Source organism: Azolla caroliniana, unplaced genomic scaffold (assembly GCF_043228905.1).
Source record: "Azolla caroliniana isolate FFs.n. ecotype wild unplaced genomic scaffold, voAzoCaro1.0.p SCAF_9, whole genome shotgun sequence".
In the NCBI taxonomy this organism is placed as follows: domain Eukaryota; kingdom Viridiplantae; phylum Streptophyta; class Polypodiopsida; order Salviniales; family Salviniaceae; genus Azolla; species Azolla caroliniana.
The window spans coordinates 5,086,086-5,156,765 of record NW_028230444.1 but is presented as its reverse complement, the minus strand read 5'-3'; the positions used below and the strand labels follow the sequence as shown (position 1 = coordinate 5,156,765).

At 38.7% G+C, this 70,680-nt stretch overlaps 7 protein-coding genes across 8 annotated transcripts in view; 4 read left to right on the top strand and 3 right to left on the bottom strand.

The window, feature by feature from the left end:
* Nucleotides 1-127: 127 nt before the first annotated feature.
* On the bottom strand, nucleotides 128-4,243 carry LOC147859997 (putative xyloglucan endotransglucosylase/hydrolase protein 13). The gene is made up of 4 exons (XM_087324147.1): nucleotides 3,744-4,243; nucleotides 1,848-1,948; nucleotides 1,209-1,402; nucleotides 128-855 (listed from the first exon to the last, which is right to left on the bottom strand). Exons 1-4 carry the CDS (start codon nucleotides 3,940-3,942, stop codon nucleotides 483-485), a joined length of 867 nt encoding a protein of 288 aa, XP_087180273.1. The 5' UTR covers nucleotides 3,943-4,243; the 3' UTR covers nucleotides 128-482.
* Nucleotides 4,244-23,737: 19,494 nt separating this feature from the next.
* On the top strand, nucleotides 23,738-30,730 carry LOC147859996 (glutathione S-transferase L3-like). 2 transcript variants are annotated; one of them, XM_087324712.1, is made up of 10 exons: nucleotides 23,738-23,956; nucleotides 24,103-24,171; nucleotides 25,247-25,310; nucleotides 25,498-25,581; nucleotides 25,691-25,789; nucleotides 26,862-26,982; nucleotides 29,829-29,908; nucleotides 30,010-30,117; nucleotides 30,220-30,297; nucleotides 30,393-30,730. In XM_087324712.1, the coding sequence occupies exons 1-10, from the start codon at nucleotides 23,922-23,924 to the stop codon at nucleotides 30,399-30,401; spliced, it is 747 nt and encodes a 248-aa protein (XP_087180838.1). In that variant the 5' UTR covers nucleotides 23,738-23,921; the 3' UTR covers nucleotides 30,402-30,730. The 2 variants fall into 2 exon arrangements, with proteins under 2 accessions (XP_087180838.1, XP_087180839.1); XM_087324713.1 differs by having other exon boundaries at nucleotides 23,741-23,956; nucleotides 25,250-25,310.
* Nucleotides 30,731-32,987: 2,257 nt separating this feature from the next.
* On the top strand, nucleotides 32,988-38,101 carry LOC147859995 (potassium transporter 26-like). The gene is made up of 9 exons (XM_087324606.1): nucleotides 32,988-33,066; nucleotides 33,451-33,752; nucleotides 33,902-34,124; nucleotides 34,454-34,723; nucleotides 34,857-34,907; nucleotides 35,217-35,477; nucleotides 35,987-36,039; nucleotides 36,269-36,638; nucleotides 36,899-38,101. The coding sequence occupies exons 1-9, from the start codon at nucleotides 32,988-32,990 to the stop codon at nucleotides 37,825-37,827; spliced, it is 2,538 nt and encodes an 845-aa protein (XP_087180732.1). The 3' UTR covers nucleotides 37,828-38,101.
* Nucleotides 38,102-39,253: 1,152 nt separating this feature from the next.
* Nucleotides 39,254-40,607, top strand: LOC147859994 (17.9 kDa class I heat shock protein-like). Its single transcript, XM_087324811.1, has 2 exons — nucleotides 39,254-39,438; nucleotides 40,026-40,607. Exons 1-2 carry the CDS (start codon nucleotides 39,336-39,338, stop codon nucleotides 40,301-40,303), a joined length of 381 nt encoding a protein of 126 aa, XP_087180937.1. The 5' UTR covers nucleotides 39,254-39,335; the 3' UTR covers nucleotides 40,304-40,607.
* Nucleotides 40,608-41,929: 1,322 nt separating this feature from the next.
* SMU2 (RED family protein) lies at nucleotides 41,930-47,632 on the bottom strand. The gene is made up of 12 exons (XM_087324549.1): nucleotides 47,398-47,632; nucleotides 46,423-46,503; nucleotides 46,190-46,336; nucleotides 45,808-45,975; nucleotides 45,673-45,721; nucleotides 45,173-45,262; nucleotides 44,989-45,057; nucleotides 44,775-44,861; nucleotides 44,659-44,689; nucleotides 43,795-44,123; nucleotides 42,993-43,418; nucleotides 41,930-42,340 (listed from the first exon to the last, which is right to left on the bottom strand). Exons 1-12 carry the CDS (start codon nucleotides 47,604-47,606, stop codon nucleotides 42,062-42,064), a joined length of 1,965 nt encoding a protein of 654 aa, XP_087180675.1. The 5' UTR covers nucleotides 47,607-47,632; the 3' UTR covers nucleotides 41,930-42,061.
* Nucleotides 47,633-49,847: 2,215 nt separating this feature from the next.
* Nucleotides 49,848-56,882, bottom strand: LOC147859992 (cycloartenol synthase 2-like). The gene is made up of 18 exons (XM_087324550.1): nucleotides 56,617-56,882; nucleotides 54,988-55,173; nucleotides 54,814-54,903; nucleotides 54,117-54,314; nucleotides 53,956-54,040; nucleotides 53,680-53,846; nucleotides 53,404-53,592; nucleotides 53,214-53,327; nucleotides 53,000-53,122; nucleotides 52,795-52,917; nucleotides 52,620-52,718; nucleotides 52,052-52,108; nucleotides 51,834-51,880; nucleotides 51,617-51,760; nucleotides 51,125-51,302; nucleotides 50,932-51,012; nucleotides 50,433-50,516; nucleotides 49,848-50,315 (listed from the first exon to the last, which is right to left on the bottom strand). The coding sequence occupies exons 1-18, from the start codon at nucleotides 56,821-56,823 to the stop codon at nucleotides 50,205-50,207; spliced, it is 2,283 nt and encodes a 760-aa protein (XP_087180676.1). The 5' UTR covers nucleotides 56,824-56,882; the 3' UTR covers nucleotides 49,848-50,204.
* A 10,195-nt stretch (nucleotides 56,883-67,077) lies between these two features.
* Nucleotides 67,078-70,680, top strand: part of LOC147859991 (uncharacterized) — a 4,030-nt gene continuing 427 nt past the window's right edge. Inside the window, exons 1-8 of the mRNA XM_087325042.1 lie at nucleotides 67,078-67,233; nucleotides 67,330-67,367; nucleotides 67,590-67,648; nucleotides 67,762-69,372; nucleotides 69,514-69,565; nucleotides 69,671-69,868; nucleotides 69,995-70,110; nucleotides 70,646-70,680. The exon at nucleotides 70,646-70,680 is cut by the window's right edge and continues 427 nt beyond it. Coding sequence (XP_087181168.1) covers nucleotides 67,086-67,233; nucleotides 67,330-67,367; nucleotides 67,590-67,648; nucleotides 67,762-69,372; nucleotides 69,514-69,565; nucleotides 69,671-69,868; nucleotides 69,995-70,110; nucleotides 70,646-70,680 — 2,257 coding nt within the window. The 5' untranslated portion in view covers nucleotides 67,078-67,085. The remainder of the gene's footprint in view (nucleotides 67,234-67,329; nucleotides 67,368-67,589; nucleotides 67,649-67,761; nucleotides 69,373-69,513; nucleotides 69,566-69,670; nucleotides 69,869-69,994; nucleotides 70,111-70,645) is intronic.

Here is a 70,680-nt window from a genome sequence, read left to right as displayed (position 1 = left end):
AAAAAAAGAGCTCTATAAATGCTTTATTGGAAACACATCACACACATATCATTAGACAATGAAATCTTGTATATATTAAAGTTATGAAGTTAAAGTAGATCCTATGAGAGCCACTTTGGGATGTAATAAGTTTGATAAAGGTCTTAAATTTAGAATGCGTGTTACAATAGTGGCATCACAAAGTCATTTTATATTGGATTCTTATGGGAGACATATTTGTTATTGAAACACAGGAAATGGTTGTATTATTGTATTAAAAAATGAATCATGATTGTAGAGATTTTTTAAAGGTTCATGAATTTCTATTACTAGATTTAGAATGTGTGTTACAATACAAAGGCATCACAAAGTGATGTTAAATATTGGATTCTTATGGGAGATGTATTTGTTATTGAAACACTGAGAATGGTTGTATTATTTTATTTGAAAATGAATCGTGATGGTAGAGATTTGTTAAATGTTATTGCATTGTCATTTCACAATTATATTGAACACTCAGGGAAAGGTGTTGGATATCTTTCTCGGTCATCACAATAGTTGTATATCATGTAGTTATCCTTAACCCATTGAAAACTTGCTTGTTGGTCGGTGGTTAATGTTGAATATGCAGGAGAATTCCACCATCTTGTAGCCAAGCATTTTGTTGTTAATTTTTTGCAAACATCAAACTTGAATCGACCAAAGGAAGCCACAAACGGAGCATTATTATAGTCAATTTTGACACGACCTCCTTGGGTGGCCCAAGAACTTCCATCCCATATACTTGCATGTACTTTCATGGCATGTCTTAGATATGGAATACCAGCATACTCATTGTTCTTGACTTGTCTAATAGGTATGCCATCCACTGCAACGCTGCATATTAATAGAGAAAGAACGAGACTCGTTACACATGCACTCCCATGGTTTATACAATGGCATGGATGATGCACTTTGGTGAAAGAATCATAGAGTAATGTGGCAAAGTAAAGTTTGAAGGGGATTCCATATATGTACCAATTTGTATAGCGCTCTTAACATTAATGTACTGAATCACTTCCAAGGTTAGTAATGACAGCAATAACATACCAAGTGTAACTTTGCTAACCATTGACTAGTAATATTTGCATGCGTGCATGTGTGAGTAGGTTTTGCACCAATGATTTTGACTTTAATCAATTTAAGGAGCATGACAATATTTGGTTAAGTTTTTAGAGTTTAGGGCTTACATGGTTTGGTTAGGGTTCCATATGATCGAGTAGTTATGGTATGCTTGAGAAGGATCAAACCAGAGATAAATTCTTTGCTCACGTCCATTTGTCCCACTCCAAAATACATTGGTTTGAAGGATATATGGTTGTCCAGTTTCGTTGCCTAGGAACTCAAAATCTACTTCGTCTTGGTCCGTTCCATCAGATGCTATCTATCTCACGGTTCAAAGAATTAATGGTTACTTGAAATTGATGGTGATCTTTGTTTCACATATGATAAAACATTTTATCCCAAGATAAGTTAATTATATAATCGCATACCAAGACTATATATGATGGCTTGATTGAAAAATGTTATTATGATTGTTTTCTTTCATAATGTATAGTGTAATTTGAATTGATTTCCTTATTGATGATAACCCATTTTCACTTTAATGGCTAGCCCACTAAATGATCTTCTCTTGTTTCTCGCAATCATAGTTTCAACTTTCAAGTAAAATGATTAATGGATGTTTTATCATATGAAAATGGTCACAAAGAATTCAATTCAATTGGTAAATAAGGCCCAAATAGTAATCATGGCTTCAGCCTTCACTCTCAACCTCATTGTGTGAAATCTTTAAAGTGAAAAATGCAATAATAGTCAAGGATACCTACATAGAAGGCTGTAACAGTGCCAGCTGAGTTGCCACTTGGCAACTTCAAGCTCATTTGAATGCTGCCATATAAGTAACTTTTCTTGGACTCAATACCACTTGCTACAAACAAGACAACAATGATCATAATTAACCAATAATTGAATATTTTATGGAGTGTTTAAATTGAAACATGTGCTCTCTAAATTATGAATAAATTATACTAATGTAAATTATGGTTTGGGATGAAGAACATTTTCAAGGCAAGTTACATACAAAAGTATTACGTATAAGTGTACACAAATGAAAGATGTGCTCAAATGTTGATGGGCATTCTCGTATTTCTATTGATAGGTAGATTTTTCTCTTGCCTTTTACACATTTCAAAGTTTCTAGAGCTTTACATTACATTGAATGCACACTCTTATACCACAGAAGTTCTTGGATTCTATCATATATCTTACGATTACCCCTACCATAGATTGAGGGGTAGATAAATGGCTAAACTTCACTCCATAAACATGAGAACAATATGCTATACATAATGAAGCATGTACTTGGGCAAGGGTAGCAATGCTACTATGTATAAGAAATACAGAACTGTAAAAAACATTGATAGAAATCTTTCCGAGTAAGCACGCCGACCTTTTGAAATAAACAAAGTGCCAATATCTTGGAGTATATAATACTAGGCTAGGCTTTGGATCAAATTGTAGGTAGTATGGATAGACATCCAAACTTGTCATTTATTGTTTTTCGTGAAAATCTAGAAATTAGGGCCTTTCCAATTTTCTACCCCATTGTGATACCTATATATACAAATACATATACTCCTACAAATTTCACACAACTCCCATGATATTATGAATGGTATGTGTGATGGAAATGAAAGGTATAGAATTAACATATTGTAGCGACCAACAACCGCTACGTCTAAGCATGTGTTTTGCCATATTTAATCCATATCCACATTCATGTTTACTCATGTGTGTTAAGGAGTCCTTAGAGTGATATGTGGTACTATATGAACCTAAGACCTCGTGATCATAAGGAGTAGCTATGTACACTAATCTATCTCGTCCTAGGCCACAAGCAACAACCTTGTTCCATCCCGACTACTTTAAGAATCTAACGGTATGTTAGACCTTCGACCAAATTTCACATCTGAGCTTATTCATCACTAGGTCAAGCTCGTATGTCGAACAACCTACTCTTCCGAGTTTAGTTCATAAGGATACTAACACATTTAAGGCATTATTGATATTATTTGGTTCTTTTGTCACTAATTTACATCACTTTGATCATAAATGGAGGTTTTCAAATTTATCACTAAACTCAAATTAAGTCAAATAAAATTAAACATAAATTAATCAAAATTCCAGTCAAATAAAGCAAAGCAAAATTATTGAAATTGATTCTTTCATCACCAACTTATTACTTAGATTAGAAATGGAGGTTTCCAATTTTATCCATAAACTCAAATTAAGTCACATAAAAGTAAACCTAAATTAATCAAATTTCCACTCAAATAAAACAAAACAAAATTATAGCACATTGAAATCAAATTAATCACGCTAGATTAACGTAGAAAGAGTTGCAGCACAAAAGAACAATAGAAATTGAATCTAGATCTATATTTTTTTAAACACAAATTAGCTTGAAAAAACAAATTAGATATGAAAGGATTTTAACACAAATGCACAAATTGTGATTCCTTGAGAGGAATGGAGGAAGTAAAGTAAATAGAATAGAATTGAGAAATTGTAGTGTTTTTTCTTTTACACTTAAGGAATTTGAGATAGATATGAATGGTGATGGAAATGTGGCAATCTGAGATTTGCAATGGTTAATTAATTTTATTGGGTCATTGCATCTACATGAAAAATGGGGGATGGAATGGATGTACTTAAAGATTTACCTGTGATATTGTCGAGGCTCAATTCCCAGACTCGATCGTTTTTTAGCGATCTCACATTCGTTTGTCCGAGCGTGATGTCGAAGTAACCTGAGTATCTCGATTGCACATATGATGGATGAATGAGAAGGATTAGGATTGAAAACCCACCCAACAAATGAGCCATAGAATTAATGAACCCATCACCCATACTCCTCCCCATTTAGTTCTCAGTATTCAGGACAATTGATTTTCACACTTTAGCAATGCTAACAAAAAAACGTCAAGTATAATTGTGTGAGGCTCCCTTTTCCCTTTGTTTTTTTTTTCTTTGCAGATGTTTGGTAATATCTCCAGCAAATTGAAAAGGTTGGGATTAAGAGAGTGATTAGGTTGGTGATTAAAAGCTAAGGAATGGAGTAATGAGGCAGGGAATTATTAAGAGAGTGATTAGATTGGGTAATTAAGGGGAGGTCATGAAGTCCCTAATTGCTAAAATAGTGAGATCACAAATTAATTGCAATGCATGCTCTCTATTATCCATCCATATATCTATCTATCTATCTATCTATATATATATATAAACCAACTCACTTGTGAAGGGGAGGGATTAATAAATTGCTTTGAAATGGTGTCCCACACACACACACACACACATGTGAATGTGTCATGAATGAAGGCACATGAGAATCTATCTATCTGTTTGTATATCTATCCATGGACATGAAGTGTCGTGTAGTACATTGATGTCCGACCAACCTCTAGTTCCACATGGACTCCATCATGTTACCGACCAACCAACCTTGATGTCTACATGGAATGAACCACTTTCAATCAACTCCATGTGGGTGTTAGAGAGAGAGAGAGAGACCGTTTGTGTGTTTGTGTTGTTGTCGTCTAACCACCTCCTCTCATTATGTCGTTATTCCATGTTTTTGGAGAGACCTAGGCTACATTGCCTACCCCACATGACCTAAACACTCTTTAATTCTCTCGTGCCCCCCACCTCTTTTCACCATCTCCAACTACTTGGTCATGGTCAACGCTTGTTTCATTTGTTTGCTTCTGAAGGGACTCTCCCATGATATGAAGCCTTCCTAGACTTGTTTTCGTGTTCGTTGTTTATCTGTCAATGTTATGAGATCTTCATATGGTTCACATGTCGACACATTTGCAACTCTCAAACATTTTTCTTACCCAATGCAAACGTTTTCTATGGTCGTTATGCATCCTTTGTGTGTTATAATACATCACGTCATGAGGGATCTCTTATGTTTAATGGCATTAGAGCTTTCCATTTTGCATATATAACAAAGAGAATGTTTCTGAGCATTCTAGGAAAACTTGATTCACTACAACCCTTGGTTTTTATTTCTTGGCCAATACTAATGCACTATCATACGAATGTTGAAATCTCTTTTATGATTTGTTCCCTTCACTAGATGTTACTTCATGATCTTTATGTCTTGACATACGCCATTTTTGTAACCATTCTCCGCTCGCTTGTTGACCATACCATTTTCTCTCCCTAATGGTCCTTCTTATCATATAAGATATTCGAATAAATAAGGGTTGACCTAATAAATGTGTTGACGTGTGACCTTTTGCATTGTTCATATAAGGTTATTTTTCGAGCACTTCCTATCTTTGAATATTGTGCCACCCTATCCTTTTCTAGCGCAATGTCATAGTCTATCACATGAATTTGACTTAAGACACCCTTATGTCTTCATCAATTTATTATGTCTTTGTTATATCATGCACGTAAATGTAAAAGCCGTCGATTCCTCTTACGCACCTTCATGTCCATCTCCATGCACGCTATTTAATATAAGTGTCCATTTTAGCACTCTTTTCGAAGCTTGACATATCTTCTTAAACTTTATTTAATGTGTACAACATGGCCCATAGGGATATTCTATGTTGAAGTTCATGTTTTTATTAACTTAATGAATACCATATGACCTTTCGTGTTTCTCTAATACGATGACTTGTTTTCAATAAAAGAACCGTAATCAAATGCATCAAAGTTTAAACAAACTGTTCACATTATTCATACCATAACTTTCGCAACTTCCAATTTCCTTCCACATGCCTTTTGGGATGCAAGTTGTCTCCACGGATTCAATAACTTCTATTTACTTATGTTTTGATTTGTACATAGACACGCCAACCAAATTTCTCTATTAAATTAAATATTCTTTTTGGGAACATATTTGTTTGCTATTGGTTAAGGGTTCACATCCGTACATGTACTACGAAATTTTATTGTTAGAAACATGTATGGTAGGCCTAAGTAATAGGAATTGATAGTTCATAGAATTTGTGTAATGGTAGATTTCTATGATAATTTGATAGTTTGTACATACTAATCATTATGACAGATATAATATTATCCTCTTTGTCAAATCTTCATACATACAACTATGTGATCATCTACTCACTCAAATCATTGCTTTCTCATAGGACACTCTATCAAACAATTATCAACAAAAGGGAAATTAGCAAGTGGAAAATTTTCAAATTAGAACGTTCAAAGTTTATAATATTTGTGCAATAAAAATTGGAATGTATGTTATGGCCAACACATATCCAACGAGGCAACCTCTATTTCTCCTAGTTGAAATTGCAACCCTCCCCATCTTTATCAACTCTTGATAGCTCTGTCATAGTTGTGTAGAACACTCGTGAAGTAATGGTAAATGCTTCTATTGTCAAAGAGTTGCCTTGATGGGTCTATTTCTTAGGACATTGCTTGTGCAAAATTGTCAAATCTAGGCTTGAAATTATTTTCTTACTTATTATTATACTTAGACTTATCCTACTACATGTGGGTTCTTCTCCTATCAATAACGACTTTTCTTTCTAAAAGGAATTTGTGGGACCTTTTAGGACATGGGACTTTAATATACCTACACCTGGGTTGATTATGAACATAAGATAACCGAGTTGACATTTTTATTCCCATCAATTCTACATGCATGTTGTTGCCTCTTGACGAGGGCATGTGTATAAGTAGATAGAATGTCTCCATTAGGAATAGCCTAATTGAAAAAAAAAACAATTTGGTTTTAAAAACTCATTTATGACCCATTTAGAATGTAATTAAAAAATATGGACTCAAAAGTTTGGAAAATAAAGCCACTAATACATATCTACCAAATGTAATCCCCATGTAACCTTTAAACAAGAACATTAGGAGTTATATTGTTTTAATCTTACTTAAGTATGGTTGCTCTCTATTTAAGCAAGAAAATAAGTTTGTCTTATCATACTAATCTCCATTACTAATTAAGTCTACCTATTTGAGAAAAGTTGAGTCATAGAACTACTTATTACGATTCACTTGAGTTAAGTCTTACCCATGAACATAACATGGCAAACACAATGAATTGCCGATAATGCAACAACCAAATGTGATACATGGTGGGTCAACCTTAGCCTCAATCAAGCACCAATTCCATGACACCCAATCATAGGTGTAAAAGAATACGTGCGGAAGCTTAATAGACACAAGCGGGTAACAACAGATAAAAGACAATAGACAAGGAAGATAAGGAAGGTTTAATGGAAAGCTTAATCAACACAACGTATGCGGGAGAGACACAGAGAGTAGAACTTAGAAAACTCTACTCCAAAACAATACTCTAAAACTCTGTACATAGGATGTGCTCAGGGAGCACTTTTATACAACTCCATATGGACTGGCTGAAGTACTGACTCGTACTTCGATGCTCATCAATGAGCCCCTACACTAACTCCCAAAATATATTCCTCCGCGGAATATCTATCCAATGACCTCTCGTTGCGCACACAGTTTACGCACCCAGTCTACGTACTGGTTTACGCACCCAATGTTGAGCTTGTATCTCAACACTCCCACTCAAGCTCAACTTGAGGTTCTGCCTACTCTTCTGGATCTTCACTTCGGCTTCTCCTGGCTTCACACCTCACTTGCGCTCCTCGACCCGTTCGATTTTGCGCGCCTCGACCCTTTCGGTCGGCTTGTCTGCTCGTGCGGCCTTTCTCAGCTCCCTTGATGTTGCGGTCCGGTTGGCCTTTAGTTGATTCGGCGTCTTCAAATTGAACATTCGAACCGAATCGGTTGTCTCTGATTCATTTCCACTCTTGCCCGAATTGGTTGTCTCCAATTCGTCTTCTGTCTTCAGGTCCTTAACCACATCAGACCATGTGTTGGTCTTGGCCTTCTCGCCCTTCTTGGATTCATCTCCCCTTTGTTCAGCTGACTCCGGTGTCATGATGTGGCGTGCTCAAGAGTGGGAAAAACCGGCGAAAGGGGGGGTCAAAATGTGCATCTACAATGTGTGTGCACACAAAGGCGATTAATTGTGCATATGCAAAATAAAAGGGAAAAGAAAGGGTGGAAAGGAGGTATAGAAGCTCGTGCAAAAAGTAAGAGAGAGGAGAGATAAAAGGTAGAGGGGAGATAGGCTATGAATTTATAGAGATAGAATTATATATTATACAAGAGAGAGTTAATGGGCTAGTGGATAGTCACATTGACTTCTAGTTAGAGGTGCACGATTCAAATCTAGTCTTATAGTGCAGCATGATTTAAGGAATTTTATTCCTTTTTCATTGAAGAGAAAATTGGCGACCCCCCTTCCTTTTTTCCTATAAAAGGAGTTTGAGGGGGGCTCATTTGGGGAGGACGTTTTGGGAGGAGGAGACTATCGCCAATTTTCCTTCGGAGCTCTTCATCTTCTTATTCACCACTTCTCTTCATCTCATACCCCTTCATCCCCCCACCGCCACGTGCTCGTCTTCTTCGTGTCGGCACTCGAAGTGCTCGTGAGCCGAAGCTTCATTGGTTCGACGTTACTCTGCCCCGTTCGTCGTTGCAAGCCCGTGTGCTCGCCGTTCGGGTGGTCGTGCTTCGTTGGGATTGGCATTTTGGTGGTGCTTGTGTGTTCATCTTCGCCGTGTTCGGATTTGCTCTTGTCTCTAAGGGAATTTAGTATTTATGTTTTGATTGAGCTTGTGGTTAACTATAAGTTGCCATTGTAATCAAACCCTATTTTATAAAGGGTCCTCTTGTGTTGGAATCAAACACGTATTTATTTCTTTGGCCGATATTGTGGTGGTCACATGGACCACACCTAGATTAGGCCCCTACCAAGCCCCATGCACCACACATAGACCATACCCAAATTAGGCCCCTACCAAGCCTCATGCACCACACCCAAACTAGGCCCCCACCAAGCCCCATAATTAGTAGAGCTAATTGGAACGGGAGAACACCCTCCACGCTAAGAGAGAGTCTATAAATCGTCGGATGGGACATTATGGGCCCCTTTCCCGAGTCACAAGGAGGGAACAAATTCATCCTCGTCATCACCGAGTACTTGATGCGTTGGGCTGAGATGGCCGCTATCCCAGATGCAAAGGCTATGACCATCGCCTCCAAACTATTGGAGAAAATCATCTTCCCCCATGGTTGCCCACTCCAAATCTTGTCCGATCGAGGACCCCAGTTCAACGGTGAGCTCCTACGCCTCGTTTCAACACAACTAGGAATCCAACAGTTATTCACGTCACCCTACCATCCGCAAACGAATGGGTTGACGGAGTGCCTCAATCGAACCTTAAAACAACAAATCTCAGCCTACATCGATCCGCTGCACTCAACCTGGGACCGAATCTTGCCCTTCGTTACGCATGCCTACAACACAACTGTGCAAGCCTCTACCCGCATTAGCCCATTTCGGGCCCTTTACGGAAGGGACCCGCGCTTACCCCCAGAAGTGGCAGTCCCGCAACCAACCACACGACTCCACGCTGACGCAGTGTCTTGGTGGTCCCACCTACAACAACTCCAGCCCCTCCTCCGCAAAGCCATCACGAGCAACCTGCACCAGGCACAACTACGCCAAAAACGACAACACGATATAGGCCGTGTCGACCATCAATACCACGTCGGTGACAAAGTCCTCGTCTACTTCCCCATCCGTCGTCGCGGTCTCAGCGAATCGCTCATGCACCGATGGATCGGTCCCTTCGAAGTTCAAAAGCAGATACGCGACACTACATACCTGCTCCGCCGCGCCTCCAACAACCGCTCTACCTTTGCTCACCAGTCTCGCGTGAAGCCCTTCCATCAACTACCACCGCCCCCGCCCACACTCATGCCTACGCCCACGCCCGTGTCATCCCCCCGTCTGGAACCGTCGTCCACGCCTCGTCGCGCTTCAACTGCACAGTAACTTTTTTTTTACAAGGGGGAATTGTGGTGGTCACATGGACCACACCTAGATTAGGCCCCTACCAAGCCCCATGCACCACACATAGACCACACCCAAATTAGGCCCCTACCAAGCCTCATGCACCACACCCAAACTAGGCCCCCACCAAGCCCCATAATTAGTAGAGCTAATTGGAGCGGGAGAACACCCTCCACGCTAAGAGAGAGTCTATAAAATGTAACTTGAGACATAATGAAAGAAGGGCTATTCTTGAGAGCATTTCACATCTTGAGCATTTCACAATATCATTCGTGTCTTTCCTTCTTTCTTTGCTCGTGTCTTCCTTGTACGTTCGGTCTTCTTGTGATGAGGGACCGTTTCAGACTTGCCCATGCACCTCTCCTCCTCATAAAGGCGTATGAGCATTTTGTGCGTGTGTTTGTGTCGTCCTTGTACGTTCGGCCGTCTTGTCATGAGGGACCGTTTCGGGCTTGCCCATGCACCTCTCCTCCTCATAAAGGCGTACAAGCATTTGTGTGTGTGTTTGTGACTTCCTTGTACGTTCGGCCGTCTTGTGACGATGGAGCGTTTCGGGCGTGCCCATGCACCTCTCCTCCACATAAAGACGTACGAGCATTTGTGTGTGTGTGTGCGTGTTTGTGTCTTCCTTGTACGTTCGGTTGTCTTGTGACAAGGGAGCGTTTCGGGCTTGCCCATGCACCTCTCCTCCTCATAAAGGCGTACGAGCATTTCGTGCGTGTGTTTGTGTCTTCCTTGTACGTTCGGTCGTCTCGTGACGAGGGAGCATTCGGGCTTGCCCATGCACCTCTCCTCCTCATAAAGGCGTACAAGCATTTCGTGCATGTGTTTGTGTCTTCCTTATATGTTCGGTCGTCTCGTGACGAGGGAGCGTTCAGGCTTGCCCATGCACCTCTCCTCCTCATAAAGGCGTATGAGCATTTCGTGCGTGTGTTTGTGTCTTCCTTGTACGTTCGACCGTCTTGTGACGAGGGAGCATTTCGGGCGTGCCCGTGCACCTCTCCTACTCATAAAGGCGTATGAGCATTTGTGCGTGTGTTTTGTGTCTTCCTCATACATTCGACGTCTTGTGACGAGGGAGCGTTTGGGCGTGCTCATGCACCTCTCCTCCTCATAAAGACGTACGAGCATTTGTGTTTCTGTTATCGTCCCCTTGTGCGTTCATCTTACGTGCTCATCTTGCTTGTACCCGTTTGATCACTTGGCTCGTGCGGTGATCTCGAAAGGTCGACAACTCATGATCAACGAGAGCCACCGGCCTCACAAAACAAAGGGCAACGAGACCTTGCTCGGGAAGGGTCGGGAAGGGTCGGGAAGTAGTATTGTCGTAAAGCAAACCTCGGGTCTTCTCTATCTCTTGAGTACTCCCTAGTCCAAGACCCCCATGGTCCCGCCCAAGTAACACATGCACGTGAAACTTCGCGACACCCTTGTTTCCGCCTTCGCCTTCTTTAGACGACCCGAAATCGAATTCTTCATCCAACTCAGCTTCGCGGTCATTTCCTGTTAGGAAACAGGTCCCTCCAGATGGGAAGTGAGAAGAACAGTGTTGATGAGCAAACTCGGCCGAGGCCGAATCCGGATGTGGAGCACCCGGCAACGGAAGACCCCGTGAGAACCGGATGTTGCAGGCCCGGTGAGGAGTGCTCACCGGATGAAGGGACATATTCGTAAATATGTTTCTGAGAGTCCATTAGGGCTATATTTGTAAATAGCCGAAAAGTCATATTAGTATAAATATGACTTTGGGCAAACTTAGTGTAGGGGCCATTCTTGTTGGTGCAAGATTTGAGTGCAACCGTGCACAGAGAGAGAGAGTGAGTGAGAGACGAAGAGGACGTTGTCTCTGTTGTAACCGCCGCCTGTGGCGAAGATAGTGAACAAGAGGCCATTGCCTCTGTGTTCATCTATTGTATATTGTAACATAGTGATTGTTTGCAGTGTGTGGACTGCCGTGGTTTTTCCCGTGTTTGGGTTTTCCACGTAAACATCCTGTGTACTCTTCTCTTTACTGTGTCGTGCATACATTACCCGTTTTCTGTGTTTGATCCTAGACTCGGTTGTGGCCGAGCGTTGTCTTTGAGAGCGTGTAGTCCTTACATTTCCACTTCTTTCCTGCTCCCTTTCCTGGCCTTTTCTCCCCCTCAAGTTCGGCACGTCGAGATGCCACAAACCAAGCGCACCTAAGAATTGCCGCAACTTGTCGAGACGAAGCGGCTTGGTGAAGATGTCGGCAATCTGCCAATCTGTTTGAACGTATACTAGTTCAACTGCACTGGAGAGGACACGCTCACGGACAAAATGGTAGTGCACCTCAATGTGCTTGGTTTGGGCGTGGAAGACGGGGTTCTTCACAAGTTCGATGTTGTTGAGGTTGTCGCAATAGATCGTCGTCGGATCGAACACCTCCACTTGTAGATCCTTGAGTACCCTCTTGAGCCAGATGACTTCACACATAGTGGTAACCGCTCCTCAATACTCGGTCTCTGTGTTGGACAGTGCCACTGTCGGCTGCTTTTTACTGCTCCATGCAATCACCGCACTTCCTAATGAAAATGCATATCCAGATGTTGATGTACGATCGTCGGCATTTCCGGCCCAGTTGGCATCCGTGTAACTAACTAATTGCTCGGCTGCTCCTGCCCGATATAGCAACACCATGTCCTTAGTGCCGCTGACATACCGCAATATCCTTTGTGCGCACTGAAGGTGTTCATTCGTGGGCTGCGACATAAATTGTCTGATCAGGCCGACCAGATAATTGAGATCCGGCCGAGTGATCGTCAAATAAATTAGGCTTCCAACAATCTGTTGGAACCGTGTCAAGTCGCATGCCTTTCCCGAATCTCAACGAAGCTTGACATTTTTGTTCCAGAGGAGTTGAGCTGCTCTTACAGTTTGCCATCCCGAACTTGTAGAGCATAGTCAGCACGCAATATCGTTGGCTGATCAATATGCCTTCGGGGGCACGGATCACTTCAATCCCGAGGATGTAATGAAGGTCCCCTAGGTCTTTCATGTCGAATGATGCCGCGAGCTAGAACTTTACACGGCCAATTTCATCTAGGTCAGCGTCGGCGATGACTATATCATCAACATAAAGTAAAATACTAACCGGTCCATGTCAACCTTGACGGACGAACAATGAAGATTCCGATTTAGAAGTCGCAAACCCCATCCAACGCAGGCGTTGCGTGATCGTTGCATCTTACGCATGCGAGGTTTGTTTTACTCAGTATAGGGACTTTTTCAATCGGCATACCGCCGAAGTGTTCTTTCCGGACTGAAATCCGGGGGGTTGTATCATGTACACCTATTCCTCAAGTTCTCCTTGCAAGAACGCATCTTTACATCCATCTGATCTAAAGGCCACCCCTTTACCGTGGCTACCGCAAGCAGGACACAGATGGTTGGCATCTTCGCAACCGGCACAAAGGTCTCATCGTAATCGGTGCCGTGTTGCTATGCATATCCCTTCACCATTAACCGGGCCTTGTAGAAGTTGACATAGTCATTGGTGTTGTACTTGACCTTGTACACCCACGTGCATCCAATCGGCTTTACTCCCTTAACGGCATCAACCAGGTCCAAGGTTTCATTTTCCAATAATGTGTGCATCTCTTCCTCCATTGTGGAACACCATTTTGCATCCTTCGTCGCGTCTGCGTAGCTCTTCGGCTCATGCACTTTCGCCACTCACGTCATGTACACATAATGATGCGCTATGTACTCGTTGTATCTGAACCGCACCATGGGGTTCTTATGGCGGGTCGGTCGGCGTAATTGCTCATTAGCCGATTTTGAGGCCCTCTTGGCAGACACGGACTTGGTTTCCGAAGATTCGTCTTCGTTCTTCTCAGAGTCGGATTTGCTTCAACACGACTCGTCTTTATTAGTGCCATACTCCGACATCTTCTTCTTTCCCTTCTCTTTGCGCGTAAACCGTCTCCTCGGCTTCATGGGTGAGGAATGCACGACCAAGTCTCCAGTACTCGTCGGCTCTACGTCTGACTGGTCATGCCGACTCAGTCGCTCATTCAGCCTAGTTAGCCTGAATGAGATCAGACTCTCTTCAAGAGCTCCAATGTCACCTTCGTCCTGAGGCATTTTAGCCTCGCTGACCTCTTCGTCAGAGATCATAATGGAGTCGTCAGGGGTTGAAAGCGAAGGCAAGTACCACAACGCGGACTCGTCAAACACAACATCACGACTTACGCGAGATTGTTTGGTTTGGGGTTTATAACACTTATAACCCTTCTGTTCGTCCGAGTAGCCAACCAAGATACACTTCTCGGCTTTGGCGTCCAGCTTCCTCCGTTTCTCCTTCGGCACATGCACATACGCGATGCTACCGAAAACCCTCAAGTGTGCCAAGTTCGGCTTCTTCTTCAAGTACAACTCATGTGGCGACACTCCTCCATTGGCAGATGCCCGATTTTGGAGGTAGACGGTTGTTCTGACTGCTTCAGCCCAATAGAACTTCGGCAAATGCTTCTCTTGAAGCATCGCCCTTGACGCCTCCTCTATCGTCTGATTCTTCCTCTCGGGCACGCTGTTCTGAAGCATTAACCGGCCCATTCTGGGCTGAAGCAGTGAATACAACAGTTTACATCCTCAATCAGAGCTACACGGAGGCACTTCAAGGGAAAACACACCAAAAATCTTATTCAAGCAAGAAACCTGTAGTGTTGCAGTTCAGAACCTTTGGGTGTGTACATGTTACACCCATGTTCCAAACGTGAGCAAAAAGAAGTTGGATTCTAAAAACAAGAAATGTATCATTCTCGGATATAGCGAAGAGTCAAAGGCCTATCGACTCTACAATCCAAAGGCAAGAAAGATATTGACAAGCCGTGATGTGATGTTCGATGAGGAACAACCACAACTAGTTGAGAACAGTGAGTCTCAAGTTATCTCATCAACTGAAGAAGTATTCCACCCAATCTCGTCCCATTGTCCAAAAAAGGAAGCTAAACCATCTCATGGAAATGGCTCACTAGTTCAGCTTGTGTCAGTGCCACATGTAAAGAAAATACCTAAGTGGGCTCAACAACTCTTTGATGATCATACTCCTAAAGTTGAGTTTCCTGAAACTTCAACTGATGGATTACGAAGATCAAGAAGAATACATGAGCAAGGAAGAACAGAGATGCTTAGTCTCTCCAATCACTAAATAAGGGTGGGGGAGATTTTGGGTTTTCTAAATATTGATTGAATTGATTATACTCATGTGATTCATGATTTTCTATCTCTCTCTTCTAATCTATTAAAAGTTTGGGTTGATTTCTTGGATTCTTAATACTAATTCACTATACTCGTGAAATTCACGAGATTCCTACCTTTCTCTTTCATATTCTTATTAGCCTTAAACTTCTCCTCCTCCTAGTCCAAAGCCTCGGTGGTTTCCTCCCAACTCACGCAATCATCCGGCGCCAGAAGGCACGATAACGTTGTGACCAAACTTTCTACAGTGTGTGCAGAAGGCATTGGGCTTCCCGTTCCACGACTTTGATCGTGGACGATCTTTTCTCCTCCTCGATCGGCTTTGGCTTCGGCCGGTTCTCTAAGTTGTTTTTGCTAAGAACTGGTCTTCTACATTATCGTCAACGGTGCGTCCCATTGACATGCACCGGATATCTTCTGACAATATCATCATGATAGCCTCATCCAATGTCAACTTCAGAGAGTTGTTCGTGAATGTGGTGGAGAAGACCTCCCAACTCCGGAGCAGGCTCGAGAGAACTGCAAGGGCTTTGATTTCTTCTTCAAAGTATAGTCCTTATGAGGAGAATTTGGCCAACACCCGACTAAAGGTGTTGATGTGGGAGGTTGTCGGCTCTGATTCTTTCAACGTTATATTGAACAATTTTCAGATCAATATAATTCTTGATGAAGACGATTTCTTTTCGTAGTCGGCTTGCAACTTCTCCCACACAGCTTAAGCCAACGTCTCTTTGGCAATGCTGAAATAAACGTGTTGGGCCAAATGCATCCGAATGGTTGATTTGGCTATTTCATCCAAAGATCACCATTCTTCTACTGTCATTGAAGCCAGCTTACTGTTGCACCTGTTGCACCATGTAACTTCAATCTGATGAACTTGGATGATGAGTACATTCCTACATCATCTCGTTCCATACGGCAAAGTTTTTGCCATCAAACTTCCGGATTTCCACTCATGTGTCGGATGTTGAAACTATGTTTGTTACCGGCCGGCAAAGGAGTCCAGAGTGGGAAACGGGGAGTTATTTAAGTAGTAGGAATGTGGTTGTAATTAAGCTATGAGTGTGGACGGACGGACCGGAATCGGTATGCCGTTCCAGATCCGGACCGATCCCGAACAGGTGCGGATGGCACCGTTTTGTAATACAGACCGGAAACCTATTTAAAGGCCCGGATACAACGTAATGAATAGCGGTTAATTAATAAAGCTTAGTGTTGCTATCTCTCTGTCTTAATTGTCGTTCTGCCTTCATTGTTATATCTTACGCGTGTGATTATTAAAGACGATCATGCTAAGTAACCTAATTAAGTCAGATTAATCGTTGAGTCTAATCCTATTGCCGTAACACCCCTTTGGTGAAATGTCTTCCGTAGACACCCTGTGTTAGGCCATTGTCCGACCCTAAGAGTTAACACAGTTTTTGGCGACCATGATGGGTTTAGGGTTTAGGGTTTAGGGTTTTAAGTAAGATTTTTGACCCGGTCTTTTCTTTCAACCGATTTCTTTCCTTGTTGATGTTGTTGTTGTTGCCCGACTCCGTTAGCTATGATACAAGTTGAAAAAGTAGAAGACTATGAGGATCTGTTGGTGAGTCCAGCAAGCAACATATGGCAAGGTAGAAGAAGATCTGATATGTTGTACAACAAGAAAATGAACAGGAGAGAGGCCGTTACACATAGAGAGATATTTTGCTCAAAGAGATACAACTTTTACATTAACCCTTGAACATTGTTACAATGTACAGTTACCTACTTTAATAGTTTGGTTAATGAATGTTCACACGAGAGATAAAAGATGGGCAAAGTGGAACTTTTAGCCCAATAGTTTTCTCTTTTAGAATGTCCTATTCAAGGGCTCTAACCTTGTCAAGAACATCACTCTCATGATACCTCTTTCCTAATCCTAGTGAGAGTTTTTGGTATTATTCCTAGTGATCAAGCATCAATTAATATGTGAATTCATAAGCAAACAACTGCCTCTATTACAAAATTTAGTGGTTCACCCAACTATGATATTACCAATGAGAAAGCTTAAATGTTAAGGTTAATGTTTAAGGTTTACGTGTTACATTATTAATGAGGATCAAGGCGTAATGAGAGAGTGTGTGTGAGGGAGGGAGGGAGGGAGATGTTGGGAGACAGGTCCCTCCAGATGGGAAGGGAGAAGGACAGTGCTGATGAACAAACTCGGCCGAGGCCGAAACCGTATGAGTACCCGGCTACGGAGAGCCGGATGGTGCAGACCCGGTGAGAACCGGATGAGGAGTACCCGGCTACGGAGAGCCGGATGGTGCAGACCCGGTGAGAACCGGATGAGGAGTACCCGGCTACGGAGAGCCGGATGGTGCAGACCCGGTGAAAACCGGATGAGGAGTATCCGGCTACGGAGAGCCGGATGGTGCAGACCCGGTATGAACCGGATGAAGAGACATATTCGTAAATATGTTTCTGAGAGTCCATCGAGGCTATATTTGTAAATAGCCGAAAAGTCATATTAGTATAAATATGACTTAGGGCAAACTGTTGTTGTGGTTGTCATTCTTGTTGGTAAAAGAATAGAGAGAGCGCGTAACTGTGTACAGAGAGAGAGAGAGAGAGAGAAAGAGGTTGTTGCCTCTGTTGTAACCGCCGCCTGTGGCGAAGATCTGTGAGCACGAGGTCGTTGCCTCAGTGAACTCACTGTTGTACATTCTTACATAGTGACAGTTTGCAGCATGTGGGCTGCCGTGGTTTTTTCCCCTAGTTTGGGGTTTTTCCACGTAGACCTCCTGTGTATCTTCCTCTTCTTTGTGTCGTGTTTTATTTCCCGTTTTCTGTGTATCATTCTAAGCTCGGTTGTGGCCGAGCGTTGCGCATAAGGAGCATTGAGTTCCCGTCAAGAGAGAGGGAGAGAGGAAGAACTAAAGCTATAGCTCTAAGATGAAAAAGTGAAGTAGAAGTAAAAGATTTAAAATTCCACCTTGTAAAGAATCAGATATGATTCTTGTGCAGGGAAAGAGATGTGTGTTATGTGTATGTGTGAGAGGAAAGAGAGAAGAAAAGAGAAAACACAGGATAGATTAGATAGAATGGAAAATAGCATATTCAAGAAGAAAGTGTATATTCACAAGGAGAATATGAGATACAAAATGTAGCATTACAAGGAGTCACAACCGACTCTTTATGAAGTAGGAGAAAGGTGTTTTATATAAGGTCACCCTCTCTCTTCATTAACTCACTACAACAACTACTCTCTCTTGGGGAATGTCTTTGAAGACTCATAGTTTGTGAACTCCACGTGGTTTTTCTCCCGGTTCGAGTTTCCACGTTAAAATCTATGTCATTCTCAGTTCCTGTATTCTGTTTTTCCTTTCCATTAGATTGACTATTATTCCGCACACGTACAACCGGTTGTTTCCGGCAACGATTTTAACTTCACAACCTACATGTGAGAGCGTCCAACAGATTTACATTGCTCCAAGGGCTAGGGGATGGCGACCCAGAAGCATTGGCAGCAACGTTGTCCCCATGCGAATCCTTGTCCCCCAAGCTCATGTTCTCCACCCCAATGGAGATGCAACCACAACAGATATCGTCCACCCCGGAGGAGATGTTGACAAAGGCCCCCCTCATCATGGAACGTGAATGTGGTGGTGACCTCAGATTAGTGAAGTCATGGATACGGACGGGCACGATCAAGGGCAAAATAGGCAGACCATCTCCAATCTACTGTGGAGTCCCTACCCCCTGAAGTAGATGATAGTTTGCCCCCTGACATGGGGGTCAGCCCCGACATGGGCGTCAACCTCACCGCCTTCAAATGAGGATTCTAACATGGAATGTGCAGGGCCTTGGTGGAGGCCGGCAACAACTTGAGTGCAAAAGACTTTGGGAGGAGTTGAATCCCCTTAATATCGGAGGCAACATTGACATATTGCTTTTGCAGGAACACGGTGCCCCTTTCTCCCTAGTCAAAACCACTTTATTCCCTGTCCCTTTCGACAAAGATACGCACAATCCCTTAATAAATGCACACTACCTAGTATTTACATCGGCCGACCTAATTATGAATCATGTACAAAATATCAGTTCAGCGTCCACCCATGTAAGAGCCGGTTCATGCCCCTTTTTCTCCAATTCCGCCCATGGCTGGTTTTCTTCATGACTACAAACACCAAGCAGGAGACTGAGGGGATTGCCCATCCCCAATGTGACTGAACATCTTTTGTTATCTTAATATGCCGACGATACGGTCCTTTTCTTGCAGGGCGATGATGCAAATTTGCAGCGAGTTGAACATCTTGTCGAGGACTTTTGTCAAGTAGTTGGTGCCAAGGTCAAGTGGGATAAAACCCAAGGCCTCTGGTTCAGCGAACAAGAGAAGCCAAGGTGGCATCCCCATGCTGATTTTGCATGGGTCCCTGATAGGATGACATTCAAGTACCTCGGATTTACGATGGGGAGGGCAATCCCCAAGGTAACGCAATTGTCCCATGTGCAAGCCAAACTAAGCAAGAAGTTGAACCAATGGAGCAGGTCTAAACTATCCTTCGCTGGTAGGGTTCTTATTGCGAACCAAGTGATGCACGCCACCATGTGGCACTCGGTCTCCTGCTGGATTATAGACCCTTCAAGTTTGCACGCGATTAAGGCTGTCATCAGGGGGGTTTATATGGCCAAGTAAGGACAACCCGATGGTTGCCGCCAGAGTGTCATGGCATTGGTTAACACAACTACGGGCCAAAGGGGGGCTTGGCCTCATCGACCCCTTAATGCAGAGCCGAGCATTGCTAGCCAAAATGGTGGTTTGATGCCTCCTGCCAGGTAAGGGGTGTTGGAAGGTTCTACTTCGCAATAGGTTGTAGTCAGGGACTCCCAAGTATGGTAGGCCTTGGCCCGACTCCTTGAATTGGTGTTGCACGAGAGGAGTCCCACCCAAGATGGCTTGTCTTCCGGAGGAGAGGGTCACGAACTCCATCTTGCAGCCATGGTGTCACGTACGACATCATTTGGTCAAGCACACGCCGGAGACACTAATCGAGTGGTCTAGGTTACCATTATTTTGGAACCCTCAGGTGCAAACAAGTGACGACATGATGTTAGAGCAGCTTAAGGTTCTAGCATGGGGAAAGCTGGCACAAACAGGGCTCCACTCTATAGATGATTGGCGACGCACGGTGGCTTTAGGAGGAGCCCATGAGGTCTCATTCCCTCCCCTCAAGGGAGCCATGAAAATGCGGAGATTGATAGTTGAGGCAGTTGATAGGGTTCCAATGGGGGAGGTGAGTGAAGATGGTTGGTTCGGTCTCTTTGATGAGGCTGGAAGGGTTAAGTTGCTGAAGGGCGTGAGCGGATCGGGAAGAGATAAAATTTTTGGGGAGAGTCAGAGTAGGGGCTCTTGGCACCCTATTCGCGTGGTGGTGCAGGTTGGTAACACTTGGAAGACAGACCCAAATGTTGCTAAGGTGGAACCCCATTGGAAGTTATGGGTATATGGTTGTTGGCCCCTCATCGAACTAGAATGGGATCCAGGGGATTTTAGGTGGAAACATGATGGCAGATTTCGCCATTTCTTCGAGTACAACACTAAACTGGGCCAGACTTTTCAACTGTAGCTAGACGGCCCCTTACGCAATGGTTGGCGTACATTGGGCATCCCTAACGAGGTGCTCATTACCTTTTGGAAGGGTCTCTAGCGTCTCCACATGCCGGAAAAGATAAAGTTTTTTTTGTGGCAAATTGGTCATAATGTGGTTCCCGTTGGCGAATGGCTAGGTAAACATGGCGGCCCATTAGGCTGCCCATTTTGCCATTCACCTATTGAGTCTTTGAGGCATTGTCTGTGGGATTGCCCTCAAGATCAAAAGGTATGGGATAGAGGGTCTCGCCTCCTTGTGGCATGTGAAGTGGAAGGAACATCATCGTGGAGTGTTGTGGCATGGCTTGATCACTCTGTTGATAGGTGGATGGACGCCCTCAATGCGGATAGTTGGTGCTACGTATGCATGAGAGGCAAAATCACCAAGATTCGATTTGAGAGAGGCTTGCAGTCCGCATCCCCTAGGTTCCCGGACATTTGAATGTTGACTGCATGCTTCACCCTGTGGTATGTATGGAAAGCGCGTTGCCTAAAGGTCTTTCAGGATCTGGTGCGGCCCCCGAAGGAAGTGATAATGGACATATGGTTTGCGCTGATCAGCTGCTTACGAGGGCAATTAGACTAGGTTTGTAGCCATTCCAATGACGTGGTTACGGCACGTTTGCGCTTTTGGCAGAAATGGCGGAACACGCCTATGGTGGCACAAGGAGGAAGTGGCCCAAGGTGGAACTACCAGCCCCCACGCTGGCTGTTTCCGGCTCACTTACCACCCTCCCTTCGATGTTGACCCTAGGAGGTATCTCGTACTAGCCATCACTGAAGGGCACCGTTTTTAGCTATAGGTACTTACATTAAGTAGTCAGTTCGAAAGACGTTGTAACTAGTCTCCTTTTCTTGAACCTGATCGGAGGGAGATTCCCCGTTCTATGTATAAGCCTCCTTGTACAGTCTCTTTGTAATAATCCTTCCTAACTAATGGGAAAGTAGCTTCATTTTGGAAAAAAAAAGAAAAGAGAATGTCAAAAGGGGGTATGTACCATAGCTAGGAGGCATAGTCTTTTAGAGTTCCATATTTGTGATGTGATTGAGTGAGAGGAAGCTTTGAAAGGAATGGTGTATGTGTCTCATATGTTGCGCAACAAGGTCAACCATCAAACCACAAATTTTTGGTAGAAAATGCAACAATTGACCTATTCGTGCAAGTTCCCCTTCAAGAAAAGCCACAACCAGCTTGAATTAGAGGAACATGGGTTGCCATGTTGATTAAATTGTCCATGGTTTTAAGATAGTTGAGTAATTCAATGAGTAATGGCATAGTGGCATAAGATGTAAAAGCTAAGAATATATTATATGCTAGTAATTAACTATTTTGAAATGCAAAATACAATCATTAGCATTGCTTGGACATAGTCTTGTTGAACCTATCTTTGTACCCTTGGATGGCACCCTATCCAAGGGCACACATGCTTGGAACCTAATTTTAGTGGCCTCAATTATTCACTGAAGTTGCTTCATTTTCCTAGTTAAAGAACATGCAATATATTTGATGTACCATAATGTATAGTGAATATATTTTACATGTATTGCAATACAAATATTGTGGGTTTATCGACTCAATTGCTGATTCACCAGAAGTTCTCATCATTTAGATTTCGTTGAGTATTTAATTGATGCCCTATATTGGGTGATTTATGGGGGCCTAAATATCGAACTCAAACGGCATGCATTGTAAAATGTTTAGGGTTTACATGTTTAGGAGTTATTTGTGGCCATCATTTTTTGTAAGTTTCTCAATATTCAATGTTTCGTGAAAATTTAAATTCAGACAAGTGCATAGCCCATAACTATTGTTCTCTAAGGTTTCTTTGTTTCTTAACAATATATTGTTCACAAACGAATCATTGTCTATGATTAATTATGCATTGAATTTCAACAATAGCCATGTAGAAACACTTATTGGGACAATTATACAAGTACACATCATACCTAGGTACACTCATACATGACACTCATGTATTGGGGTCACTATGTGCTAAACGCACTATATGACAAGCATTGACGAGTGCTTAAGGCATATTTAAAGAAGAAAATTATCTTTATAGATTTCCTGTAGATTGAATGAAATCTTTTTCTTATTCTAATAGTAAAACCAATGTGTTAAAACGGAATTAAATTTTACCTTCCTTTGAATTCACGTGCTAAGGTTATTGTACTTATGACCATCCCTCCCCTCACCTGCCCCCCTTGTATCAAACCTTGACATTAATTGTCGAGACTCGAAAGGTAATTGTTTAGTTCACAAAACAAAACAAAATTCTTTTTTGAGTGGTTAATTAGTTTTGCCTAAAACGTAGTTGATCCTACTCATAATGCTATTGGGTACTTGTTTATGGTCACTCTAAAACCCTAAAAGTGTGATTTATAAAGTGTTATTCTTGTTTCGATATAACCTTAACAAGGCCACCTTTTTATCCTGCCATTACCATCATGAAATTTTAAATTCCTTTCCAATCAAAGGATAAAGAAATATGTATGAGAGATCGGGCAATCATTCATGACATGGAATGAGAAAAAATATGTAATGATTTCTTGATTCTTTACTAACAGTATCACCTCAATTGGACAACATTACTGAATGCACGAAAGAAGAAAAGAGAGAAGAATTTCTCTAGAAACCAAAAGAAGTGCAAGTAGGCCCACAATTGAACAAAGGATAAAGGAACAAGTTGACACAGGACAAGAATGGACTAGGTACATGCTCGATAAATGTACCAAGCTCCAAAGCGTCTTGGTTTGGTGAGATTCCATAAGGTATTTAAAATCATGAAATCCTCTCAAATCACAAGCTAGTCATCTTCTTCGAGCGAAAAACAGAGTGAAGCGAATTGTAAAAATTTCCACGCTCACAACTCTTGGTCAATGTCATTTTTTACTCCTTTATAACAAAGATTACATAGGCGTATGCACATCGTGGCATGTTGTGATTCACAATTTAGATCATCATATTGGAGTGTAATTTGTTTTCTAAGTAGTACTTATGTGCAAACATATAATGAGTCAAAATTGCAAGGTTTTATCATCTCTCTCAAACATTGATGTGTTTATTTGTTTTTAAGTGTACGTCGATATTGCTTTTCCAAAAGAAAAACAACGAAAAAGATGGCTACATCGGAGATCATTGAACTAAGAGACAAGTAAGTACATGCTGATTTAAAAAATGCCTAAATGTATGCAAATATAATGACATGAAATTAAATTTTGGCGTAAATGTCCAAGGAAATGATCAATTTATCATGTCCTTTTAAGGTAAGTGATAAATGTTTTGCATGAATGCATGCAGATTCAAGCCCAATTTGTTGCCTTTGAATTCCAAGTCACCACCACCGCCTCTCTTCAATGGAACACCGAGGTCCAAAGAACTATATTAATCAAGATAGTACAAGTCTTTGTTTACCCTTAACGCTATGCTTTTAAATTAGTCTTGTTTTACTATATGGTAAAACGCTCTTTGTTTGTTGCATAAGCCTATGTTGAATTACAATTGACCTTCTAAGGTAAAGGGATGATAGCAATAGGAGTTCCACTTATTTTATAGGTTTGCTAACGTCTTGGTTGTTGCAAAACATTAGGAAACACATGGTGCAAGTTGGCAATTGCATTGCTATTGGCGCTAGCCTTTCACCTTAGCTCTATAAATCCACTCTTAGGTCATGTATATGTGTAACATCGTGATCCCATATGAGAACACATTTTTTCATTTCGTTATTTTTGTGAAGTGATGAAGTTATGTGGCTAAGATTAGACATTTTGCCCTAGATTATCTTCTCCTTCCTTAATCTTTTTCACGATAACCTTGTAGCAAATTGAGGTTATTACTTTACGTTGTATAAGTTATAACTATTAATGCACCTTCTCTTGATGCACTTTTGACAAACTTTTCTCAATGAAAAATGGCACATCTCGTGGTTATGTATTTTTTTCATGGTGTTCTAGCTAGTACAATGTGTGTGCTTCTTCATTCAATATGTGCTTTCTTGTATGGTTAAAATTTACCTCGAAAATAGCACTCTAGCAAACCCTAGTTATAAAGCATTGTGTGCTTATGTATTTGGCCTAGAAATTTGGTTGTATGTATTGTTCATAGAGAACTAATGCATACATATCTATTGGAACTTGTACATATCTAGGGTAACTAAGTTGCCTCATATGATAAGCAAGGTGTCTCATAGTATGAAGGAACTCTCCCTAGAATGCCAGTAGTGTAGATTTTTGTATGTGTGTATGTATGTATGTATGTATGTATGTATGTATGTATGTATGTATGTATGTACATATGTATGCATGCATGCATGTATGTATGTATGTATGTATGTATGTATGTATGTATGGGCATAAATATGAAGTTACTTCAAAACTCCTAGAAGTACATGTCTCATAGTATAATGTTTAGATATACCAACAATCATTTACTTTATTTCGTGAAGTAGGTTATACATAAGCTTAACTTGCCCATATTCTCAACGAGTTTGGATTGCTCGAAATTTCAAGGTAACTACCTACTAATCCTTGATGTGCAGTCACATTTGTTTTTTGTCTTTATAGCAATCATAGAAGGAATGATGAGAGTTATCAACACAATAATATTATTATGTAAAAGAAAAGTGTGTCTCATGGTGGGAACTTTCCTTCGGGCACCGTACATGAAAGCATCCTCTTGTCTTGATGATTGCAATAGGGTTTGGAGAATATAGAACTCATACCAATCAATCTCATTGACAAGCCACAATGGTACCTGAAAAAAATATCTACTACTATGAAGGTCTCAATATATTTTCATGAATTTTCTCAGCATTGCCAACAAATGACCATAAATTTAACACACGAAACCTCAACAATCTATTGTTTGATTATTGCATTGTTTTCAGCAGGTTCCTGCAATGGAGCATAATGGAAGGGTCATAGTAGAAAGCCTCGAAATACTACAATATATGGAAAACAATTTCAATGGGCCAAAATTATTTCTGCAAGTATATATATTGCTAATAGAAACCATTTCTTTTCTCTTAGACGTTAATTTTCTATGAGCTAAAGTTATATCCATTTTTTACTACAAAAAATGGGAGTCAATCTTGGAAATCCAGAATGAATTGTTTGTGTACAATTCTCACTCTGCGATAAAGCTTCAATATCTATTAACATTATAAGGAGTTCTCATAGATGTCTCAACATGATGTAGATGTGTTTTCATGTTTCCATACACCTCTTCTAGGCATTGCAAGGGATTTCCTCCTAGGCATAAGGTCAGTAGAACAAGTTGAGTTCCGGGTAACTCATCCATTACCTTATCAAACTTCTTAAACCCGTTGAATAATTTCATGTCAAATACATTTATATGAATAATACTGATGATCATATAAAATAGAACTTTGAAGGAGGTTATTTACTAGAATTACTAGATGGTATCATAATGAATGAGATTCCATATACTCATAAGGATTATGTAAAGAAATCTAGATTTCATTTTCCATCCTAGTTTAATACAAGACATCTTAAGTAGTACACTATACACTCCATACATATTTTTGTGTCATCAATTTATAAACCTCCTACCATCCACTCAAGTAGCCATCAACATACACTACAAGCCCTTGCACATTTTGCATGCATTACTTTTAACACACACACACACACACAAGACAAAGTGGGAGAAAGAGATGTGTCCCAATAATGAGAGAAATCATAATGCTATAAGATACTAAGAGATAGACACATATAGTATTTTCGAATGTTGTCAGGAAATTTTCCTAAAATTATAAGTTATTCCTTGGGAAAAAACTTTAGTGCAAACTTAACATCAACAATATACACATTTTTCCTTCAATTTGTCATGACTTTCCATATGTACCTTACAGGTAATGCTTTATGTCTAAATCTAATTTCATACCTTTTTGGATACCATTATGAAAATCATCCATAGTACAATAAAACTTTGGCTGACTTATCCATGATTTATTCTTTATTTAATACATGTTCCAACTTAATTTGTAGGTCCAACTCCAAGTGTAACAAAAAAGTTATATTGACAATATTTTCATATAGGTATCACCAAAATGGGAAGCTACAAATGAACTTCTTAGAAATGCAGAACTTATGAATCAACGAGTATTTTTCTCTCTTAAAAGCAAGGACTCAGGAAAATCAAATTTGGATAAGAATATTGGTAAGACCCTCTATCTCTCTCATGCTTTTGTTATATGTGGATGATCTAGTGCTTTTTGCAAATAGATGCACAAAAGCTTATGACGGCATTGGAAAATTTTTGTGTGCATACTAAATTAAGTGTCAACGACCCTAAAACAAGAGATTATGCTTGTAAAGAGCCCCCAAAAAAACCATGCATTATGTATAATAATGAGCCACTTGATTGTGTGGAAAGCTTCTAATATCTTGGCCTTAAAGTTCCTTCAAGTCATAGATGGAATGAATATCCTACACGCCACTTAGAAGGGGGGGGAGCATATTATGCATTTGAGAACACATGCAATTTTGGAGATATTAAGTGTTGGGTCCTCAAGAAATACTTTTTCTACACTTTGGTGACATAGGTGTTTCTCTATGGGGCAAAAGTATTTTGGGTGGTAGCATCCATAAATCTACTTGGAAAGAGTTTGAAAATGTCCGAAAACATTTTCTTACAAAGTTTCTACAAGTTAACAAACAAATGTCATACACCCTCCTTGAGACAAGGTCACTTCCCATTGAGATCAGGGCCATAGAAAGGTTGTTGAATACATGCTTAAGGTTCTAAAAAGTCCCTTGCATCGACTTTCTAGGAACGTATAAGAAACAAGCAAAAAGATCCAACAGACGCATAAAAGCAAAATTTTATGTTCCAATTGGATGCAAGATATGGAAAAATGGTTTGGTAGATGGGATGCAACACACTTGCTTCATGGTGCATCACTAGATTTCTTTGTAAATGAGGCCTTTTTACAACGCTAATGTATCATGACATGGGACAAATGTGGAGGTTCACGCTTCACACATTATACTACACATGTTGCACCTAACTACAAACCCATATTCTTCGCGAACGTTGAAACCGTACACATTGATACATGTTAGAGCCCATCTTGTTATATGCCATTCGAACCATTGGTTCCATGCGACTTAGCTCACATGCATTGCAATGTGAGATAGGGCATTGGGGCACAAGTGATGAGAGTGATCAACTATGCACACTTTGCCCTAAACAAGTTCAAGAGTTTGAGTATCACACTTTGATACAATGTTCTGCCTTTGATTATATTCAACCATGCTTTCCACATATCTTCGACCAAGCTCAATCACGAATTTCTCTCACAATCACAATGTGCACTCTCGATTGCAACATTCATTGGTAATGTTCTTGAACATTGAGAGTCACTACTCACTTTCACATGTATCACGTGAATTGTAATATTTTTTGTCTCATAGGTCATATTTTACTTCGGAAGATGAAAATCTCTCTCTCTCTCTCTCTCTCTCTCTCTCTCTCTCTCTCTCTCTCTCTCTCTCTCTCTCTCCTTAGGAAGGAGACACACATCAAGATAACTTTTGTACTTAGGTCCTATGGGTCAATATTGGCCTCTTTATGGACACTAAAAAATATCTATCTATCTTCGTAAATAATGCCTTTCATTACAAAAGAAACACCACCATGACCAACTTACCATAAATTGTAGAGGTCGTGAGATCTAAATGCTGCAAACTCAATCCCAACCTACAAACCATTTTAGATTACAAATATGATTGGATGTCATCTTGTACAATTGCCTCTCTTCATGTTTGAGATTTCATGACTTCTCTAACACTATCAATTGCCACAAAAGAAGTCTTTCAATTTTGGAACATATTTTCTCACCAAACTTGTGAATCAAAAGCGAAGGCATTCCGCATATTCCAATTGAACCATAGTCCCCAATACCTTATGAACTCAAAACTAATTTGGAAATGGGCCATCATTCCACTATTGTCCACATTGCAAAACCCCAATTGAATGAAGATAGTCTTACTCCAATCAACGACATCCATTACACCTCTGAACCATTCTAACCATAAGACATGAAATAAATTGATGCCTACTAGGTTCTCAAGAAATATCTTTCCAACATTTTGGTGAAACCAATGCTTCTCTATGGGGTGGGAGAATGGGGCAATAGTATCCCTAAGTCCACTTGGAAGGAGTTTAAAAATGTCCAAAAGCATTTACTTACAAAGTTTCTCTAAGTCAAGAAACAAACGCTATACACTCTCCTACTTGAGATGGGATCACTTTCCATTGAGATCATGGCCATGGAAAGGGTTGTCCAATACAAGCACCACGTTCAAAAAAGTCCCATCACATTGACTTCCAAGACTCGCATAGGAAACACGCAAAGAGATCCAAATGACATATAAAAGCAAAATTTTGTGTTCTAGTTAGATGCAAGATAAGGGGAAATGGTTAGGAAGATGGGATGCAACACACTTGCTTCATGATGCATCAATCGATTCCTTTGTAAATGAAATCTTTTTGCTATGCCAATGTATCATGACATGGGGAAAATGTGGAGGGTCGTGCTTCACACAATATACTACATATGTTGCACCTAACTACAAAACCATGTTCTTCGCCAATTAGGGAATCTGCACATGTCAATCCCTATTAGGGCCCATCCCACTATTTGCTACCTGAACAATTGCTTCCATGCGACTTAGCTTGCACTCACTACAATGTGAAATAGGATGTTGGGGCACAAGTGATGAGAGTAATTGACCATGTATAATTTTCCTTGAACGAGTTCTTCCAAACCAAATCCTTACACAAATTTCTCTCACAATGACATTCATTAGCAAAGTTCTTGAACATCTAGAGTTCATCTCTTGCCTCATGGTCTATATTTTTACTGACCCACGGATCTTGAATTTTAAACCCAATTATTTCGTATTTTGCTAGATGACCAACAAAGTACACTTTCTAAGAAGAAAGGAAAATTTTAATTTTATGGATCAATAAAATATTAGTATGTTTCTTCTCATTTGTAGGCCCATTATTCGAACAACTTGAGCTTGCATTAGCAAGATTTAGTGTCGAAGGACCTTACCTCTTGGGTTCCATTAGCATGGTATATATCCAACATTGAAGGAATATGCCAACACACTCAAATTTTCATGATCTATATATTTTGGACACTAACTTGTGTAAACATTTGATTTTGAGTTACAGGTAGATTTTGTGTATGTCCCATTCATAGAGCGGTTCAACATATTGCTACAAGAACTTTTCCATTATAATATATTCGAAAGGAGGCCCAGACTTTTTCAATGGCTTGTGGTAAGTGATAGTTCCAACATCCATGAATATCTTCAGGTAAACTGAATCTAATACAACAACTTTTGGAAGAAATATTACGACTAACCATTTGATCTCTCGTAGGCACTAAATGAGCTAGGTGCATACACTAGCACAAAAGTTGATATTTCATTGATCATTGAAGATATGAGGAAGTCATTGGTATGAATAAACATTATATAATGCAATTTCTACTTCTCATTAATGTGTACATCATATTACTATACATTAATCTTGTTTTTTCGTTTACCTTTTAGGGGAGATGAGTGCAACATGGAAACCTACAAGTTTATGAGGCTAAGGATTACACTCAAGCTTCACAATCATGCTTGCTATTTCTTATTATAAAGAGAATGTCTTATCTTCTATAAGTAATGCTCATTGGTGTAGGATATAACCTCAAAGACGCTCTTATTGACATAAGATACCACATCTAATAAATGGAATGGCAATATTCAATAACATGTAGTATTTTCAACTACTCTTGTCATTTTTGTGAGTATTACTTTTGTAGAGAACCCCCAATTTACAAGAGGATTTATATCATCAATTATTAATAATGAAATTACTTGTGCCAACATGTGGCATTTTGAAATTGAGCTATGATCATGTCTTTAATTGCAATTATACTAGGGAAATTGTGAGTACGATGTCATGATGCTCTTGGTCTTGTTAATGGTGTGAAACTCCATTAAAAGAAAAGGTTTGTTCATCTTTCTCGAGCTACCAAGATTCCAATTTGTAATTTCCATTCTTGGAAGGAACCCAATTGGCATTGAGCCATTGAAGAACAAAAATAACTCTCGAAATTTGTATTCATTCAACACCAACAACAAATTCATGGACAAGAGGTGACTCCTCTATATAAAAGTTCATTCACAGAACTTCATGTGTGAATTATTGGTATGGACAATATATCAGGTACAAGGATCCTTATTCTTGGGATGCATGGGCAAAATTTGACAAATATGGTGTGCAATGTGCACGGTGAAGTGGAAAGTGTTGGTTTTGGCATGTGCACATGAAAGGAAGTCCCAAATCACATAACTAATGGAAACACTATACATAAAGGACGGTACCTTAGGATGCAAGGTAAAATGATGACGCAAACCTTCACATTAAACAGAATCTAGGTAAGGAGCCTTATGCAAAATGTTGCTAATGCATGAAAAAGCCAAAACACCATTATTAGGGAATGGTTAGATAAAATATGACACACATGAGGACATATTGTACCACATTTTTATTTTGGAATTATTGGGAAAAAAACTAAATTTCTAATGCTACATGTAGCATGGTTCTTTAAATAGCTTCATGGCACCATGCATATCCTTGGATAATAATCACATCATTCTACAAATTTGGAAGGAGGAAACAATTGCACCAATAAAACTACCACATTTTGGCATACATATTTACTAGTGCAGTGCAAGTGGATTTTTGCTTGACCCCATTTGTGATAAAACATGACTTGATACGAGCATATCCCTCCATTGACGAATGAGTATTAAGGATTGATTGATTGTGAAAATCTCAACATCGGACCAAAACATCATACGTATGTGTGTGTGCGTGTGTGTGCGTGTGTGTGTGTGTGTGTGAGAGAGAGAGAGAGAGAGAGATTGTGCCCAATGTTAGGATTAAAAACAATAGAACAAGTTGTTCAAATCTACGACAACTTCTTCTTGCTATAATGCAAAAAATTTAGTTAGCAATGATATGGATCCAAGTCATCCCTATAGGACGATATCCATGCGATTCAATTACAAGGAAGTTGGTTTTGATTCAATGAAGACATAGCAGATTCATCCTGCAATGTGCAAGTTGGTTAATTGCCCTATGGGGTTTGGGGGAGGGGGGGGGGGGGGGTTCGAGGCATCTTGATGGGCATCATGATATTCATGCAAGTCGATTCATATCATTGGATTAAATGTAGTGACGTTTCATGCTTGTTGATGCAATGAATGCAATAATCACATAATGACCATCATGATATTCATACGAGTCTATTCATATTGTTGGATTAACCGTAGTGATGTCTCATGCTTGTTGACACAATGAATGGCAAGAATCATATCATGGGGGTCATGATGTTCATGCGAGTCAATTCATATCGTTGGATTAAACTTAATGATGTCTAGTGCTTGTTGACACAATGAATGACAACAATAAGATAATGGGCATTGTGATATTCATATGAGTCGATTCATGTCGTTGGATTCAACGTAGCAACGTCTCGTGCTTGTTGACACAATGAATGACAATGATCAAATAATGGGCATCATGATATTCATACAAGTCAATTCATATTGTTGGGTTCAACGTAGCAACATCTTGTGCTTGTTGACACAGTGAATGATGATACTCAGATAATGGGGGGTCATGTTTGATATCTCGAGTCGATTCATGTCGTTGGATTCAACGTAGTAACGTCTCGTGCTTGTCCACACAATGAATGACAAGAATCAGATAATGGGGGAGGGATCATGATTGATATTCACGCGAGTCGATTCATATCGTTGGATGGATTAAACATAGCAACATCATCTCATGCTTGTTGACACAAGGGAATACAGGGATCAGTTATTCATGTGAGTCGAGTTGATTCATATATCATTGGATTGGAAATGTAGCAACGTCTCGTGCTTTGTTGGCACAATGAATGTGTACAAGGAATCAGAATAACAGGTGGCATCATGATATGGAGGCGGGTCGGATTCACAACGTTGGATTAGACGTAAGTAGTAGCGATGGAAGTGTCGGGTGGTGCTGCTAGTTGATGCAATGCAATAATGAATGCGGGAATCAGGAAGTGTTAGTGTGGGCATTATGTGTGAGAGCCATGTCCATGGATGGATGGATGGATGGATGGATGGATGGATGGATGGATGGATGATGATGATGATGATGATGATGATGATGATGATGATGGTACACATGTAAACACATATGTACCCATTAGATTCCATGCCCTACTCTTTGGAACTCTTTCCTTAATGGTTTCTAGAACAGAAAAAGAAAAAGAAACATTAGGAAAAAAAAAAGCAACCCAAAAAAGCACCCAAAAATCAGAGGAAAAGCAAAACCCAAAACAAATCCCCGATCAACGCACGCTCTTTATCCTACCACGCTCTTTTTCTGGCTTTGTCTCTGTTTCCTTTTTCTATTCTTCTTTTTTTTTGTTTCTTCTGTTGGTGTGGTATTATTGCTTGATCGATTTTGAGATTCATTTGGAAAGAAAGAAGAAGAAGTAGAATATTAAGAAGATGATGGTGAATGAGTGGAACCAATACTATAGAGGAAAAAAACCAGAAGAAGGGGAAGAAGAAGAAGAAGAAGAAGAAGATGATGATGATGATGATGATGATGATGATGATGGAGAAGAAGAAGATGAAGAGGTGGTGGTAGTGGTTAATGATAACTACCATCACCAACCCATGACTAATGATACAAGTTTTAGTATTGAATGTGTGAAAGATGATGAAACCACCTATGATGAAGAAAGAAGATGCGTTAATCATAACAATAATCACGTGATTAGCACTAATCCCCAACAATCCATTGCTCGTTCCCTCTCAGAAGCTTATTTTCCTGATCAACATCCTTTAAAACACAAGGTACTTATACACACACGCACACGCATGCACGCACGCATTAAGCATTGGTGACTAATGATATAATCTTTTGTTTATTGATTAAATTGGCAATCTTTAATGCAAGGGAATATTGTTACTGGTGTCTTTTTGTTTTTAATTCATCATGGTAGATATATGGAGCTTGGGAGACCATCCTTATGGCTTACCAGACACTTGGTGTGGTTTACGGTGACCTTGGCACATCCCCGCTATACGTGTTCTCCTCACTTGAGTATCCGCTGTCAACCTCAGAAGACTTCCTCGGCGTCTTGAGCCTCATCTTCTGGTCCCTGACCATGATAGCTCTCGTTAAGTATGTGTTCATCGTTCTCCGAGCTGATGATCATGGCGAAGGTATCGAAAAGAAACAATTTTGAATATATCCAATATATGTATGTATGTATGTATGTATGTATGTATGTATGTATGTATGCTTTGGCAGATTATGATCTCTAGGGAAAAGTGCTCAAATGACTACATAGGAGTTTTCAATATTTTATCCAGGAATGCCAAATTCCTGAAAATTTTGGGATAATACTCTTGGTTGAATGTACCCAACATGCTAGGGGAATTTTGGTGTTTTAAAATCACCATTTTATATAGTCTTTTATGTCGTCCGACAAGTTTGTTGCAGTTCGACTCGGAATCGGATTTGATTGAGTTATGCCCAACATGATTGGCAGGTGGTACATTTGCATTGTATTCATTGCTATCACGGAACATAAACCTGAGGCCAGACCGCAGGAAGTCGAAGCAGTTAACACGTCTGGAATCTGATTCTGAGCTTAGGTTCTATGGATCCACACCGGGGCAGACTCGGTCTAGTAGTATGAATGCAAAGGCACTTAAGTTTATTGAGGAAAGCAGGTTTGCGCAGAAGGCACTCATGTGGTTAGTGATGTTGGGGACATGTATGGTTATAGGAGATGGGGTCCTGACACCTGCCATTTCTGGTAAAACAAAACTCAATTCATTTTATTTTATTTATGTTGCTATCAAATATATTATTTTTCTGACATACTTATCACATTAAGTACACTTTTCTGCAAGTTATTGTTTATATATGTGTGTGTTTGTTTTCTCCAGTGCTGTCGGCGATCGGTGGCATCAAGTCACAAAACCCTAGCCTAAACCAGGGTGAAAAATTCTTAGCTTTTTCTTCTTCTTCCTTTTTGATCAAATCGGTATATTATTGTTGATGTTTTGTTTTTCTTTTGTTTGCCTCCTTTTCTTCATGAATTTGAGTATTGGTTTGAATATATTTAATTGGTTTTCGACATGCTTTCTTTATGAAATTCGGTCTGTTATTGATGTTCTTTTTTACATGATTTTTTTTTTTGTCAGCGTGACAAAATCCATGCTATTCTTTGTTAAACAAAGATGTTTTCTGTTTCATACAACATTTTGATCCGACCGCAAACTACGTGGGCTCATGTTTTTATGCAGATGCCGTAGTGATTGTATCGGCAGTTATTCTACTATTTCTGTTCCTCCTACAAGGCTTCGGAACACACAAAGTCAGCTTCCTGTTTTCCCCAATAATGGTTGCATGGTTCCTCAGCACCGCACTGATCGGTGTTTACAACATCATCGTATACTATCCGGGAGTTTTCAAGGCTCTCTCTCCACATTATATCCTTCTCTTTTTCATGCATCATGGCAAGCATGGATGGGTAATGTTGGGAGCCATCGTGTTATGCATAACAGGTAATGCTGGTCTGACACTTGTCATTTGGGTGGTAAAACATTGGGCACTCGAAAAGCACCTAAAACCTGGTAGGCAGGGTTTAGGATTCAGAATCTAACATTATGGTTGGAAAATGGGGAACATTAAGGAAAATGTATTCGTCTTCACATGGTACAATGGAGAATTTGCGAGAAAGAAGGGGCCTCTTTACCATATGGGAAGCTGGGAAAGATCATTCATGCAATCCCAACCCCCCCCCCCCCCCCCTTCAATCCTCATTGCACCTTGTCCACTATCCGACACACTACTATTCCACAAATTGGAAAACTGTCCAAAACATTCCCATGATACATAGCTAGGTATACTCTGTCACACATACAAAAGCTCATAACGTTGAATATTGTAAGGTCAGAAACAGGAGGGAAAGTGGGCACTTAAATCAGGCTACTCAGAAATATTTAAGAACTCTTTGAGGTTTAATTAGTTCCCAGTAAATTGATTTGAACAAATTTTATGTGCATTGATATAGGTGCCGAAGCTATGTTTGCAGATTTGGGTCATTTCAATAAGCGGTCTATCCAGGTACTGTGCATCATATATGATTGTGTTTCTTAGTGTGCATTATGTGGAACTTTATCTTTTTGCATTCCATCAAATGTTATTTCAGGTCAATTGTAGGAACCCTGATACTTCTAGTCTAATTTAAAAGTCTTTGTTCTTCTTGGCTTTTGATAGTGATGACTTAACTTGGTTTTCTTTGTATGTTGCAATACATTTCACTCTCTATGGGAACCACCCCCAATATTAACAGATTGCCTTCTCGTTCATCGTGTACCCATCCTTGATCCTTACATATGCGGGAGAAGCAGCCTATTTGATCAAAAACCCGTCCGATCTTGGGGATGCATTCTTCAAATCCATACCCAAACCCGTATTTTGGCCAATGTTTGTCGTATCCACACTCGCGGCGATAGTAGCTAGCCAGGCTCTCATATCAGCTACCTTTAGCATTGTCAAGCAGTCGGTGGCGCTTTCTTGTTTCCCAAGAGTGAGAATCGTTCACACATCAGAGAAGTCCGAAGGCGAGGTCTACTCACCCGAAGCCAACTATTGCTTGATGATCCTTTGTATAGCAGTCGTCCTCGGATTTCAAAGTGGGACACAAATAGGAAATGCGTTTGGTACCTATTCATCTTTATAATACTTCTATATGTATCTCAAGTTGTCCTTAACATTTTTGTCTTTATTTGTTTTAATGTTTCTACTTAGTTTTTCTAACTAGCTTAAATCTCATGTAATAGATGATATTTTCAAGCCACCTTTATTTCGTCCCCATCCTCTTGCTCGGTGTTATGTTTCTATATCTTGTCGTGACTTTGAAGAACAATGCCTATTGTTTCGTGGTCGGTTTACGCTTATACTTTCTTTTCTGTTTGTGCAGGAGTTGCCGTCATATGTGTCATGCTCATCACCACACTATTGGTGACATTGGTCATGATTGTTCTATGGAAGTTGCCTCTTCCCATTATCTTGTGTTTTTTCTGCACCTTTGGCTTTATTGAAGGGGTTTATTTAACGTCCGTCCTAAATAAGGTGCCCCAAGGTGGTTGGGTACCATTTGCAATCGCTTTTTTTTTCCTCATCATCATGCTATCATGGATCTATGGAAGGCAGAAGAAGTATGAGTATGAGGCATCAAGAAAAATCTCAAAACAAGAGCTCCAGAAGCTTCTCTTTGACGATAGCGTTGTCCGAGTACCAGGTGTTTGCTTATTCTACAGTGATCTAGTACATGGGCTACCTCCTATCATAACCCATTATGTAAGATGTGTTGGGACTCTACATCAAGTATTGGTGTTCGTCACAATTCGTTACATACCCGTGAGGACAGTGTTACCTGATGAGAGATTTCTCGTGGACCGGTTTCCATATAAAGGAGTTTATCGATGCATTGCAAGATATGGCTATATGGATTTAATGAGCATACAACATGCCACCATTTTGGATGAAATAATCAATTGCCTAAAGAAGCATATTTCTAATGAGGACCGATTGTCTTGTGATGGAAACAACACATTCAATCCCAAGGTAAATCATGTGCCGGAAGATGAAGGTATGGAGGGGCAAGAAGCATTTAGAAAACAGGAAGAGGAAACAGAAGCCAGAGAGTTGGAGGCGGCGGTGACGAAAGGTGCGATTTATGTGTTGGGTAAGATAAACTTACAAACTAGTGCTAGTACAAACTGGCTTGAGAGCTTTGTTATAAACCATCTCTACCATTTCTTAGCGACAAATTGTAGGTCGGCATTGGCTTTCCTCGACATCCCCCCTTCACAATTTCTCCAGGTGGGGATGACATATCAAATCTAAGTAATGCTCAAGATAAAGAAAGTTTACTTCTCCAATCCCAACGCGTGACCAGGATGACAATGATAACAAAGTCTCTCTCTCTCGCTCCATCACGTGCGATATAAGTGTAGATGATTTTGTATTCATCATGTCTCTCTTATGATGAAGTCCACATGACACAATAAGAAAAACATTTCAGTTGATTATATATGTCATTTATTGCCGCTGATATTAATAGAAAATGTACAGAAATGCATGTATCTATTTCTTTGCTTGTGTGGTAAAAGCAAGGTTTTGTCGATTGAAGATCCGATATTTTGAGTGTCCGAGAACTAAACACATGCATGTAAAACAACTTGTAATGTCCTATGTAATAGACATATACAAATAAAATGTAGCGTTTTTTTTAATGTCTGATGTATTGTGCATATAATGTTTTATGGAAAGTTAAATCTTGCAAACATGCTTATGTTTGATAAGCTTTGTCATTGAAAATCGCAAACATTAGTACGGTTTTTGACTCCAATGGTTTTACGATACGGTTTGTATCATATTCCCACGTTGTACCACTTTGATGTATATGCATTAATCTATTTATAATGTCAAGTTAATCATCAATAGAGTATTAGTTCCTAATATTCTATATTGCCAACCAATGCATGATTCCTATATTTTATATAATATGAAGGCATGCTTCAATATTTTGAACTTCCTTTCGATGCTATAAATCCATTCTTTTAAGAATGTTTTTAATTCAATTCAAATAAAATTATATATATGTGTGCATAAAGTGGCTTTAGTTGAGTGGCCCATGGCCATCACCTTTGATATTGAGTTTTGAGTATGGTCCTTTGTAAATGTAATAATTTGCATTATCATATAAACAGAATTGAAAGCCTGACAAGCCTCATTTATACCTAAAGTATTTGTTGTTCTAGCATTATGTTTTCGAAATTTATGTTTATAATATTACCTTGATTATACGCATTTGTAATAAATCCTTAAGGGGGTTGTTATAACTCATGATTCTATATATTATACCAATTGAAGCCTTTTTGAAAGACAGATCGACATTCATGTATACATTGGAAATGTAAAAATATGATCACATTATGATTTGGTAGACACTACTTTTCTATATGTTTCTTACATCTTAATCAAAGGTTGAGAATTTGTGTAGGTATTCCATGTAGAAGTTAAGAATATATATGTGTACATATGAATTGCCTTACTTTTTGAAACCATATTGTAAAGTCGTATCGGTAATTTGTAAGCTTATTCCTGGTCTAGTGCCTAAACTAGGTATCAACAAGGATCAACTTTGTGCACTAGACTCTAGAAAACTTCAAGAGGTTTGTATTACATAGGTGCTTTGATATAGAGAGAAGCAAGTTGTCAAAAGAAGTACTTTAAGTTGTAACCTAAACTACATAAATAGGGTGGAACTATATGGGGCTTGCATTAGCAGACTACATTCTTGATCATTTTAAATTTGCGAGATTTCCAAATTCGATATATCAATTTGAGATATGGCATCGTCTCCACCCATTGCCGTCCGTGAAAGCATTGGAGAAGTCAAGATTGATTGGTTTGAAACAAACAAAGAGCACATTTTTAAGGTCAATGTACCAGGTGAAAAAACAAATGCTTGAAATTTTTGGACTTCGTGCTCATATATTTGGTTTCCTTAAGTTTTGAAAAAACATTGAAATTTGATGGAGTGGAAAGAGTTATCATAACTTTCGTTAATTGTCATGCAAATGTTACTTTTATATAATAACTAACTTCCAATATTAGTTTTATGTGTTTTTCGTGCATAAATTTAGTTGTGTGGTTCTTCTCTCCCAGTTAAGCAAATTTGAGTTAATTGGAACTTCTAGCACTTTTGTGGAAATAAAGAAACCAATTACAGAACTATCATATAATGACTTAGGTTTGCTCAATTTAAATAAGTTGTCAAGAACATATGGTAATAAGATTTAAAATGAAGGCAAAAGTATTTATACAATACCATGGCCATTATGTCAACAACTTCCAAATCATTCTCGTAATCGAAAAACATGCATTTCTCAACCATCCAAAATACAAAGATTCCCCAACAAATTTATGTGTTTAGATAGTTTAGAACGATTAAGGAAATAGAAATTTTTAACATGGACGGCCTTGTTTGAAAAGGTGGTTTCTCAAGATGTAATTGTTGGGTTTTAATGAAAAAATAGGCTCAACAAAGGAGGATGTGAATGTGGAAATATTGCCTGGGAATGTGCTTCAAATAAATGGGGACAACAACATGAAGGATGATGGGATGAAGGGAAGGTGGCACCTCGCAGAGAGGGCTCATGGGAAGTTTTTACGAACATTTCAACTTCCTAATGATTCTAACCTCAACAAATTTCAAACTCAAGACAAAAACGGTGTCATCATCATCAACATCCCCAAAAATGTCTTAGTTCGCACTGTGGTCATCTCAGACATTCCCTCTAATGTTCCCCCTTGATTTCTTTGGAGTATATGTTCTCCTTCTGAGAACACTAATTGATCCTCTTGCGAGGCTTCCACCATTCCTCATGTTTATGAGCAATCTTTATGCCATCACCATCATTTAGATGTTCCTAGTATTTGACATTATGCTACATTTCAACAATGTCGCCTACTTTCTCACGTGTATTATGTATCTTTGCATAACACCAATAGTGTGAACATCACACATTGGCATTATATTGTATAATCAATCATTGATATCACACCTACTATTGCCGATTGCATTAGCATGGTGCCCTAACATTTGCAATTTATAGTTATGATGGTTTATTTTTCTAATAATGCTCTTAAATTAAAACTTGTCGCTCCTTACATTGCACGAACTGTGAAAATGTAGGTAAATCTATGAGAACAAAACAATTGAAGAAGATCTATGAAAATAAGAGTAGAGAGTTTTAAACATGTATCATGTATTACCAATGCCATCACCTAGTTGTATCATCTATGGGCAACGCCATCACCTACCGGTACCATGGGTAGAAACTCAAAATCATATCACGTGCCATATGCATGGCATGTATATATTGGTATCCTTGGGTAAGGTGTTTCTTCTCTTCCCTAGAGGTATTCCGCATTCTCCCTCACAATCGCTTGCATACAACTAGAAGCACCCAACAATGTTTCTAAGCAAAAGATATAGAGTCAATGAGAAATATTAACAAGGATGATTTTAAGCATTTGCTAAGAAAACTCATCTCTTAGCAAATGCTTTTGAGACATCAAGTACACCATTTAAATATGATATGCTGCAAAAAATAACAAATTTAGTGATTCAAGCAGCCAAATCTTGTTCTTTGTACTCCCTTTACCTGCTTTGGAGAAGGCAAGATATAAATGCACAAAATATGCAAGTATTCACACTGACAGGACAATATACGTACACTTCCTTACAGAGTATTTAAGTACATTGTATCTTGATAAGAGAACATGCATATTAAGGTCAATGTCATGATATTATAGACTTTGGTACAGTTTGTGGTGTTGGTTGATCATATTCAATCCATCAGTCTGTTTATCATATTCAATTGCTTCACATACTGTTATTAACCATAATATTGTTGAATGTTTATTTTTCTTTGAAATTAAGCATGCTTCTTCAAGGATTATTCGACTTTGGTACAGCTTGTGGTGTTGGTTGATCATATTCAATCCATCAGTCTGTTGATCGTACTCAATTGCTTCACATACTGTTATCAACCATAATATTGTTGAATGTTGTCTATTTTTCTTTGAAATTAAGCATGCATCCTCGAGGATTATTATAGACTTTGGTACAGCTTGTGGTGTTGGTTGATCATATTCAATTGCTTCACATACTGTTTGTTATTAACCATAATATTGTTGAATGTTGTCTATTTTTCTTTGAAATTAAGCATGCATCCTCGAGGATTATTATAGACTTTGGTACAGCTTGTGGTGTTGGTTGATCATATTCAATTGCTTCACATACTGTTTGTTATTAACCATAATATTGTTGAATGTTGTCTATTTTTCTTTGAAATTAAGCATGCATCCTCGAGGATTGTTCGCAGCATAGGTGTATATACATCAATGATTTGACTCAAAGAAACATTAGTTTGGATAATGCAAAAAGAGTGAATCATTATGAAGAATACATATAACTTACATTTTCATTTCCAACTCAAAAATCATATAGAACATCTCCCCAGACAATATTTGCAACAATGCAAATCAATCTATAGATAAAAGGGTTCTAAACTCGCAGCCTTTTTCCAGGCTGTATCTCTTCATCAAAGTGGCTAGGTTCATCAAATGATCCAGGCTTCTCTTTCTTCTTCTTATCCATGATTTGATTGATCTTGTGAAGCTCATTGTTCAATTTCTGATCTTTGTTTTGCTTTCGGGTCTTCCGGCCATCTTGCATCTTTACTCCAAACTGGAATGCAGCCTTTGGCATTGCTTCCTTCTGTTCATTATATTTGGCCCAATCTTCTTCTGTCTCAAAATCCCACCTATGCAACCGACCTTTCGCCTATGCCGAAGACAAAATAGAAAAAAATTAGTTGCTAAGCATTAATACATATAGAGAAAACGTGAAGATAATCGATAGAGAATCGAATTTTGATCACGCAGTTGGAGAATAGGTGGTAAATGAGTTTTGAATCCAAATATATGGATTAATAAAACAGGGTTAAACAAAAGAATCAAGTGCCTGAGAGGTGAAGAATAGAATTATAATGGATAGAATGCATTCATAATATAGATGAGGAAGCGAAGAAATCAAACAAGGGAATCATGGCCTCAGGAGACAAAAGGAGAAAGGTAAAAAAGGGGGAACTTGGAATTAAATCAATGAAAGGTGATTAATGACCCAACCGTGATGGGCGCCAAGAAGACCACCAATACCAAAATGAAGGAGAGTAAAATTATGATGGATCGAATGCATTGATCATATAGACATGAAGGAGAGATGTGAAGAAATCAATAAAGAAAAAATAATTACCCATACATTCAAACAAATCATCAAAGGAATGAAATAATTCAAACAAAAAAACAAAAATAAAAAATAGAAATTCCCCGTTTTCGCTATGAAAAACAGCTACATCTACCAGACTCTTGGTTAGGTCTTCATTTTCTTGAGAAATTAAAAAAGCGAAACAAAAAGTAGAAAATTGTCTCCTTACTCTTCCACCCATATCCATCTTCGTTAGGTCTTCATCCTCGTCACTGTCTACAACCTCGCGATTGTATTCTTGGTATCCTGGATAGCACTCTGAGTAGCTAGCTGAAATGAAGTTTGGATCTTTCTCTCGGATATCCATTTCTCTCCGTTGCTGCAACCGTTGATCATCCCTCTTGAAAACCGAACCAAACCCACGGTCTTTCTCTTCTTGTGTCATGAATCTTGGATCCTGAATCGGCAACCCTCCCACTGCTGCTGCTTGTGTCATTAAATCAGTTACTTGGGCCGACATATATTGCTCAGAATAAGGCACTTGGTCAGGAAGCCATGGCCCTGCATATGTCTCAGGAGGCGGAGGAGGATACTCTTGCCACTCTCTTTGATAGGAGGATGGCAGTAATGGTCCTTGCATTGCATCATACCCTGCCTATAAAAGATTAAACAGAAGAATCAATATGCAGAAGAGAATAGTGAAAGATACATCTAATTCAAGCAACCATTTATCACATAGGGAAAATGTCCGAACAACCCATGTGGTTTTCTTTATTCCACAAACAGGACCAAATTTCCATCGATTCACCAGCTTACCCTGGTCAACACCCTTGTCAACCTGAACTGGAGAAAGAGAGAGAGAAAGAGGGGTAGACTGAAAATGGAAAAGAAAGAGAGAGAAAGGCATCATTTACAGAGAGTGGTCAACTAGGAGCATTCAGGGATTTAATGAAAATGTATGGCCATATGGGGAAACAAAGAGAACCTTTGGAATATTCAGTGTGTTAATTATGTTTTCAATTTTCACATACCGATTGTGCCCATTCCTGAGTGGTATCAGGTGGTGGCACAGGTCCATAATCTGGTTCGGCAAAGTATGAAGTAGGTCTTGGCCCCTCACGAGGCGATTCTTCCATGTCTTCAGAGATGGGGCTTTCATTAGCATTGTTATTAATAGTTGGTACGTAATCAACTCCTGCACCTTCAAAGATGTCATCATCATCGACGCGTGGAGCTGATATCTTCTTGGGAAGTGGAGGGGGAGGGGGCAACAGATTAGTAAGATCTGGCTGTTTAGAGGCTGCGTTATTCTCATGCTTTTTTTCCTGACCTCCATTTTCATGTGAAAGTAGTCCTTTCACTGCTTAATAATAGGCATACACAAACCAATCCATGTGATGAACATCTTCATAAATTATCATTATACAAAACAATAAGATGAAGTTGGAAATTCATGGGTATGTCCATTTTTCATGTAGAAAGAGTCCTTTCACTGCTTGAAAACATAAACAATTCAATCAACAATATACATTTCTATAATTCATTCAAAAAGAAGGCAAAGCTGAGAAAGCTAGTAAGCCACAGGTTCGTTTCCACATGAAAATGATGATCTCTTCACTGCATAAAAACATATAAAACAATCCATGCAATAAACATGCATGCATTACATTCAAAAAAAATGTTCATCAGTTGGTGATGATCCTTTCACTGCTTAAAGACATGTATAATTCAAGCAATATGCATTATGTTTGGAAACAACGGAAAAAAAATCAAAGCTAGAAATTCACCACTTTATTTTCATGTGAAACTCGTTCTTAAAGTCATACACAACCCAAGAAAATAAACACTTATAAAATTTGAAAATAAAGTAAATCTAGAAATTTGTGGATCATTACCTCCATTCTCTTTTTTCTTCTTCTTCAAGACCTGCATGGAATACATTTTTTGTTACAAAGGAAACATTTATCACAAGTAACATTTCGGATTTATCTTCAGCCATTAAGAGGTTTACCTTTCCAGAGGACCCAAGACGAAGATATGTCATTATCTTGGCAATACGTTCTAGTACAGTCCCATCCACAGACACAGTCACCATTTCCTACAGAAAAGTTTGCACTGTTCATACATGCTAAAAAACTCATCATAAGGAAGAAATAAGGAGTTCATTTATCATCTTGTTTTCTCATGTTTTAGCACAATCAGTAAAAATAGATCTAGTAGTAAACCTGTGGCACAGGACAATCTGCTTTACTTCGATGTAAAGTGGTTGGTATGTCAGGTGCAAATTCCTCCTCCTACATGAAGAGCAACATTTAACATGATTAACTAACACACATCTCATAGAGACAACTAAGAAAATTAAAAAGAAATCGAACGACAGCGATTTCGTTTGGGACAATAAGCATTTACCAAATTGTAGACAAAGGCTGTTCTCCCTGGCAAAAACATTTCATTTGTCTTATTGAAACTTTGAGGCTTTACAAGCCATTGGTAAACCATCTAGAAGAATAAAAATTAAAAAGATTTTAGAACCTCAGCCCCAGAATATGTAAGATAAAAACCCAATCATGTTGTCCATGTCCTGAATTCTATCAATTGAAATAGACATCATCCATATTAACATGGCTTCTCATTACGACAATGTAAGTGACTATTTTTAAGATTTCTGCATGAACCTGTGACTATTTTTAAGATTCAACAAGAACCACCATCCAACCTCAACATAAAGGCACCTATTCTTGTATGTTACTGATGAATATTATTGCATTACTGCATTCAGATAAGACCTAACCAGTGGTGTTTATTGGTGCATAAAATTGCAAAACGGCAAAAGAAGTGTTTACTTGAGCTGTACAATAGTCACATGCTCATTACTATCGTAAAGGGAAATTCCTTCAGATAAATTATACCTTGGCTGATGACGTTCGGAACACCATTGCATTTTCCTCTTGCCGTGCTCTGTATAGATAAGTCATATCCACAAAAAACATTGTAAATCATGATGCAAGAGCACACTAATGGCACATTTTTTAATGGCAGCTTACTTGCGCTTTAAATCTTCAGCATCATCATCATCTTCTGGCCTTCTGTCAATCTCACTTCGAACCTTATGGAGCAAGGCAAAATCAAGCCCCTTCACAAGATGTGTGTGCTCAACGTCACCTCCCAGAAACTTACTGTTCTCAATTGATATTCTATGAGCATCTGTGGTCCTGAACTCACAAGGAGCACATACATCACACTCATCTCTAAAAGTAGTCTCAAGTTACAAAATAATGAGAACATTATACTGAGCTCTGAATGCACTTTGTTCCAATACAATGGATAGGGCACTGACACTCTAAAACTGGCTCGAGTTTCAATAGAGTGAACATGGAATTCAAACAGAAATTTCAAAACATGGTAAGAAAGCAAGTGGATAGATACCTCAAATCAACTGTACCCGGTGGAGCCACTGCATGAAGAGAGCCTAATTCAGCAGCAGTATGGTCATAATCTGGATTTTGATCTTCCCTACGTTCTTTTGCTCGATCGCGGTATTTGGGTTCATCAGGTTCATCTTTCTTCTCCTCTCTTTATGTAGGTCAAAATTAATGGGCAAGAAATCAAATGACCATAGTTACACCACATTCTATCAAACATTTTGACCCAATGCTTACTCTTTTGGCTTGGGTCGGTATCTTTTCGGGGTTTGATTATTACTCCGTTTCTCATTTTCAGCATCGTCATGTTTCGTACGGCTGGAACACATAAGATCCCATTAGTTGCACAAAAAATATATATTCACTGAAACAGGATAGCCACCATAGAGAGAGAGAGAGAGAGAGAAACATATTAACACGAAGAAGTTGGATAAAAAGAGTAAAAGTCTGGATCAAGATACATATCATACAATATAGACATAAATACAGTTAAAAAATCAAGATATATATCATCCAAAACTGCTCATTATACATTTCATAAATACATATAATCCAAAACTTATCATCATACATTTCATAGATATATATACAGCTAAGAATGGGAAAAAAACAGCACATAGACAGGCACAAAACATCTATTCACACAACTATAATAAATACATATAGGCATACGAATTTATACAACTAGCACAAAAACAAAATATCAAACTATAACATAAAGAGAAATCCAAAAGACTATATCATACAATAAATCTACATGCATTATGTAAGCATCTAAATTTTCACAAAAAAAGGAAGTGGAAATCAACAAGATAAAAATGAAAACAAATATATCGGGCCTTCACAACACCATTTCATAAAATATCAACATATACATATATACACATACATATATTACGTAAACATCTAAATTTTGGCACAAAAAAGAGACTGGAAATAAACAGGGGAAAAAGAAAACAAAAACATCTTGCTATGCAAATTGTATATATAAAAATATAAAAAGGACCAAAAACAATTAATTGATCATATATAATAGATAGCTAGAATCCAATGGAAAAAGAAAAAAAAAAAAAATGCATACTATGAAGAGAAATAAAAAAACACCTCCTTATACATGTTAATTGTTATATACATACATATATATATATATATATATATATATATATATATATATATAATGGAAACAGATTAAAATCAGCGAAAAGAAACTACCCGCGAGATCGATCTTTGAGGTGAGGATCGTCGGTGCGTCGAGGAGTTTCCATGACCATTCGTCGGAAATCATCGTTGGAAAGATTCTCAGCACGGACAGATTCCCGGTCTCTGTCTCTGTCTCTGTCTTTGTCCCTGTTGCTGCTTCGAGGTGGCCTCGGAGGCGGCGGCAAAGGGTTCGACATGGGTGTACTCTCCTCTGCAACCATCACTCTCTCACTCTTAACACTCTCTGCAGAAAATTTAAGGTTTCTCTCTGGAGACAGAAGTAGGGGGGGGGGAGGGGGGGGGTTTGGCAAAGCTGGAAGTTTGGGTGTGTGCAGGGAGAAATTTAGGGTTTTCTAATTGTTGATTGGACGCATGCTGCAATTAGGGTTTCTGGGGGGGGCAGATTACACTGTGGTGGGAATCGAAATCTCTGAGTCTCTCTGTCTCTGTCTCTGTCTCTGTTTCTGTCTCTCACTTGGGTAGGCATTCTTTCTTGCGAACACCAGGGTTTGAGGAATTTATAAAAATAGCCTCACAATTTACTACCAATCGGAAACGGTTCGGTTCGGTTCGGTTCGGTTCGAGAGTGTCCAACCCGAACCCGTTTGAAACCGAGCCTTAAAATCTTTCGAAACCTGAACCGAACCACGAAACCATTAAACCCGAAACCGTTAAAACTGAACCATTGGGTCCAAATCCAAACCGTTACACCCTAAAACCACTAAAACTGCGGTTTCGTGGCTCGATTTCAATTTTTTCAACTTAGTTCAAAATTCAAATTTTAAATTGTAAAATTCTAAAGATTTTTCCTATAATGTGAGAATTAGGCTTAAAAATGAGAAGGTTGTTAAAAAATTTATTTACAAATTTTTAAACCATCAAACTGTTAACCCGTTGTTTCACGGTTCGGTTCGGTTCAAACCGAACTGTTGCCAATTGTTACAATTTACACCAAATGCCATTCTCAAATATGTACATACATACATACATACACACATGCTTAAATGTATCCTTCATAGATAACATAATAGCCCTCCAAGAGAACGTAGAACATCATCATCTACTCTTTAACTACTACATACGGCTTAGCCTACTAGTGCTTATAATAGAGGCTCTTCCTGGTAGATAGGCTGGATCGAGGATGCACTTCAAGAGTAACTTGATGACACCCATGAATGAACATGCATCCCCACGCATACACTTTAACTACTACATGCAACTTAGCCTGCTTACGATAGAGGCTCTTGGTGGGAGATCAGCTGCCTCGAGAACGCACTCAGGGGTAACTTGATGACACCCTTGAATGAACATGTGTCAATGGACCAACACAATCACCAAGATCAACCTCTCCTCTCACAACAAACTGCTCCCAAACAACCCATGCCCATGTGGAGTTGCCCCCAAATTACACCCTTTCGGTATGCGTATCATATCTATGTACCTAATGTACTTGAGGCATCTATGAATGCATTTGATGTTCCATACACTATATACAATCAAACCCCCTCCCTTATCATTGCTAGACCTTAATACTCCACACATTATAGTTCCATTGTTTTCCTTAATCTTTGTACCTTTCCAATTGTTTTCGTTTTGAGGTCACACGTGCCCATGTACATGCTTTATCTCATGGCCCACTTCAATTCAAAACATTTTAGCATTTTGATTCAATCAATAAACAATAGTTGAAGGCTAAACACTTCATATCATCAATCCTCCTCAAGCATAACTTGCTTTGACTCTCTATATCTTTTACAAAACTATAACATTTGGAGATACTAGTGTAACAATTTTATGCACTTACAGCAAACTATTTCAATCTTCCTTCACAAATGAATTTGATGGCACATCAGAACACTTCACATATTAGAAATGGATTTGAAAAAAAGGAAACTACTTGAATCAATACATAGGCAATGATAAGAAAACAAGGTGATACCATGACTTTAGGGGAACTGCAACTGTAGAAACATCTACTATCTACACTTTAATCATCTCAAACATTTTGGAAATCAGGAATTCTAGTTTTAAACACTGGTTTAGAATATGCTCTTCCCATCAACTAGATTTTGTGGAACTTGTTGGATTTCAAGAGTTGCAGCATAGCAGCATGGATGGTGATACACTTAACATTATATTTAAAACTTTGGTATATAAATTAATGATGATACAATGTTGTGGAAACTGAATCACAAACACCAAGAAAGATGAAAAAAACATCACAGCCCGACTATTACCACCATTGCACAATCCAAATTTGTGAGAATACCTAATTAATCACACCTAGCATAAAATGCTTTCCAAACATTGAAACTTTCGTTCTCGTGGTCCCATATATAATAATCCAACTCATGAAAGAATGTTCTTATCTTGCAGCAACATTATTTATTCGCTCTCCCTTAGGACAGAAAACATTGAGATAGGACACACAAAGAGGGATTGCTAGCAACTATGCAAACCTTCAAAAAAGGCTGAAGTTGGGCTGAAATTGTCAGCTAGCCTTAATAAATAAATAAAAGCTGAAAATGTCTTGAAGGAGCACCACATGAATGAATCAATGCTATGAATGACCCTAACGTAGCAGATCATGTGGGCTCAATAGTTAGCATGTGCAAATCCAAACAAGTGAGAAAGCCTGTGACTTGCCAAAGAGACTAAACATATCTCAATTCGAAGCAAAAAAATCATTAATATAATGTGTTACCCAGTAATAATAACTTATCTTCATCCTTAATTTCTATTTCAATACAAATCCAAGGCATTCGGTCTCTATCTGAGCCAAGATTCTGTTTCAAACCCTTCCTTTCTTCTTCTATCAATCATGCTTTTAAGACATGCCGTTTATACTCGCCTAGTGCCCAAATGGGGAAGATATTTCGATATGCTGAGTACGAAATCATACAATTGCGATTGAAAACACCCGTGATTTCCTGGCACGATGTTTTGATCAAATGAGCGAAATGCGCAAATAATCCATACCATTGTGTATAAATATATACTGCAATTCATGAAATTATATATAATTGAGGAATTCCATCTCTCCTCACCTGCTGTGGATAATCGCCATTTTCGAATTGCAAATTAATCAGAACACATGCTGCTCTATGAAGAGGCATTGGATCCCTTTTAGCCTGTGCAACACCACAAAATATCCATGCCAATCATATCACAGATTATTGCAGATATATTTGGAAAAACACACTAGTTTTATGTTTATTTACACGTTTGGCATGGTTTTCACTCTATCAATTCACTTCTGATGCGACACTAAAATCTTGGCATTTTTATGAAATCCTTCGGCGTTTGATTAGAAATACATTCATGGCAATGTAAAATTATCTTAGAATTGTACCTCAAAAATCAAACTCACATTCACCAATCTGAACTATGTTCCTTTTAAGCATGATTCCTCAACCTTAGCACATTCATGTAATAACTATGGCCCTTACTAATAATTTTTAGCACAAACTTACGCCATAATTTAGCATCAACCATATAGAAGAAAAGTGCTCCCTGCCCTACTCTTTAAAGGACAATCACCCATACCTGTCCAGCACCGATAAGAGACAGAACGGCCCAAGATGTATGTACAACATGTGCCTGATTGTTGGGAAGGTTTGTGTACACCTTAATAGACAATAAGTAAACAAGGAAACCCAAAAGAAATTTCTTAGAAACGTGCTGGAATTTGCATTGACAATTATGACATAACAGACCTGAAAACCCGCATTTTTCCTACCTTATCCTGACAAGACAAGTAGCTTTCACCCCATCCACCTGATGGAAGCTGCTTGGAAAGAAGAAAGCTGCATGCCTTTCGGATTGCTTTTGAGGTCTCATAAGATTGGCCAGCTGCAACCAATCCCAAAATACCAAACCATGCACCATATGTAAAACAAACACCCCAGCTTCCGTACCTGTACAAATTCCCATTTTCTTCTGAGCTCAGGATAGCAAATTGTTTTCCGGTTCTTACATATGTCGCATACTTCTTAATATTATGATATCAATCACAAATGCTTTTCCACTTCTTGTTGCATTTATTTTCAGAAATATGATATTCCAATTCTTCGCATATATGTATTGGTATTTATTTTCACATTATGACATTGATCAATAATTCCCTCAGTTATTAGCATAAAGTGCATTAATTTTAATCAACTGAAAATCCACTTCTTAGCATATGTTGCATTTATTTTATATTATAACATCAATTGCGAAGCGTTCCTACCATGAGCCATCCTCTCTTTGAATGCTTTCTATGTATGCAGCAGCTTTTCGAATGCAATTATTTATCTCCTCAGTGCGGTGCTTTGGATACAGCTTTTTGAAGTTTGCAAGTCCTTGCACGACTGCAGAGGTACATTCAACGTATCTGCATAGTAAAATATTTCGAGCACCTTATCGTCACCACCATGTAAGCCAAGTAAAACTATGATCGAACTTACTGATAATCGATGACAATGTCCCCAAATGTCTCAGCTGGGTTAATTATCTGAACAACAATCAATCATCACAGAATGCACAAAAATTCATAAGAAAACATGATGTGTTCTACCAATCTTTAATTCTTGATGCAAACAATATCTTGAGGTCAAATTTTAAAAGTAAAACACAACCCTTGACAGGATCTAATTGAGAAAAAATCTTTATAGTGAGGATATACCTCTAACCAAGGATATGATCGAGTTAACTCATACGTTGCAACTCCACCATTGGCATTCTGAAAAATGGGACAGCACATGATAATTGAATATGATAATAAGATGCTTCTAATCCTGTAAAAAGTAAATCCTCCTCCATGAACAAAAACTATATTATTCAATGTCTTTCTACACTAGCATAAAGACATGCTATTTTATAGAACCTTTGTGACATACAAAAAATTATAATATTAATTGATTACATGAAAATAAGTAGGCTTTTAATTCATTAGTTATGTCTAATCAATACAAGATAAAAATTACGACTGGTCTTCAACCATTGACATTCTTTGCAGTTACCAATATTTTACATATACTGATAGATTAAGCCTATCAGCATATGATACTTCACTCTTCTCATTTACCAATTGTTTATTGGGTGTTTCTGATTTTAGAACGACAGACATATTAATGAGATTTACATAAAGCTTTTCATCAATAATAGCAACTTGAAAGAAAAAACATGCAGTTTTAAATAAAATAGCTGCCAATCACTTTAAAATTCCATGTCTTATTACAAGAGAGTTGTACCTGATAAGATAAAAGAGTATTTATAGCATCATAAATACGTTCAGCTGGTATGGCGTCTCCAACAATCTCAGTTGGCAATTTACTCAGTGCTAGTGCAGCCTACATACAACAGATACATAAGATAGGAAGAAATATAAAAAACACAGTAAGGTTCTTTGTGAGGAAAGACGGTCACCTTAAGGCCTTCAGATGTGCAATCTGAGATAGGCCATCCATGGTCTCTTGTAGAGAAAGGCCATGCACCTTTTGAGATATGTCTATACCAATATTTCAAGTCTCCGGGACAGTTATCTCTTACCTAAAAAGTGCATCTTTTAGAAAAGCTGATATTGAGGTATTTAAAATGATAAGAACCTTCAATTCATCTGAGGAAGACTCACCTGACTTTTATCAATGAAAGAATGTGCTTTCTTCAGCATGGGTCCACATGTATCCAGAAGCTCTGTGGAAATGAGAGCTTGAACAGCAAAGGAAGTATCCCATAATTGACTCCCATTGTAGCCCTGTATTCATGACTTAGGCAATGTGAGCAGTTAGAGCATTGTATTGCAATTTTATTGCAAAATCTCTCTTTTCTATTTACACTTTTTACACCTGCATTTTCATGCCATCTTCGGCAACCCATAGATAATCTGCAATCCGAGGCAAGTGCTGTTTAAAAGCGCTTGAATTTGGATCCTCCACCCAGCAACAGAGCATATTCAAAGCCTGAACTGCTTAAGCATATTTAGATTATACATCATCTTTATCGACAATCAGAATTCCTGCATTCGGTCTACTCTACCTTGTTGACAGGTCCAATGCAGATGTATCGAGTGTTCTCATCTTCATAGTGCACGTGCTTCATTACAGTATCAAGGGCTCTCTTACGGAATGAGGACCCTGGCCAATGCATTAGGATTGGTTCCACTGCTTTATGCAGTGTTGCCCACAGAATATCTTGTACAAGAGGATGAGGGTAGTACAGATCTTCCTATCAATAAGTAATCAGAAATAATGGGCTAACTTTTAGATACTCGACAACTAATAAACCAAACAGACCCAAAAAAAAGCGGCATACCTTCGCACACTCATTTCTTGCCTTGTTCCAGTCTATGGTATCGTATGGTGAATGGAATAACTCTTTCCTTAGGGACAGAACAGTCTCAGTTAACTTTCCTGTGAAACGCTTCCCATAGATGTAGCACATAGGCAGGTACACCATTCTGCAATGACACCACATTCTCCCTGAAAGGAAGAGTGTATACAGGAACCCAATATGATACAAATGAAGAGATCTGAAATAAACTTTCTCAAGAAGCTGTCTTTCGTAAAAAATAGCATGGCAATTAGTGACCTGGATGTATTGGGAGGAAATAGGGAAGTAGCCAAATCTCTGGAGGTAAAGGATTATTTCCAGCCCAATCAAAAACGCCAAGGACCTATAATAACGAACTTATTACAACTGTATCATCAATCCTCATAGATAAAAGACAATAGAGATTAGCAGAATCTTACAGACAACCAAAATTTTCCCCATGACGGGATAGTAGTAGCTCCTCCATGTTTTAATATCCATGATCTCCCTTTCTCCATGCCTTGATTCACAGCTCTATCAAGATCTTGTCCCAAAAGCCTTAAAGTCACATATGTCAAAACTGATCCAAACATAGTGCTGTGACCCTCTATATGCAGACCCCAACCACCATCTTCGTTCTGATATACACATATGTATATATTTCATTTAGAAAATGCATGTTATTGACTAGAAAGCATGAAATGAACGTGACACTTGCATGAACATTTAAGCTAAAACATATACACATAATTATATGTGTACATAATGTATATATATACACATAATACATAACATCAACATACATAGAATACATAACGTTCATACATGCAATACATAACATACATATATACAGACAGACAGACAGACATAACATACGTACAATGCAAACATACATAACATATGTACATGCAAACATTATGCATATTACATACAGTAAATAGCATACGTACATAGATTATGCATATATACATCCATAATTACATTATGCATATATATACAATATGTAACATACGCATAAGCAATACATTATGCATATGTGTCTGTATTTCTGTTCATTACGTTACTAATTTTTCTGAAATATAACCAATATAGCAAAAACAAAAGCCACATAGACCTTGTGATTGAAGCTACACTTGCCTGATGATTGAAAAGATATCGAACTATCTCTTCCTTATGGGCCTCTGATAGAACAGTGTTCAGTGCACCGGTTACATAAAGTGAAATCACCTACAAAAAATCTATATATGTCAAGATGAAAGATCCTACACCTTAATTAGTTTCTTCAGCAATACGATTTTGGTTGAACCTTACCAATCCAGGAAGTAAGAACATTGGGCCACCATAATCACCAGCCCAATGGCCATCTTCAGCCTGAAGGGTTGAATAAAACAAGGCAGCTCTCTTTAAGGTAGTTGTGATCCCTTCTTCAGTTATTTCATTTTCATGTTTAACCTTTATTTTCTCCGGAAGGGGTGGTAAAGGGTTCTCTCTTTCATACTGCATAAAAACAAACAGAATTGTTGCATGTTAAGATTTGTCATATACAATATAATATAATATCGAAATTAAATGTATTTGAAATGGAACATAAACATAATAAGAATTGGCATTCATTTCCCCATCAACTTTCATCACAAAACATGCATAAAAGCAATGGCAACTGTGGCATATTAAGCGGTATTCTAATTAACATGCTCTAACATCAAGAGACACAATGTGATTTGCAATAGAATGTAAATTCTGTGTGATTAGCCTCGAGCAGGGGAATTCCCCACAAAATTAAACATTCCCTTTAAACTTACTATATTTTCAAAACCCATGTGCCCCAATAAATATGGATCTAATCCAGGTATGATATTGGCTTAGTAATGCAATCTTAACGTGGACTAGAGAATACACTTGTGTGTCCTTGATTCTGTCTGTTTTAGACATCGATAATATGATTACCAACTCATGAGGAAGTTAGTCCCATGTTTTTGAACAAATCAACAAAATTTTGAACAAATTCTCCGTGAATTGAAAGGTGCAATAGACATGTCACTTCCTCCTGTGGCATGGTCAAACATAGCAAGGATCATTTTTTGAGGATCATTTTGTTTAACTTTCCACAGATGTATATTCCCCATGAAGATGGATCGTAAATCTTCAAGACCGTCAAAGTCCCTCTTTCCAAAGCCTTGCAAGAACCTAAATTTAGAACTTTAATAAGTGTTTCCTTCATTTTACTTTCATGTATGCAATTGAGAAAACGCTATAAATGTTATGGGAATCTAGTAGAAAGTTTCATATCTTTCGATCGGATTGCATTCTCTATATAGATACTTCTGACCGGCAAGTTCAGCTACATTTTAGTGTATGACATGCAGACAGATATAATCAAACGTCAGAGAAGAGAAACATGCATACATATGCATGCCTATGCAAACGTTTTTAGTAGTATGCATGCATATATACACTTTTGCATGTACATACATCCACACATAGATAGATGGATTTATATACAAGTATATTTTCAAATGTTACCAACAGCTAAGTTCAAATATTAGATCTGCCGTTTTTAAGGGCTGCAAACAAATGAGAGAAAAAGATGTGTGTGTGTGTGTGTGTGTGTGTGTGTGTTAGTGTACATACGTACATATTCTGGCTGACAAGTTCAAAAAATCTACTGACATCTTAATGTAACATTGAACTGTGGATCTAAACAAGTGTTGATTGGAATTTTAACATAGATACATAAATGCATACATACATGAATCCATGAAACAAACACTTTCAGATACATAAGAAAACGTACATTTTGTGATTGCATGTCACCCCAAGACCTCCACATACATATACATTTACATATTCATACATGTATACACAAATGCATAAATACATGCTCGCATAAATTTAGATACACCCGCTTGTATGAAAAGACAGAGAGAGATCCACGATTACCTGCAAGCGCATTAGCTTATCGGCGCTATGTTTCCGGGTGAAACGATATTGGGCGAATTCTTGGCGAGCCTTTTCCACTTCGATCAAATCGGAGGGATTGGGAGGGGAAGGATCAAATTCCCATGTCTGGCGGCCCACATGGTCATTCAAGCTACTCAACCATGTCTGAGACACGGTGTCATTGGCACCAACTTTCAACCTCCACATCTCTCCTCTTTCCTCCTCCCTTGTTTCTTCTGAATGAGAGAAGATCTAATCAGTGAGAGAGAGAGAGAGAGAGAGAGAGAGAGGGAAACAGAGCACACACACACAAACAAACAAATTTATTATACATATGTATATATGATCCTTTTTCTTCTTTTATCTGTCATTTTTCGTATTTCCCAAAATAACCCTGAGCTTTCCTTTATCTCCCAAAATACCCCTGAGCTTTCCTTTATCTCCCAAAATACCCCTGAGCTTTCCTTTATCTCCCAAAATAACCCTGAGCTTTCCTTTATCTCCCAAAATACCCCTGAGCTTTTTTCATCACACACATACACAAGAATTTTGGACATGTCTCTTTTCTTATTATGTATGGAAACATCAGCCGATGAACGCTTACGCTAATGTCGTCGATATAACTGCCATGAGACAACTATCCAAGAGATATCCACATTTCTATCATTGAGACAGTTTACCCTAGCACGAATTCAAGGAGAATAATGAAATATTGTAAAGGGCATACAGGGAAATAAAAAAAACAAGAGATGGGTGTTTTGAACCCTAAACCCTAAACCCTAAACCCTAAACACATAAATACACACCAATGTGGATGTCAATGTTGATGCAAATGTGTGCATGGTCATTGTATTGTTGACATGTTCGATACCAACATTCGTTACCTCTAAAATCATTAATTTAGCCCTAAAAGCTTTACTCTATTTTAAAAGGTATTAAGAGGGAGAGAGATGGAGACTTTTCCAATGTAGTTTAGTCAATAAGGTTGTTTGCCACAAATTCATGTTGTGCAACCCCCCATTACAATGACAATAGCATTCACATAAATAATACTAAGATGGGGCTCAAGAGGACAACATGGCCTCATTGCATCAACAATACTTTTTCACATAAGAATGCTCATAAGTTCCCTAAACTTTAGACTACTTCTGTATCTAAGTGCAATACAAAAGCCAACTATATTGATTTGGAGTATCGTTGTTTGGCATCATATGCCTTTTGGGCTTTGTGTTGACATAAATATGTGCGCACTTTTTCAGAGGGCTTTTGAGGATATACAATCATCTCTTAACAACTTGACATTGAACCATACCGTAATTAATAAATGGACGTACCATACCTCTATGTTTAAAGGCATTTATGATCATGTGGTAATGTATTAGTGTGGTATAATCCTTTATTTGTATTGATCTTTTGGGACCTACCTAGTAGATGGCATATAAGTGATCATAAACTTTCTTCTAGGATTATGACATGATGGATTACATTGAGTGATTTCTTACATAAGTCTATGGTAGAACGTGATGTCCTTATTAATTATGTGGAATGTTTGCGCACTAGTGTTAAATGATTTGACAATTAGTAGTGTTTGATTTTTTGCTTCCATTGCATTTTGTAAAACCCTCCTTTAAATTTTAGTTAAACCCTGGTAACTTTTAGAGTTTGCTCCAAGGTTGTTGTCACATTCAAAATCATCATGTTTCAGCGATTGCAACCCCTCAAGAAAGTGCAATGCATGGAAAACAATAACTCACATTTCAAGAATAATTAGAACAATCAATCAAAAGTTTATGACTAATCTCTTTTTAACATGATGTTGATGGGCTAAATGATGAGATTGACAATACATCCATGCTTGGAGCTCTAACTATAATAAAATATATACATGAACATTGATTATATACCCTCTAGGTTGAGTTTTTTTTCCAAAACAAAGTTGCTTTCCCATTAGTTAGGAGAGATTATTACAAAACCACTATACAAGGTGGCTTTTACATAAATCTAGGTCAAGTTTAAATCTATGTACCAATAAAACGATGAGGTTAAAATAATAATTATCATATGGTATCTAGAATTCTATTGGATTTACCACTACAAATGCCTTTTATTATTGTTGTCCCCTCGTAGTGAACATTTTCTAGATTTCTCTAGAGACGAAGAGACTTACTCAACTCAACACTATGTTGTAGGGATCTGACATGTTTAGTACCATGTAGTTCACTTGTTAAAAAAGATCAGATCTTAACCTTCTCGACATATCATGTGATGAAATGGACGAAAATGGTTACATTATTCTATTTTAAATTGGCTTTTGAGGACACTTGGTTATCTATCGAGAAGTGTCGGTTGACCGTACAGAAACATCGGTTCATCAAGTGTTACCTTGGCTAGGTATTTGACAACACTTTGTTTGCTTGACTAACTAGCCCATACAATGAATCATGCACTAGTTGGGGTGGAAGATGCCTTGTCTTGTGGTAGCCAACTAGTTGGATACATAGACCAAGACTAAGGCTTAGAGGTGGGGTCTAATACAAATTGAGCACATCTAAACACATGGGCGTATTTGCTTACATCACTTATCACACATGGTTAATTAATTATTTATAGTGCACTTGATCACCACAATTGGCCCCTTGCTATTTCTTAATTAAACACTTAATTAGAGTGTAAGGGAGAAGTCGTTAATGGAAAGCATGTGGTCATTAGCCAAGAGTTTGCACACCTCAATGAAACCTAATTGACAAGGATTGGCAACTCAATGCACAAAGAATTTGATAGTTTAGCTCATGGAGACATTGCAAAACTAATTGCTACTCATGGCAATGCCACCACCTATGATCCCAAATAAACTTTAATAACTAGAGGGAATATTGTCATGAAGCCTTGTCATTCATGTCCAAGCTCATGGTTTCTCCTTGAACCCCAAAAAACATTATGGAGCAAGCTAAGCAAAGGGTACATAGCATAACTTATCGATTGTCATCATTATCAAAAGTTTTGGGGAGTTCCTCTGGTTGAGGATCATCAATTAGATTTACTCATTATTCCTATGCACACTCCTATTGCTCTTCCAAGAAAGCTTAAGTGATTTCAGGAAGTAAAGAGTGGTAGAAGTAGAAATGTAAATGATGCCAATAGGTACACTTTAGGAAGTTTTTATCCAAGACAAAACTAGCATGAACAAAGTCAATGTCAATGTCTAATTTCGCTAAGTACACAAGGAGTCTTCTCCACAACTTCCCATAGCCAAGTGGAAGAGTTATTAGTACTTTGCACTAATCACAAGATCATGATAAGTTCAAATAGCTTAGACATGTCACATGAAATATGCCAATTGTTAGAGTTTTGCTCAATAAATTGGATAATTATGTACATGTCATCATAAATTTGGATTTTATGTACATTATGTGCATAAATTATGGAAAAATGTATGACTAAAATAGGTGAACAACTTGTATTGATGATCTAACTAAGAGATCAGCTTCATTATCAATGTTTAAGAAAAACATGCATAATGAAAACAATATGAAAGACAAGTATAGATTATACGTTCATAGTGTGAAATATAGTTAAACAATGTCCTTAATAGATTGACATAAGTTGGTTGAGCATGCAACCCAATCTACTTGCATGTAACCGTGCCCTCCCTATGGTCAACATAATTCAAACCATGGCCTAACTCCCCATTTATGGCATACTACGATAGTACATCCAACATTTGCTCATACAATAATAGTGGATGGGAAGTCCCCACATATGTATCAGGCATTCGCTAGTATGTGTATTCACAATGAAGAAGGCTCACAACATCAACATGGTCTCTTGTGACTATACATCCTTGTTCATGGCACACGTCGTGCATACAACAAATCAAGAAAGGTGGAAGCCCCAAAATATATAGGCCTTCTTGTCCTCTCCCATGTTTATTATGAAAACATTGTATTACAAAAATCATGAGTAAAATTGTTTTTTCTACATTCAAATGTCTGTTAAATGCTGGGCCAGACTAGCCACAAACATAGGGTGTTCACTTCCGGAACACGTATCCAAAGGGGTGGTCGGAGATATGGATGATAATTCGGCACTCGTGCACTTAACACTATCCGGTTACTTTCCGGAATGCCTTCCGGAATCACACTTACCCGAATCTTAATTACACGCGTAAGATTGGAAATTATAGCACAGATGGCATGTACACAAGATGCTACATACAATAGAATAGACAACAATACTTAAACTCGCATTACTTCCATAAAGATACATCGATCTGAATCCTTTATATAAGCATCCGGTAGACAATACAAAACAGTGCCTATCCGGCTACCGACTACAAAACGGTGCGGATTTGGATCGGTACAACTATCCGGATCTGTCATTTCCTTAATAATAATGATCTATATTAATGTTATCTATCCGGACTTAACTCTCCCCGGTCCACAATTATGTGAAGAGCATAATGTCTTGCATCGGCACGTTGTTTTGAGATCAACAAAATCCACATAAATAAAAGTGAAGCAAATTTCATGCCCTTGTGTGTAATGGATAAATACATACATACATACATACATATTTGTTTTAACGTATATGAGAAACTAATTGTGATTTATGAGAAAAATAATCTAGTATTAAAGAGGGGGAAAGAGAGAGCTTAGCTACATTCTATAATGACATCTAGTAAATTAAGAGATGTGTATAGATAATAGAGCAATAAAGAGGTGAAAAAATTGGGTTGCAAACCCAATACATAGTGACATAGTGCTAGTAATTATCACAACTTACCACTAGGGTAAGTTAATTATGATAAGAGAGAGAGATTTTATTATGATCTTCGAACCTAAAATATGAATTATACAACAAAAAATATAACATTTTCATGTATTATATGTTAAAGTGAGTAGAGACGCTCGATGTTCAAGAACTTTACTAGTGAATGTCACAATCAAGAGTGTGCATCATGACTATGAGAGAAATTCATGCAAAGATTGGGTTTTTTCCAAGATGTGTGGAAAGCATAATTAGATGTGATTAAAGGTACAATATTATATCAAACCATGATACTTAGACTCCCCAACTTGTTTAGGGAAAAGTATACATAGTTGATTATTCTCATCACTTATAGCCCAACATCATGTCTCACATTGTAATGATTGTGAGCTAAGTCGAATGGAAGCGATGGTTTGGATGGCAGACAATGGGATGAGTGTAACATTTATTGACGTGTGTGGTTCCCCCATTTGGCGAAGAACATGGTTTTGTAGTTACGTGCAACATATTTAGTGTAATGTGTGAAGTGAGAGCCTCCATATTTTCCCATGTCATGATATATTGGCATTGGAAAAAGACCTTTGTTGAGCGGACAAACTCAACCGGATCCAGATCGGCTGAATAAGCTGGAGTCAGATCGGTATCCGAAACGGAGAACCGGATAGGTATCCTAAACCAAGAGCCAGATCGAATGGTAACCGATAGTCTGTTAGAGGCCTACAATCTTAGCCTAGTATGTAGGCATATTCCTTGGAGTTAGTGTCAGTCACTCATATGAGCATTGAAGTACTTGTCAATCCTTTTAAGGACTTGTATAAAAAGTGTTATGTAGGACATTTGTATGTACAAAGTGTTATTATTTTGAATTGAGTTTATGCTATTTTCCTTTCTCTGTCTCTCCCATGTATTGTGTATTCTGAAGCTTCCATTAAACCTTCATTTCTATTTTACTATTGTTATCCGGCTGAGCCGGTTTATCTAAGCTTCCACATATTAACTTTTACACCTTATTCACAAAGGAATCTGTTAATGCATTATGAAGCAAGTGTGTTGCATCCCATATTCCAAACCATTTTGCAGATCTTGCATCATATCGGAACACAACATTTTCTTTTATGTGTCTTTTGGATCTTTTGCTTGCTTCTCATATCAACAACCCTTTTGGATGTCGATGTGAGGGACTTTTTTGAACCTTAAGCATGTATCAACAACCCTTTCCATGACCATGATCTCAATTGGAAGTAATCTCATCTCAAGAAGTAGGAGGGTTATGGTGTTTTTTCCTTGAATTGGAGAAACTTTATAAAAAAATGTTTTTTTCCAAGTGGACTTAGAAATATTACTGCCCCATAGAAAAGCATCAATGTCGAAATATATTTCTTTAAGGACCCAACACTTAATTTCTTTGTAAGTGCATATGATCTCAAATGCATAATGTGCTCTCTTTCTTGTCTCTATATGGTAGGTAATACATCTATTCCATCTATGATGTGAAGGAACTTCAAGGTCAAGGTATTTAAAGCTTTCCATAGTTTCAAGCGGCTCATTATTGTACATGATGCATGGTTTGTCCTTATTTTGGCTCTTCACAAGCATAATCTTTGTTTTAGAGCTATTGGAACTCAACTTAGCGTGCATGCAAAACTCTTCCAATGACCTCAAAAGCTTTAATGTATCTCCTAAAGTGTTTGCAGAAAGTATCACATTATATGCATACAACAAAAACATGATGACTATATTCCCAATGACAACTTCTTCAATGTTTTCTTCCTTTACAAACTTGACAATCATGTGTTGTAGTCATCAATTAATAGACCAAATAGAGTTGGTGAGAGTGGGAATCTTTGCTTAACATCAATAGTGCTCGCCCATATGCACACAACATATAACCTTCTTGTAGATTCTAGACAATTGCAAACATATATTATTCACTTGGCACCCCAAGTTCTTCCATGCACCTCCAAAGATGCTCACAATGTACTATATAAAAAGCTTTCTTGAAGTTTGCGGAAGCAACATTATAAACTTTTACCTCTCAAGTGATTTTCTTCCATTAAGACTCGAAGGGTGTCAAGGTGATCGATGGTGCTATGGTGTTTTTGAAGCCAACTTGTCCATAAGATCTCTCCCAAATTTTTCCAGCCCAAATTCCATTATACACCCAAATAGTTTTGTCATTAGTGAGTAACTTCCCACATTCTTCCCTTTTTAGTGCATTCCAACCTTATCTCATTACCAATATGAGTAGTAATGCTCATAGAGCCCTTACACTACTTCACACTCGATCTCATAAATTAGGTATTGAAGTTGCATCATGGTATCAAAATGTAACGAATTTGAAAACATGTAAGGTATGCAATGAAGGCATGGTAGAGGATGAATGTCACTTGCTCTTCACATGCTCAACATATAGTGCAATTCGTTCAAGATATGCTGACATACTAAGAGGGAGTGATAACTTAAGTGCCATACTTAAGACACCACCCAGAAGGTTGGGCTCATATGTGTATGCTTTATTCACACATAGAGACTTTATGCTTCAATGTATGAATACCCCTTCTTAGGAAGGAGGCATATAATATCAAGAACACATGTATACTCTAGTCCCATAGGTCAAAATTGGCCTCTTTGTGGACGATAAAAATTCTAATTCAATGGTCTTCTCACACTCTAATCTTTCGATACATTGGAGGTCAATACAGAAAGTTCAATGATCTGATTCCAATGTCTAGTCACCAAGTCCAAATTTATGCATGTGATCCAAGATACCTTCTAAAGTAGCACATAGTTCAACACACCATTTCCATTGTGTTTTCTACATGTATAATCATTAGTATTGGGCCATAAGGATATATCATTTGCAATAAGCATTGCAGTACTATTGCACATTTGTAGGAGTAACTTCCCAAATTGATCCAAATCTTTTTCATTAATAGAGAGTGATTATACATTTGTATATCCTCTTACATCCTTGAGATGTGTGGTGTTAAGAACTTGCCATTTGGGACAAGAACTATAAAGACATCGACACATGGATACATAGGAAGAGCTCAAAAGGAACATTAGAAAAAGGGGGATGTGTAAATCTCACCCAAAACTAGAAGGCAAATGACTATTTTAATGCAAAAGAGGCCCAACCCCATTGTAAAAAGCTATAAAAGTCACAATTTGATGACTTGGGTAGTTCTTCTTGCTTGAGTTTTCTTCCTTCACATACTTGTAACTAGAGCTTTAATTCTTTCTTCTCAATCTTTCACTTAAACTAAAGAGTGATTAAGGTTAAGCGCTAATTAGTCAATACCTAATCACTCTTCCTCTAAGTTGTATATGTGTCGTATACATTCTTCATAATAGAAGTGGCGTTTGTCTTATCGTGTACTCTTCTTATGTACACGTGTGCTTAGTGGTAATCTTCTATTAATAGAGAGTAACACGGGAGAGAACGAGTGTGATAACTAGTTAGACTAGGGTTTCAAGACTAGAGGCTTGAGAGTGGGTGGTAACCATGCTTGCCCAATTCTCTACTAATAGGGTAAATGGAGGCATAACTCCATTGATTCATTGAGTGTTCTCTATGTCGTGTACATAAAAACCCCACATATGGCATGAAATCAAGTTGCAAACTTATTGTATGAGCATTCATGTCACCTAAGACAATAATTCCCCCCTTGTGTTTGAAATAAGTAATATGATCTTTAATTTGTTGTTAAATGTACAAGAATTTGGTGATAATCCGGCAAGATGGTTGATGGGGAAAGAGGAAGCATAGTTGTTGACTTTACAACCACGAATGTTGAAAGCGGTTCTCTTGAAACACCAAAGAACGTAGTTAATCGCCTTCAAAGCCAAGATGTATAGGTTGAAGAAGTATTGAATGGCTCATAACTATGACCTGAGAGGGTTTATTTCTGAATAGAGCTACTTTTGTTGTTGCTTATGGATATGGATACCTTGCAATGTGTTTAGGGAATAGATTGTAATTGTTGGGTGGTTTTCTCTATGTTGGAGTACATAGATTTCTTTCCTCAACCGTTGTCTACACAAGACGGGCTTGAGAAAAAATACTTTGTATGATATTTATAACTAAAGGAAGGATAATTTGTTTTGAAAAAAGAAAAGACAAGAAATATGATCTTCTAGATTGGCAAACATTTGGTGTTTATCCAAACAAGCAAAGAAATCAAAATCTTGATGAGGAATGTAGCATCCAACTACAGAAGTGGGCATATATTTTGGTTTTGCTATTTGAAGCCATATGTAATACAATATGTTCATCATTGTTTATGGTCAATATGTACATATTTATCTAATTCCATCTTAGTCAAAGATGCTACCCCTCCTTGTCCTGTTCGTTGTCGTGGAACTTTTAACCAAATCAAGGAGTGTATATTGTAGTTGCCAAAACCTTGAACCCTTTGAGTATCATGCTCCCAAGTTTCAAGAAGAATCTTCTATGCCAAAAGTGACATTCTAGGGGTATCCATTGCAATTCCAAATGCATAGATGTGGAAGACGTGAATTGGTCCCATAGGTAACATGTCCATATATTGCCTATCTTTTTGTCTTCAAGCACATCCTTATTTTATAAGTTTTCTTCATTTGCTTTACAATGGGCATTTGTTGTGAGATAGGATGATCCTCACTCACAAAGCATTGCTGCATACCTTTGAGGTACACCCAACTATTTTCGAGTATGATCCTTTGCTTTTTTTTTTATCATCAACCATCATGCATACAATATGCCTTTCTCTCTTGAATGAGCAACACCATCATGTGTGCCCAGGTCACGGTGCCATGATGCATACATTTTTACATTCAACAATCCATAATGCGTACTAAAGAAATCATCACCGGCGACCTTTTCTCGAGAGGGATGTGGGGGTCTTTCCACATTCTCACCTCTTTAATCCCCATGGATGGCAATATTCTTCAATCTCCTCCGTCCACGTTCCTTCAGTTCTCGGGGGCCACCTAAAACCCCAAACCCCAAACCCTAAGATCCCGAAACCCGACGTTCCAAGTTCTTTTCTTTGATTCATCACCTATGCTAGTGTTCGCTGGTGCTGTTTGTATCTGTTGTTGCTGGTGGTGCTGCAGATGATGATGATCATCAGCGTGTCAAAGGGGGGGGGGGGGGGGGGGGTCGACATGGTCGAAGTCTCGAGGCACTGCACCGACTGATCTCCGATCCGATCGGTCATTCGAACTATACATGATCCGATGTCTCTCTCTCGCGGGCGACAATACATTACGCGCGCGAGACCGAGACGGTCTTTGGGAGGAGTCCGGCCCAAGTGTGAAAGCGCCCAAGAGGTGGCCTTGGGCCCTTCCCCAACGGCTAGGCTAAGGCCAAGCAATGCCTTTCTTCTTCTCAGAGAGACTCTGCCCAAATGAGAGAGAGAGAGAGAGCCCATCTTCCTTCATTAGAAGACCGTTGTTAGCCCCCCCCTCTGCCTCCTCCTGCCTCCTCTTCTCTTCTCTCTTTTATTTCTCCTCCCAATTCATCGCCCATCACTCTGTTTCTCCGCTCATCTCTATCATCATCAGCTGCATCTTCTCCTTTCTTGAAGATCTCCTCATTAATCAATCACCTGAACACAATTTATTCCCCTTAAAACCGCTAAATTCAGCTGTCCCAACGCTCATTTTTGATCTTTTACTCCCCCCCCCCCCCCCCCCCCCCCAACCCAATCAATCACTTCATGGATTGTTTGCAGATCGATTGGGATAACATCGATCATACTTTTGTTCGGGATGAATTCTACGAGAATATCCAAGCCCCGAAATGGATTGATTTCTGTGCGCCCTCCCAACCTATTGATGATTTTGAATGGTTTTGTGCTAAATCTGGTTAGCTCTCTTTTGCTTTGATTTGTAGTAAAAGCCCAACTTTGTGCTTGGTTTCATTTGTTTTATTTATTTATTTATCTTTTTTCTCTTTTGCAGGTTGCACTCATCATGATAGAAAGATTGAAGTAATTCAGGTAAAAAAACTAACATAGTTTTTAATCGAGGATTTTTTCTATTTCTTTTCCTAGTGAAAGCCTGATTAGAATGTCATTAAAGTTCTTCTTCATTTCAATACAGCTTGCTCCCTGTTTTGTATGCCCAATTCTTTAAACATTTCCTCCTTTCCTAGCTAAAATTCTAGTTGATAAAATTCTTTTCGCTTCTCTAATTGTAGCCTGCTTATTTAACTGACACAGGAGGACATTTTTCCTCTTCAAAATTCAGCTCAAAATGTGGCTAAGAAGCCAAATGTTATGTAAGTTCCAAAAACACTTTACAAGAAAAAGAAAAAGGAAACCTTTCAAATCATTCATCTCTTTCTTTGCAAGACTTGATCCTAATGTTTTACATATGGATTTATGCATGCAGTGATTGTGGAAAGAAGGGAAGAGCTATGGCTCAATCATGCTCCGTCTCTTCAATTTCAGAGATAAAAGAAGCTTTTACAGAAAACAGGGTATTTTTACATCACTCCACAATGGTGTCAGAGCTCCACCAGTGTGAAACTGACAACAAGAACACGAAAAAGAAACCGAGATCACTTGCAAAACTACAACAACATCAGCATTTGGGTGAGAATGAGAACCCAAATAAGGTCCAAGTTGGGTTATCGAAAATACCCCTGTTTGGCAAACCTCCAGAGTATGCACATAACAAGAAGATGAAGATGTCCGAGAACAAGGCCGACCATGTTGTGCGAGAGGCTTCCGGAATTCCCCAAAAGGGGAAGATGTTCGACAACAAAGCTGCGGACCCCATTACCCGCGAAGCTTCTGGAATCTCCCACAAGGCTCGGAATCTTTTCGGCGGAACTTCCAGCGTCTCCCAGAAGACCCGGAATCTTCTCGGAGAAGCTTCGTCGTCGGTCCTCCAAAAGGCCAGGATTCCTTGCAAGGAATCTTCGGGAATCTCCCAGAAGGCTCGGAATTTTGGAGAAGCTTCCAGGATCTGCCACGAAGCTAGTATTGTGCCACGAATTTCTCGGAAGACCCAGAACCTTTTTGATGAATCTTTTGGAATCTCATGCGAGAAGCCTCAAGCCATTGCAGTGGATGTGTTTAGCAAATCCTCTACTACCACTAGTAGTACGATTACATTTGGAAGCAAAGATGAAGGGAAAAAGCCAGGTGGGGGAGGAAGAAGAAATGTACTAACCTCATCTATGGCATCTTTGAAGAGGTCGAATAATGCTGAAGCTACAACGGCGAAAAGGATTACAACGACAACAACAATGAGATCCATGCATAATCTTCACCTTGGTAATATGAAAGAGAACTCCGTTGTTCCTTGTAGACCACCTCCTCCTCGGGTTGTAGCCAACATAAAAGAGGATAGGAGTGGATTTAGAGTGGCTCTTCCTCGAGGTGAAAAGATAAATTTTCCACAAGTTGCACGAAAAGTTGCTGATTCTCAAAGACTTGGCCTTCGTTCGGTAGTTTCTACTCAGAGCATGGAAGATAATCGAACTGATGTGCCGTCGTCATCTTCATCATCACCATTATCTAAGGTTAAGGTAGTTAATAATGTACAGCACGAAGAAGAAACTCTAGAAATGAGCTTACAGATGTCTCTAATGAACCTGAATCTCCGAACGACGGACAATGAATTGGTACAAGGTAATGAGACGGAATATTGTGAAGAAAAGATTGAGGAAACAGCTGCCTCACAAAGTGGCATACCTTTGCATGATGAGACGTTGTCGATGGAAATGAGGGATGTCGTGGGAAGAGATTCTGCCGATGAAATGGTGGCGATCAAAGTGAAAAACATCGAGAGCAGACATTGTGCAGGTGAAAAGTTGTCGATCGGAATGAAAGGCAACATGGGCAGAAATTGCTCTGATGAAACTTTGCCCAATGGAATGAGGGACATCGTGGGCAGACATTCCGCTGATGAAGCAACGATCGAGAGGGAGTGTAATGATAATGTAGAGAAGCTTCAAATGCCGAAGCAACGGAAAAGAACTCAAGGAACAAAGAGGTTAGTTTCTCATTCTCATATATTTGGCATATGTTTGTATGTATACAATACACAACATGTATATATATCTGTTCATTATAGTCTATACTATCTACATGTATGTGTTTTGCTAATACAAAAAAATCAACTCCATTGTTTCAGGAAGAGCTCCGAGCTCAACTTCAAAGTGAATTGCTCAAGCAAAGAGCACAAGGTCTATATCACCATCCAGTAGAATTAGTACATCCGATTGAATCAATTTGAGTTCTAAGATGATTTTATTTATGACCAGCCACTAATAAATATTCAAATTATCCAGGTGGTCCTTTCTGATGGCCGGCCGCTCTTTTCTTCAACATGTTACCATCAAAACCATTTGTTGGTGAAGAAATCACCGACCAAAGTGGTGGCCAATAGCAGCATTATCATTGATACTGCTTCATGTAAAGAGCAACATAAAAAGTTAAGGAGCTCTACAGTGCAACAACAATTTAAGCCTTTCCGATTCCGAACTGAGGTAAGATTCTTCTACTCCTTCCAAGAATTCTTGAAAACCCCCAAAATGCTATTTATTTATTTTTGTCACAAAAACATTCATCTCCTTGGCATGTAAAATTTATAACATTCATTTGTTTTTCCACAGGAAAGGATTGCTCTCAAGGAGAATGGATTTGCAAAGAAGGAAAAACAATCAAACCAGGATATGGGACACCATGCCTTGAGAATGCCTTCCTTTGGCCACCCATTTAGACCACAAAGGTAAACAAGAATTGATATGAGTATGTATGTATGTATGTATGTATGTATGTATGCATGCATCTCTCTCTCTACACACACACACACACACACACACACACATATTTATATTTATGCATGTAATATGCATATGGTTTCAGGATACCTTAATTTAGCCACACACGTAAACCCCATCCGTACTATTATGCTGTATTGGATGTCTATGTATATATATATATATATATGTATCTACATTCAGACAACAAAGGTGAACATGAATTCGAATGTACACTGTATGTTTGTCTATATGCATTCATGTATGAATATATATATATATATATATATATATATACATATATATGAATGTATTTAGATGTAGATATACAGTTGTATCTACAGATGTATAATGCCAGATATGTAGACCTCTTTTTTGGGTGTTCTACATGTGATTCAATGTCAATATCGATGTATGCATGCATATATATAACTTGAATGTATTAAACAACATTGCTGCATTATTATTTATTACGGATTCTCGTTTGCTTTTATGCCATTGTAGGTCTAGTAAGAAGCTAACAATCCCGAAAGAGCCCA

What these genes read in the sequence shown, in the direction of transcription:
- LOC147859997 (XM_087324147.1), bottom strand. Translation starts at nt 3,942, where the DNA reads ATGGGGAGGAGTATGGGTGATGGGTTCATTAATTCTATGGCTCATTTG. An exon ending in GAGCCTCGACAATATCACAG is followed by an intron (nt 1,949 to 3,743) that starts GTAAATCTTTAA and finishes TCTTGTTTGTAG; the next exon opens with CAAGTGGTATTGAGTCCAAG. An exon ending in TGGAACCCTAACCAAACCAT is followed by an intron (nt 856 to 1,208) that starts GTAAGCCCTAAA and finishes ATTAATATGCAG; the next exon opens with CGTTGCAGTGGATGGCATAC.
- LOC147859996 (XM_087324712.1), top strand. Translation starts at nt 23,922, where the DNA reads ATGGCTACATCGGAGATCATTGAACTAAGAGACAA. An exon ending in AAATATCTACTACTATGAAG is followed by an intron (nt 25,582 to 25,690) that starts GTCTCAATATAT and finishes TGTTTTCAGCAG; the next exon opens with GTTCCTGCAATGGAGCATAA. An exon ending in AAATTTGGATAAGAATATTG is followed by an intron (nt 26,983 to 29,828) that starts GTAAGACCCTCT and finishes TCTCATTTGTAG; the next exon opens with GCCCATTATTCGAACAACTT.
- LOC147859995 (XM_087324606.1), top strand. Translation starts at nt 32,988, where the DNA reads ATGGATGGATGGATGGATGGATGGATGGATGGATGGATGGATGATGAT. An exon ending in CCTGACACCTGCCATTTCTG is followed by an intron (nt 34,724 to 34,856) that starts GTAAAACAAAAC and finishes TGTTTTCTCCAG; the next exon opens with TGCTGTCGGCGATCGGTGGC. An exon ending in ACAAATAGGAAATGCGTTTG is followed by an intron (nt 36,639 to 36,898) that starts GTACCTATTCAT and finishes CTGTTTGTGCAG; the next exon opens with GAGTTGCCGTCATATGTGTC.
- LOC147859994 (XM_087324811.1), top strand. Translation starts at nt 39,336, where the DNA reads ATGGCATCGTCTCCACCCATTGCCGTCCGTGAAAGCATTGGAGAAGTC. An exon ending in TTTTAAGGTCAATGTACCAG is followed by an intron (nt 39,439 to 40,025) that starts GTGAAAAAACAA and finishes ATGAAAAAATAG; the next exon opens with GCTCAACAAAGGAGGATGTG.
- SMU2 (XM_087324549.1), bottom strand. Translation starts at nt 47,606, where the DNA reads ATGGTTGCAGAGGAGAGTACACCCATGTCGAACCCTTTGCCGCCGCCT. An exon ending in CCGGGTACAGTTGATTTGAG is followed by an intron (nt 45,976 to 46,189) that starts GTATCTATCCAC and finishes TTGTGAGTTCAG; the next exon opens with GACCACAGATGCTCATAGAA. An exon ending in GCTGAAGATTTAAAGCGCAA is followed by an intron (nt 45,722 to 45,807) that starts GTAAGCTGCCAT and finishes TTATCTATACAG; the next exon opens with AGCACGGCAAGAGGAAAATG.
- LOC147859992 (XM_087324550.1), bottom strand. Translation starts at nt 56,823, where the DNA reads ATGTGGAGGTTGAAAGTTGGTGCCAATGACACCGTGTCTCAGACATGG. An exon ending in GCACATCTGAAGGCCTTAAG is followed by an intron (nt 52,719 to 52,794) that starts GTGACCGTCTTT and finishes TGTTGTATGTAG; the next exon opens with GCTGCACTAGCACTGAGTAA. An exon ending in GATCATATCCTTGGTTAGAG is followed by an intron (nt 51,881 to 52,051) that starts GTATATCCTCAC and finishes ATTGTTGTTCAG; the next exon opens with ATAATTAACCCAGCTGAGAC.